Source organism: Heptranchias perlo, chromosome 35, assembly GCF_035084215.1.
Source record: "Heptranchias perlo isolate sHepPer1 chromosome 35, sHepPer1.hap1, whole genome shotgun sequence".
NCBI lineage: Eukaryota > Metazoa > Chordata > Chondrichthyes > Hexanchiformes > Hexanchidae > Heptranchias > Heptranchias perlo.
In genome coordinates, this window is record NC_090359.1 from 15,413,877 (window position 1) to 15,474,793 (window position 60,917).

The 60,917-nt window shown below is 46.4% G+C and overlaps 2 protein-coding genes, 1 long non-coding RNA gene, 4 other non-coding genes and 1 pseudogene across 7 annotated transcripts; 6 read left to right on the forward strand and 2 right to left on the reverse strand.

Moving 5' to 3' along the window:
• The first annotated feature begins 412 nt into the window (after window positions 1–412).
• On the forward strand, window positions 413–484 carry trnah-gug (transfer RNA histidin (anticodon GUG)). Its single transcript has one exon. It is a non-coding gene; the product is annotated as a tRNA-His (tRNA).
• A 4,639-nt stretch (window positions 485–5,123) lies between these two features.
• trnae-uuc (transfer RNA glutamic acid (anticodon UUC)) lies at window positions 5,124–5,195 on the forward strand. The gene has a single exon. It is a non-coding gene; the product is annotated as a tRNA-Glu (tRNA).
• An 8,211-nt stretch (window positions 5,196–13,406) lies between these two features.
• On the forward strand, window positions 13,407–13,478 carry trnak-uuu (transfer RNA lysine (anticodon UUU)). Its single transcript has one exon. It is a non-coding gene; the product is annotated as a tRNA-Lys (tRNA).
• A 4,044-nt stretch (window positions 13,479–17,522) lies between these two features.
• LOC137302269 (zona pellucida sperm-binding protein 3-like) lies at window positions 17,523–19,602 on the forward strand (the record flags this gene model as incomplete). Its single annotated transcript, XM_067971916.1, has 5 exons — window positions 17,523–17,924; window positions 18,819–18,934; window positions 19,022–19,125; window positions 19,217–19,394; window positions 19,482–19,602. Coding segments are annotated over exons 1-5 (921 nt in total), but the record flags the coding sequence as incomplete, so codon positions are not given.
• Window positions 19,603–19,856: 254 nt separating this feature from the next.
• On the forward strand, window positions 19,857–20,429 carry LOC137302117 (uncharacterized). The gene is made up of 3 exons (XR_010958428.1): window positions 19,857–19,972; window positions 20,045–20,179; window positions 20,268–20,429. It is a non-coding gene; the product is annotated as an uncharacterized lncRNA (long non-coding RNA).
• Window positions 20,430–32,632: 12,203 nt separating this feature from the next.
• On the reverse strand, window positions 32,633–32,804 carry LOC137302592 (U2 spliceosomal RNA; annotated as a pseudogene).
• Window positions 32,805–38,972: 6,168 nt separating this feature from the next.
• On the reverse strand, window positions 38,973–44,605 carry LOC137302270 (probable G-protein coupled receptor 139). Its single transcript, XM_067971917.1, has 2 exons — window positions 44,511–44,605; window positions 38,973–39,940 (listed from the first exon to the last, which is right to left on the reverse strand). Exons 1-2 carry the CDS (start codon window positions 44,603–44,605, stop codon window positions 38,995–38,997), a joined length of 1,041 nt encoding a protein of 346 aa, XP_067828018.1. The 3' UTR covers window positions 38,973–38,994.
• Window positions 44,606–52,420: 7,815 nt separating this feature from the next.
• Window positions 52,421–52,493, forward strand: trnaf-gaa (transfer RNA phenylalanine (anticodon GAA)). Its single transcript has one exon. It is a non-coding gene; the product is annotated as a tRNA-Phe (tRNA).
• The last annotated feature ends 8,424 nt before the right edge of the window (window positions 52,494–60,917 follow it).

Consider the following 60,917-nt stretch of genomic DNA (forward strand, 5'->3'; position numbering starts at 1 on the left):
GCACTGCCCGAGGGGGTGGTGGAGGCAGATTCAATCATGGCCTTCAAAAGGGAACTGGATAAGTACTTGAAAGGAAAGGAATTGCAGGACTACCGGAATGGGGCGGGGGAGTGGGACCAGCTGGATTGCTCTTGCATGGAGCCGGCGGGGACTCGATGGGCCGAATGGCCTCCTTCCGTGCTGTTGCCTTTCCATGATTCTAGGATTCTCATGGGCCAAGTAAAGGATCAGGACAGATAATACCGAGAACAATTCAAAAAGAAGCACAAGTTGATGAAACCAGCACTGGTGAAATTGCTGGGTGGATATTTAAAGGATGGGCCGTGGGAGGGGCTGGACCGCTGTTCTGACACAATTTGAGGCGCTGCTTATTGCTGTGGTTCGCGTACTGTAATGACAACTGAGGTGTGGTGCCGTGATCGTATAGTGGTTAGTACTCTGCGTTGTGGTCGCAGCAACCTCGGTTCGAATCCGAGTCACGGCATAACTTTTTATCCTCTGCCACACACACGAATAAAATGCAGCAATATATTAATCTTAAGTATACACAAGAAATATTTTTTGTTGGTGGCGAAAACCTATCCATTCCATCAAATCCCAGCACTCTCACATGCCTGTACTTGATGTTCCACAGTTCAAACCCGCCTCTTCTCCCAGCATTTTCTTCCTTCCACAGTCAGACAGACAAACACGACGAAAGCAGGGCTGGTCTCTGGAAAGACAGCCGCCCGATTGCTCACGAAATTTACTTGGGGAATCTTGTGATCCAGGGGATGGTAACTGAAGAACTGGTTTTTGTTTTGATGCTTGTTGGCTCTTTTCTCTCAGCAGTTGAGTTGCGTGAGCGACGGGCAGCGAATGGCGGTTGAAAGAAAAAAAAAGGAGCGATTGCAGGCCATGAGCGGAAGGTCTTTCAAATTCTCATGGCGCAGGACGCTGTGTGCGGAAACGGCAGATTTTAAAGCGCGTGTGTCGGAAAGTAAAGTGTGATCTTGTGTGTGAGAAGAGCCCAAGAAAGTTGTGCTTGAAGCTGCGCCCATGAGGCAAGTTGCAGGTTGTCCGGAAAACTGCTCCAGTGAAAGCTCAAAAATAAACCCAGAAACTGCTGGCAACACTCAGCAGGCCAGGTAGTATCTGTGGGGAGATACTCAAGTATTTATCCGATTCTCCTTTTAAAGTTACGATTGAATCGAGCTCTACCATCCTTTAAGGCAGTGCGTTCCAGATCATAACAATTCGCTGTGTAAAAAAAAACTCCTTATTTCCCTTCTGGTTCTTTTGCTAATTATCTTAAATCTGCGTCCGTTGGTTGCCGACCCTCCCGCCAGTGGGTGAAGTTTCTCCTTATTTACTCGATCAAAACCCCTCTTAATTTTGAACACGTGGTTTACTTCTACCCTTAACCTTCATTGCTCGAAGCAGAACAATCCCAGGTTCTCGAGTCTCTCCACACAACTAAACCCCATCCCTGGTATAATTCTGGGAAATCTCCTCTCCATCCTCTCCAAGACCTTGACCTCCTTAATAAATTATAGTGCCCAGAATTGGACACAATACTTCAGATGAGGCCTGAACAATGATTTATAAACGTTTAACATAACTTCCTTGCTTTTGTGCTCTATTTCTCTATTATTAAGCCAAGGAACCGGATGCTGTTTTGAAGGTTTCACCAACTTGTGCTGCCACATTCATAGATGTTGATGAAAATTACCAGGAACACATTGAGTCAGCTCACTCGGCACAGGCCCAGGACTGAGCCTCGGCTTTTCTTGCTCCATGGCTCAGTCGCACACCTCGTGAGATCAGCTCACTCAGTGCAGGCTGGAGATTGAACATGTGCCCATCCTGCTCTGTGTGGGACTCAGTACCACACCAGTTGAGATCAGCTCACTCCGCACAGGCCGGGATGGCGGAGAGAGACAGAGACACGTGTTGTGATCTGTAACTATTTATAAACACTTCAGTTTATTTCACTCCGTGTCCAACACCTTGCGATCTCCCCTGGTGTGTCAGCTTTCTGTGTTTATACAGAGTGTAATGTATTGAATTGTCTCTTGGATCACACGGGGTGGTAGACGGGGTTCTGTGTGCGGAGGGTTCGGGGGGTGAGCTCTGATTCCCGTCCTGGATTGAAATGAGAAAAGAATGAATGAGAGAGAGGAGCGATGTGGGAGAAGGGATGATGGAAGAATTTGTCCATGAACCTGATAAAATGGCCCAAAAACAAGATAATATTAAGATATCATCAGGAGAACATTAATACAAGCTGCAAAACAAAAGCAAAATACTGCAGATGCTGGAAATCTGAAGTAAAAACAGAAAATGCTGGAAATACTCAGCAGGTCAGGCAGCATCTGTGGAGAGAGTTCTGATGAAAGGTCATCGACCTGAAAGGATGTTTCTCTCTCCACAGATGCTGCCTGACCTGCTGAGTATTTCCAGCATTTTCTGTTTTTATTATTAATATAACCTGAGCTGTGTCGAGCGTTTGTTGGTCGATTCACTGATAAAGCTGGGAATTGAGGGGAAGCTGGTTCATGGCGAACCCCAACTCTGAATCCCCCCGGCAAAGGGTTCAAGGAATGTTTAATATAAATGAGATTCAACGACAGGATCAGAAAATCTCTCCTTGATGGTCGGTCTCATTCTCCCGAAGTGAGGAATGGGCGGGAGGGGCAATTCCACCCGGGGTTATATTTTATTCCAAGAGGCTGACACAAAGGTGCGTTTAATGTGGGGCCGAAATAGCTGAGTTGGGAGAGCGTTAGACTGAAGATCTAAAGGTCCCGGGTTTCGGCAGTGTTTGGATTATTTTGTTTCTTCTTCTTTTGGCCGATTCTCGAACATTTATTTACACTGACCTTTTTACCCGACACTGAACGGTTGGGGATGGAATAGAGAGACATCAAGGATGTCTGTATTTAGCTTTTATTTCTCTATTTCCTTCTGCCTTTCTCTCTGGTTTTTGTCTCTCTCGGTGCTCGATGAACATTTGATTTGATGCATTTGTCCTAAACTGATGCCTTTTCCACATCTCAGGGCGGTCAGACACGCTCTGTCTGTCTGTTACTGCTTGTGACCATTAACGGGAACAGGCCGCGAGTTAAACATTTATCAGCAAACCGCCAGAGAGATAACACAGCGGGAATAAAACACATTGCCTCATATTGTTAGACACCGAGTGACACAGATTGTAATGTGTGTCAGTAAACAGACCCGGAAAACAGAGTCCGAGAAAGGAAAGAAATAGAGAGATAGAAAAGAGTCATAAAAAGAAAGAAAACCCTTTCTCCACCCCAACAACAACAACAACTTGCATTTATATCGCGCCTTTAACGGAGTAAAACGTCCCAAGGCGCTTCACAGGAGCGATTATCAAACAAAATGTGACACGGAGCCAAATAAGGAGATATTGGGACAGGTGAGGTAGGTTTTAAGTGTCTTAAGGGAGGAGAGAGAGGTCGAGAGGCGGGGAGGGAAATCCAGAGCTTTGGGCCCAGTCGGTTGAAGGCACGGCCGCCAATGGTGGAGCGATGAAAATCGTGGATGCGCAAGAGGCCTGAATTGGAGGAGCTCAGAGATCTCGGAGGGTTGTCGGGGTGGAGGAGGTTACAGAGATAGGGAGGGGCGAGGTCATGGAGGGATTTGAACACGAAGATGAGAATTTGAAATTTGAGATGTTGGTGAACTGGGAGCCAATGTCGGTCAGCGAGCAGAGGGGTTCTCCTCCTGAACGGTGGTTTGAATGTTTGGGGGGGCGGGGCTGTGATAAATATCTAGATTTAATATAATGATCCCACTTTTCAACTACACCGAATTATTACAATGCTGACCTGGAACAATCTAGAACATACCGCAAAACAAGACATTAAGATCAAAGCTCACTTTAGCAAGGAGTTTAAAAGATTCTTCTAAGAAGGAGAAGGCTCAAGAAATGGACTGTGAACATTTCATGATGGCCGATTTATTTGTGTCCAGGGAGAGGGATGAGACACATGAAATGTTTCACACATTTCAAATCTCCGCGGTCAGACTGCCGATTGTTTATTGATCAGGAAGATGGCTGGTAATAATCTGAGACCCAGTGAAGAGGTGAGAACAGAGCAGCAGGGAATGATCCCAGAACAATAGGAGCCAGCAGCTCACCATCTGGTCCCTGTGTCAGGGACAATACACAACACCTCAGCTCCAGACCAGGAACAGAGTGCTGCTGTTAACGTGGCCCAGCCCTCGCTAACTGCTGGAACTGTGGGATGGAAATCAGACTTTGGGTCTTGGAGGCTGCTTTAGGGGCTCAGTGGCTCATCGAAAGAATAATTTCTATTAAAGAGCAGGGCTCTGCTCCATCACAGACTGATACTGTACAGTACATGGCAGAGTAAAGCTCCCTCTACACTGTGCCATCAAACACTCCGGGGGCAGGTGCATCAAGGGTTAGATCAAGATTAAATCTCCCTCTGCACAGTCACCGAGGTTGTCATTTGTGACTTTGACAAGGGCCGTTTCAGTACTGTGAGAGGGGTGGAAACCTGATTGGAGGGATTCAAACATGGTGTTGTGAGAAAGATGGACACGGATTTGGGAGGCGACAACACTTTGGAGAGGGAGGTGGGAGATGGGGTGGTAGCTTGCAAGGACACAGGGGCCAAGGGTGGGTCTTTTATGAAGGAGGGTGATGATGGAAGATTTGATGGGGAGGGGGACCGTACCTGAGGAGAGGAGACCATTAACAATGTCAGCTAACATGGGGCCAGGAAGGGAGGTTGGATGGTTAGCAGTTTGGTGGGAATAGCTTCGAGGGAGCAGGAGGTGGGTCTCATGGTCAAGAGAGCTCAGAGAGGGCATGAGGGGAGATAGGAGAGAAACTTGGTGGGCTCGGGGAAGGGAGGGGAGCGGCAGAGGCAGCTGAATGGATGGTCTCAATCTTAGTCACATCCCCCCATGACTGTCTTTCAATTTATCTTAAATCTTTCTCTTCTGGTTCTTAACCCTTCCATCACTGGAAACAATTTCTCCTTACATACTCTGTCAATACCTTTCATAATTGTGAATACCTCATTTGAATCGTCTGTGAACTTTCCGGTTGTAGTCTCAGTGCCCTTCCTGCTAATCTGTTTTTCAGTTCCCATATGGTCTAGCGGTGAGGATTCCTGGTTTTCACCCAGGTGGCCCGGGTTCGACTCCCGGTGTGGGAATCGGAAACTTTTAGTCCCAGCCTCCCAATTTGCCTGCAGTCCGGACTGTGGCTGCTCCTTCTGAATTCGCACCACAGCCACACTGAGAAATGAGGCAAACCACAGCACTTGGAGGGACAGTGCACCAAAAACCCAGTCCCACAAGCTGAAGGGAAGCAAGCAACAATGTCCCGACAGGTCACTCAGCAGCTCATGGCCAAGTGTCTGACTGCAGTCCTTTTATTATTTACTGTAAAACCCGAGTCTGAGTGAAACACGCACAGAACAATCTGGAAACACTCAGCGGGTCGGGCCCCATCTGCGGAGAGAACGGACCAATTAACTGAGAGTCTCAACGAGACGAGGAAAGAGACACGGCCCACTGTGAGAAACAAGGAACTTGCATTTGTATGGCACCTTGCACATCCTCAGGACATCCCAACGCACTTCACGAATAGTACACTCACTATCGTTTCATAAGAGAACGTAGCAGCCAAGTTGTGCAAAGCAAGATCCCACAAACAGTGATGATATATTGAGCAGACCTCCTGTTTGTTGGGTGCTGATGGTTGTGGAAAGAATGTTGGCCAGGGCACCGGGAGAACTCCCTGCTCTTCACAAATTACCACGGGACATTTGAAACCTCGGAGCAGAAAGAAGGGACCCCCATTAAACACTTCATTCAAAGGACAGCACCTCTCACGATGCAGCTCCCTCTCAGAACGACACAGTCAGTCTGGATCATGTGTCCCAGTCCTGGAACGGGAGCTGGAACCCACACCCTTCTTAACACCAGCCTGACTCCCTGGGGTTACTCTCACCCCCGGCTAGTCATGAAACAGACTGTGCCACTCCCAGAGTAACTGATGACCACAGCCTCAGCCCTGGGTCCCGGTCTGCACCATAACCGCAGCCTGATACCGCTCATAGAAAGTGGCGTGGGATTCCTGAGTTCATTCTGTGATGTGCATTGGGGGAGTGGGACTACATGGATTGATCTTGCATAGAGCCGGTAAGGACTCGATGGGTCAAATGGCCTCCTTCCGTGCTGTAACCTTTCTATGATTCTTTGTTTCGATGTGGATGGAGAGGGATACAAGGAAGTGATCAGAGATGGCCTTATCCATGATTGACACAATCGGGAGTAGAGAGGCCACGTGAGATGGCAAGGTCGAGGGGGTGGCCATGAATATGGGTCGGGGAGTTTCTATGCAGGGAGAGATTAAGGGAGGATAGTGTATCACATAATAGACTTGTTGGCAAAATTGAAGCCCATGTGATTAAATGGACAATGGCAGTGTGGATCCAAATTTGGCTAAGGGGCAGAAAACAGAAAGTAGTGGTGAACGGTTGTTTTTCAGACTGGAGGCAAGTATACAGTGGTGTCCCCCAGGGCTCGGTATTATGACCACTGCTCTTTTTGATATATATTAATGCCTGGGACTTGGGAGTACAGGGTTAATTTCAAAGTTTGCAGATGACACGAAACTCGAAAATGTAATAAACAATGTGAAGGATAGTAACAGACTTCAGGAGGACATAGACAGACTGGTGAAATGGGCAGAAACATGGCAGATGGAATTTAATACAGAGAATTGTGAAGTGATACATTATGGTCGGAAGAATGAGGAGAGACAATATAAACTAAATGGTGCAATTTAAAAGGGAGTGCAGGAATAGAGAGACCTGGGGGTGTAATTACACAAATCTTTGAAGGTGGCAGGAGAAGTTGAGAAGGCTGTTAAAAAAAGCAAATGGGGCCCTTGGCTTTATTAATTGAGGCACAGAATACAAAAGCAAGGAATTGATACTAAACCTTTATAAAACACTGGTTGGGCCTCAGCTGGAGCATTGTGTTCAATTCTGGACATCAAACATTGGGAAGGATGTCATGGCCTGAGAGAGGGTGTAAAGGAGATTTACTAGAATGGTGCCAGGGATGAGGGACTTCAGTTATGTGGAGAGACTGATTAAAGTTCACTCTGAACTGCCCCATCAAACTCTCGCAGGACAGGTACAGCACGGGTTATATGCAGAATGAAGCTCCCTCTACACTGTCAAATCAAACATTCCCAGGGCAGGTACAACATGGGTTAGATACACAGTAATGCTTCCTCTGCTCTGTGCAGTTTAGATCTTGCCTCAGATTTCAGATAAAAGGTTGCTTTGCTGCACAGTCTGCTGGTGTCTCTCTCTTTCTCTGCACTCAGTTACACCGCTCTCTACCTCCCTCTGCTGGTGTCTCTCTGTGTCTCTGTATTCAGTTACACCGCTCTCTACCTCCCTCTGCTGGTGTCTCTCTGTGTCTCTGTATTCAGTTACACCGCTCTCTACCTCCCTCTGCTGGTGTCTCTCTGTGTCTCTGTACTCAGTTACACCACTCTCTACCTCCCTCTGCTGGTGTCTCTCTGTATCTCTGTACTCAGTTACACCGCTCTCTACCTCCCTCTGCTGGTGTCTCTCTGTATCTCTGCACTCAGTTACACCGCTCAGTCTGTCCCCGCAGCTCCTTCGGGAGTTTAATGATTTTGGAATGAAGTCTTTTTCCTGTGTGACTTGTGAAGTTTTGATCAGTGAAATGTTTGTGAAAGAGAAGGATTGAGAGCTTTTAGTGTGGGACAGAAGTGATGTTGTTTCATGGAGAAGCCACACGATGCGTTATATTGAGCAGCGGTTTCCACATTTACCACACACGCAAAAGGTCCCCGGTTCGATCCCGGGCGGGACCATTATTTGGGAATTTACTCCAGGTGAATCTCCAGGATGAGTTTCTTCTCCTGTGAAAAGGGGGCGATAATTCCTTTTCCTGTTAAATTTGGCAACCGCTGCACCACATTCCTTTCAGGGAGAAGGGATGATGGAAGAAAGTGCCCATGAACCTGATTAAATGAGGCCAAACACAAGATAATATTCAGATATCATCAGCTGAACATTAACATAACCTGAGCTCCGGGATCTGATCGGGTCCATTCCCCCAGAGGGAGGAATGAGCGGGAGGGGAAATTCCACCCGGTTTATATCTTTGTCCAAGGTGATGTCACAAAGTCCAATTTCCAGTGGAGTCGAAATAGTTGAGTTTGGAGAGCGTGAGATTGAAGATCTAAAGGTCTCTGGGTTTGATTCTGTGTTCGGCAATTTTTGTTGCTTTGTTCTCGTTCTTTGAGTCGATTCTCGCATTTATTTACACTGAAATTTTAACCGGCACAGAAAGGTTGGGGAAGAAACAGACAGGCATCAAGAATGGGAAATATTGATAGTGTCTTTATTGAGCTTTTATTTCTCTTTTCTCTTCTGCCTTTTTCTCTGGAATTTGTCTCTCTCAGTGCCGGGAGACCATTTGATTTGAGGCATTTGTCCTAAACTGATGTCTTTTCCACATCTCGGGGCGGTCAGACCCGCTCTGTCTGTTACTACTTGTGACCATTGACGGGAACAGGTCACGAGTTAAACGTTTATCAGCAAACCGACAGAGAGAGAACACAACGGGAATCAAACTCATTGGGCATAATTTTACCGGGGGCGGGGGGGGGAAGTCATGGGAGGTCGTCAGGGGTCATGGGTGGGTCAGTCATCGGAGCGAGGGCTCAGTCATTGGGGGTCGGTGGTCATCGCGGGGGTCGGAGATCATGGGGTTCGTAGCTCGTGCAGGGGTGTCGGAGATTTGGAGGGGGTCGGCCGATCGCCTGTGTGGGATCACGGCAGGTTGGCTTGTTGGGCCTGGGGGAAGCACTCCTGCTCCTCCGGGCCCACAAGCTGTGCTATAAAGGCATTTACCTGCTGTTTCGGGCCTTCTCGCCTCCTCTCATGTGGTGTGAAGGAGAAGGCCCAGGAATCCCGGCCCCCAGGAGCTAGAAATAAAAAAGCTGTGAAAATGGAGGCCCGCAGCCTCCTTCAAAGCTTTCACTGACCGACCCGCCTCCGTTAAAACCAGGGTTGGGCGGGTTGGGGTCGGGTTTTAGTTATTTTTACTATTTTTACCTTCCCAACCCACCCATTCGTGGGGTTAAAATTTCGGCCCTTTACTCTGTTTCTTTCTCCACAGATGCTGCCTGATTTGCTGAAGGATATACTTGCCATGGAGGGAGTGTAACGAAGGTTCACCAGACTGATTCCTGGGATGGCGGGATTGTCCTATGAGGAGAGATTGGGTAGACTGGACCTGTATTCTCTAGAGTTTAGAAGAATGAGAGGTGATCTCATTGAAACATACAAAATTCTTACAGGGCTCGACAGGGTAGATGCAGGGAGGATGTTTCCCCTGGCTGGGGAGTCTAGAACCAGGGGTCACAGTCTCAGAATAAGGGGTCGGCCATTGAGACTGAGATGAGGAGAAATTTCTTCACTCAGAGGGTGGTGAATCTTTGGAATTCTCTACCCCAGAGGGCTGTGGAGGCTCAGTCATTGAGTACATTCAAAACTGAGATCAATAGATTTCTAGATATTAACGACATCAAGGGATATGGGGATAGTGCAGGAAAATGGTGTTGAGGTAGAAGATCAGCCATGATCTTGTTGAATGGCGGAGCAGGTTCGGGGGGCCGGATGGCCCACTCCTGCTCCTATTTCTCATGTTCTTGCTGAGTAATTCCAGCATTTTCTGGTTTTATTACAAAATAAAAAGAAAGATGTTTTTCTCCGCCCCAGGGGCAAAGGTATATCAAATATTGTAATAGCTGCTATTGAAAAAAATATTCCCGTGACATTTTGTGCGGATTTGTTTGTTTGTAAAGTCTGGATTTTAAAGGACACTAAAACCCGAAAAATAATAAAGTAAGAAGTTAATGGCCCGTACGGGGATAGAATCCGCGACCTTGGTATTATTAGCACCACACGCCAACCAACTGAGCTAACCAGCCACAAATACATTACATAGCCATGGGTTCGAGCTCTGCGTTGGGCGGTCTGTGTTTTATTTCTCACTCTGGGTGACAGAGTTATTGCACAAACATTGAACAAACCACATCCCGTAAATATTGTTACTTGTTTCTGTATAAAACTGGTGAGGATGTAAATCGAAAGTAACAGATAAAGAGCATTTTAATGTATCAAATGTAATTATTATTTTACAAACCCTCAACAGCCCGTCCCTAAAACACTGTTCGGACATAAAACCAGTCCCAGGACCCTGAGCCGCTGTGACCCCGACCTGATTCGCATTCGCAGCTTTCTGATGAGGAGTCTGATGCTCTCTGTTGCCGGTCTCTCTTTACTGAACGGGACCGATCCAGGTGCAGCTCACACACAGGCCCAGGAATCCCACTCCGGACAGATTCACTTCTTTAAACCTTGTTTAGATTCAGTGAATTGGGATTTAATTCAATCCTCATTTGCCCTCCGCTCTGTCTTTTTTTTTTCTGACACTCTGGGGTGCCTTATTGCCTTACAGATTCATTCCAGATTCCTTGCAGTGACATTACATCAAGCCAAAGCTCTACACTCTGCCCGAGGGGATTTCTCCCTGACTGCATCCCCCCGGCATACAATGGCAGGAAGGCTCCAAATGGTTGCCTTCCCCCACTTGACCACTTGATCTTAGCCAAAAGGCCGCTCTGTCAGTTCAGGACTTTATTTAAACCGATACTTGGAGCTCTGTTTTACAGGGTGTCGGCTGTTTAAATATTTCTCAGTCCCACTACTCCCATTAATAACACTTTTTGCTGCGAACTGCTGCTTGATACAAAGTGCCCAGGAATTAGGGAATTTCTCCCGGGGACCGGGGAACTGACTCGGATTCGGCTCAACCCTCAAATCCACAAAGTTTTTGTCACTGCTGCTGTACAGGATTAAAGGAAGGGACGGAACCAGAAGCGGTTTTAAATTATTACTGACAAATCAGGGTCAAAGGCAAAGGATACAGTCTGCTTATCTACAAGGCTGAGTCCCTGCCCGCTTCACTGTCTGTCTGTCTGTCTCCCGGTTTATCCGTCTGATTGAGTCTCTGCTTCATTCTCTGGCTCTTTGTTTGCTGTCTGCAGGCCTCCCGACCCGACTGACTGACTAACTGCCGGACCGTGTGTCGGAATGAATGACTGGGACTGAGTGTCTGCCTATTTTTGGACCTGAATGGCCACATTTCTCAGTTCCTGCCTTCGCTCTGTGTCACGGGCCTGTCGCTGTCTCTCAGGATGACAACACACCCACACCCTTCACACATAGCCTTTGACAACTGAACGCAGGTTTGCTCAGTCTGTCCCCGCAGCTCCTTCGGGAGTTTAATGATTTTGGAATGAAGACGTTTTCCTGTGTGACTTGTGAAGTTTTGATCAGTGAAATGTTTGTGAATGGGAAGGATTGAGAGCTTTTAGTGTGGGACAGAAGTGATGTTGTTTAATGGAGGAGTCACACAATTGAATTAACATGAGCAGCGGTTTCCATAGTGTTGCGGTTATCGCGTTTTCCTCACACGCGAAAGGTTCCCAGGTGGGAATATTATTTGGGAATTTGCTCTTGTGAAAGTGGGAGATAATTGGCTTTTCCTGTTGAATTGAACAACGGCTGTACCACATTCCTGGTGTCAAAAACACTGAACATTTTAACCAGACTCTTAAAATACAGTCTTTAAAATGAGAACGGATGAAAGTTCATCAAATGGAAAACACAATAACTTCCCCACGTGTCACTCGGTAACCATATTAGTATTTCCGTCAGTCAGTCTGCAGAAAGTTATCGCTTCATTAATGGTGATTACAACAATTATTCAACTTTCATAGAGTTTCATGTGTTCATTTATTAAAGTTCATAATTGTTTTGTGAAAAATATTTTCCTGACCAGGAATCGAACCCACACCGCGGCGGTGAGAGCCCTGAATCCAAACCACCAGATGCCGCGCAGTGGGTCGAGTCACGGATCGGCACAGTTGATACAAAGAACAAATGAAAAAGTAGAAACAGAAAATGTTGCGAACTCTCAGCAGGTCAGACAGCGTCTGTGGAGAGAGAAACAGAGGGAATGTTTCAGGTCGGTGACCTTTCATCAGAACTCGCTCCACAGATGCTGCCTGACCGGCTGAGTGTATCCAGCATTTTCTGTTTATAGTTCAGATTTCCAGCATCCGCAGCACTTTACTTTTGAAATTAAAAAGTAGCCCAAGTTGATGAAAGTTGCACCAGTGAAAATCCTGGGTGGAGATTTAGAGGATGCGACAGTGGGAAGGGCTGGACTGCGATTCGAACAGTCCTCCAAGCAAATTTCGGGGAAGTCATCGAAATTTAAAAGAGGACTTGGAACGGGAATAGAACGACAGGCTCACGTGACAGGGCATTGGTATTCGGAATGTACAAAATGCAGTCCCCACTGCTCTGATTACCTGAATCAGACAAATAGTAATTCACAACACAGGACAAATCCATTTGATTTGAGTTTTGGAAACCCATTCACGACAGCAGCTGTCTCCCATCAGTTTACTTTTCCAAACTAAAGGGTGTGAAGCTTGCACGAGTGATGATCTGTGCTGTATTACTTCTGAGCAGCAGACTCACTTTGCCCCATCAATGCCTATTTGTTGGAAGGCGCAGTCCCCATTGGTCGAGGGGATCGGTTTCTCGAGCTGTGATTCACCATCCTCTATTTCAGGAATATTCCGGTTTGCTGAAAATGAGATGAGATGAAACGAGCAGGTCCAACGAGCCGGTCTGTAACACGACACGGCATCTACAAAGTTGTCTCTTGCACTTACAGTGAAGCGGAGGGCAGTTTTCACCCTTAAACCAGCAAGTTAGGTGGCGCAGTAAATAGTGTAGATGGGAGCAGGAAGTAGTGAAGGGACATTGATGATTAAATGAGAGGGTAAAACTGTGGCAGATGGAGTTCAATGTAGGGAAGTGAGATATAATCCACTTCGAACTGGGGGAGGGTTTTTTCCAGGGATGAACACAGAAGGAAGTGGGTTAGTCCCACTCCCCTGCTCTTTCCCCATATCTCTCCAAATTTTTTCATGTCAACTATTCACTTAATTCCCTTTTGAAAGTTACGATTAAACCCACTTCCACCGCCCTTTCAGGCAGTGCGTTCCCGATCATAAAAACTCGCTGCGTAAAAAAATCTCTCCTCATTCCCCCGCCCGTGGCTTTTTTGCCCATTGATCTGAAATCTGTGTCCTCTGGTTATTAACCCTTCCATCACTGGAAACAGTTTCTCCTTATTTGCTGTATCAAAACCTGTCATAATCGTGAACCTCCATTAAACCTTCTGGGTGTAGTCTCAGTGCCCTTCCTGCTGATCATCCCTTCAGTTCTCATGTGGTCTAGCGGTGAGGATTCCTGGCTTTTACCTAGGTGGCCCGGGTTCGACTCCCGGTGTGGGCACAATAGATTTTTAGTCCCAGCCTCGCAATTTGCCTGCAGTCCGGGCTGTGGCTGCTGCTTCCTCCCTCGCTTCTGTGTCAGACCCACAATCACACTGAGAAATGAGGCAGACCACAGCTCTTAAAGGGACAGTGCACTAAAAGCAACAATGTCCAGACAGGTCACTCAGCAGCTCATGGCCAAGTGTTTGACTACAATCCTTTTATCATTCACTGTAAAACCCGAGGCTCAGTGAAACACTCACAGAATATTCTGGAAAAACTCAGCGAGTCAGGCCGAATCTGTGGAGAGAACAGACCAATTAACCGAGAGTCTCAGTGAGACAAGGAACGAGACACGGCTCTTCACAAATTGTCACGGGATCTTTTACACCTCGGAGCAGAAAGAAGGGACCCCCATTAAACACCTCATTCAAAGGACAGCACCTGTCACGATGCAGCTGCCTCTCAGAACGACACAGTCAGTCTGGATCATGTGTCCCAGTCCTGGAACGGGAGCTGGAACCCACACCCTTCTAAACACCAGCCTGACTCCCTGGTGTTACTCTCACCCCCGGCTAGTCATGAAACAGACTGTGCCATTCCCAGAGTAACTGATGACCACAGCCTCAGCCCTGGGTCCCGGTCTGCACCATAACCGCAGCCTGTTACATCTCATAGAAAGTGGCGTGGGATTCCTGAGTTCATTCTGTGATGTGCATTGGGGATGTCATGGATTGCTCTTGCATAGAGCTGGTATGGACTCGATGGGCCGAATGGCCTCCTTCCGTGCTGTAACCTTTCTGTGATTCTATGATTCCATGTGGGTGGAGAGGGATACAAGGAAGTGATCAGAGATGGCCTTATCCATGATTGACACGATCGGGAGTAGAGAGGCCACGTGAGATGGCAAGGTCGAGGGGGGTGGCCATGAATATGGGTCGGGGAGTTTCTATGCGGGGAGAGATTAAGGGAGGATAAAGTATCACACAATAGACTTGTTGGCAAAATTGAAGCCCATGGGATTAAACGGACAATGGCAGCGTGGATAGAAAATTGGCAAAGGGGCAGAACACAGAGAGTAGTGGTGAACGGTTGTTTTTCATACTGGAGGCAAGTATACAGTGGTGTCCCCCAGGGCTCGGTATTAGGACCACTGCTCTTTTTGATATATATTAATGACTGCGACTTGGGTGCACAGGGTATAATTTCAAAATTTGGAGATGACAGGAAACTCAGAAATGTAATAAACAATGTTGAGGATAGTAACAGACTTCAGGAGGACATGGACAGACTGGTGAAATGGGCAGAAACATGGCAGATGAAATTTAATACAGAGAATTGTGAAGTGATACATTTTGGTAGGAAGAATGAGGAGAGGCAATATAAACTAAATGGAACAATTTTAAATGGAGTGGAGGAATAGAGAGACCTGGGGGTGTAGTTACACAAATCTTTGAAGGTGGCAGGACAAGTTGAGAAGGCTGTTAAGAAAGCAAATGGGGCCCTTCCTTTATTAATGGAGGCATTGAATACAAAAGCAAAGAATTGATACTAAACCTTAATAAAACACTGGTTAGGCCTCAGCTGGAGTATTGTGTTCAATTCTGGGCACCAAACTTTAGAAAGGATGTCAAGGCCTTAGAGAGGGTGCAGAAGAGAATTACTAAAATTGTATCAGAAATGAGGGACTTCAGTTATGTGGAGAAACTGGAGAAACTGGGGCTGTTCTCCTTGGAGCAGAGAACGTAAAGGGGAGATTTGATGGAGGTGTTTAAAATCATGAAGTGTTTTGATGGAGCAAGGGAGAAACTTTCCAGTTGCAGAAGGGCAGTTACAACACGGGTTAGATAGAGAGCAAAACTTCCTCTACATTGACATCAAACACTTCCAGGGAAGGGACAGCACGGGTTATCTGCAGAATGAAGCTCCCTCTACACTGTCAAATGAAACACTCACAGGGCAGGTAAAACAGTAATGCTTCCTGTACTCTGTGCAGTTTATCGTAGCCATGATGTGGAGATGCCGGTGATGGACTGGGGTGGACAAATGTAAGGAATCTTACAACACCAGGTTATAGTCCAACAGTTTTATTTGAAAATCACAAGCTTTCGGAGCTTACCTCCTTCGTCAGGTGAGTGAAGGGTTCTAAAAACACTAAGAAACCTTCACTCACCTGACGAAGGAGGTAAGCTCCGAAAGCTTGTGATTTTCAAATAAAACTGTTGGACTATAACCTGGTGTTGTAAGATTCCTTACATCTGTGCAGTTTAGATCTCGCCTCAGACTTCAGATAAAAGGTTTGTTTCCTGGACACTCTGCTGGTGTCTCTCTGCATCTCTTTACTCAGTTACACCGCTCTCTACCTCCCTCTGCTGGTGTCTCTCTGTATCTCTGTACTCAGTTACACCGCTCTCTCCCTTCCTCTGCTGGTGTCTCTCTGTATCTCTGTGCTCAGTTACACCGCTCTCTATCTCCCTCTGCTGGTGTCTCTCTGTATCTCTGTACTCAGTTACACCGCTCTCTACCTCCCTCTGCTGGTGTCTCTCTGTATCTCTGTACTCAGTTACACCGCCCTCTACCTCCCTCTGCTGGTGCCTCTCTGTATCTCTGTGCTCAGTTACACCGCTCTCTACCTCCCTCTGCTGGTGTCTCTCTGTATCTCTGTACTCAGTTACACCGCTCTCTACCTCCCTCTGCTGGTGTCTCTCTGTATCTCTGTACTCAGTTACACCGTTCTCTACCTCCCTCTGCTGGTCTCTCTCTAACACTCAATCCGCTCTGTTTTTTTTTTCTTTTTTTTCTTGTTTTTTTTCTTTTTTTTTTCCTTTTTTTTACCGCAAGTTAAGTCAACAGTTGAATATCCACGAGAAGGCACGGAAAAGATGAGAAAAAGGTTTTTTTTTTCTCTTTTTTTTTCTTTTTTTGTTGAGAGTCCAGACCGCGGGGTCAATCCTTTTTTTTTTGTTTTCTTCCAAATTAGGCCCCCCTTTTATAAGAAGGGGGGTGTGGGGTGTGCTTACAAACTAAAAACCCAAAGAAACGAAAACCAATTTTTCAAATTAAAATTTTATTTTCCTCGTCCAGGATGCACTCCAGCCCCTGCGGTGCCCACCGGTCGCGGAATGCCTCGAGCGTACCGGCAGACACCGCGTGCTCCATCTCCAGGGCCACCCAGGCACGGAGCATTCCGCGGAAGAGAGGCAGACAGTCCGAGCGACCGCCCCCGTGGACCGCAAGCATCCTGGACCTGTGGATATCCAGGATGCACTCTTTTTTTTCTTCTTTTTTTTCTTTTTTTTTTCTTTTTTTTTTCTCTAATTAGGCCCCCCTTTTATAAGAAGGGGGGTGTGGGGTGTGCTTAACAACTAAAAACCAAACAAACCAAAACCAAGAGTTCAAATCAAAATTTTATTATCCTCGTTCAGGATGCACTCCAGCCCCTGCGGTGCCCACCGGTCGCGGAAAGCCTCAAGCGTACCGGCAGACACCGCGTGCTCCATCTCCAGGGCCACCCGGGCGCGGAGCAACCCGCGAAAGAGAGGCAGACAGTCCGAGCGACCGCCCCTGTGGACCGCAAGCATCCTGGACCTGTGGATATCCAGGATGCACTCTTTTTTTTTTTCTTTTTTTTCTTTTTTTTTTCTTTTTTTTTCTCTAATTAGGCCCCCCTTTTATAAGAAGGGGGTGTGGGGTGTGCTTAACAACTAAAAACCAAACAAACCAAAACCAAGAGTTCAAATCAAAATTTTATTATCCTCGTTCAGGATGCACTCCAGCCCCTGCGGTGCCCACCGGTCGCGGAAAGCCTCAAGCGTACCGGCAGACACCGCGTGCTCCATCTCCAGGGCCACCCGGGCGCGGAGCAACCCGCGAAAGAGAGGCAGACAGGCCGAGCGCCCACCCCCGCGGACCGCGAGCATCCTGGACCTGTGGATATCCAGGATGCACTCCAGTTTCGTCTAGTTTTCTCGTTTATCCTGGGACAATTGGAGTCAGGTGACTGCAGGTTTTGTATAAAAGGTGCTGGTTGGTGGGTAAAGTGATAGTTGAGTTGTTTGGTATCATGGGGGATTTTGTAATGAGAGGTTTGTTCCCGGTGCTGGTGTTAGTTGGAGTGGTTTGTTGCTCTGATATTTGGCAACAGTTTCGAGGCCACAGATTTCAATGGAGAAGAGTAAAACCCACCCCTGTGCCCCAGAGAGTCCCTTCCCCTGTCCCTCCCTTTGGTTCCCATTTCAGTGTGTCTGAGGGGAGAAGTCTCTCTCCACTGCAGACTGTGATGGTGCAGTGTGGAGAGCAGAACCTGCTGGTGAGGGGAGACATGGATTTATTTCGAACCAGGCACCTGATTAAAGCTGCTGACCTGACCCTGGGGACAGCAGGTTGTCGGCCAACTGGGATCGACTCGCAGAACCACACTGTCCTCTTTGACTATGGGCTCCATGAATGTGGCAGCAGATTGCAGGTAATGTGATTCCTCAACTCTTGCTCCAATTTCACTGTGTAGATTACTGCCCACTCTGAACTCATTAACATTGGGGGAAACTCCAGCCACTGACGAGATCCCTGAATGAAATCTGTGTATAAATTCTTGCCCACTGTTAAATATCACCCTGTGTGAAACTACTACTTTATGTTGCCATGTCTATCTTAGCTTTACTTTTAAAGAACTTCAACTGGTCACTGAGGGACTGCATCTTTCTTAAATGGGTCATTACTACTCTCTAACTCAGATTCAATTCTATTGACCTTGAGCCTTCACTGACATTTCTCCAAACCACTCTGTTCTTTTGTGCCTCAATTGATTTATCTTTTCCGTTCCTTCCTGTGGATATTCAGGCCTGCTGCCTCAACTTGTGGTCAATGAATGTTCAGTGTGGAAGTTCCTGTTGAGACTTCTCTTGAAAGATGAAACAAGTGGAATAATAATTGGGATACAATGTATTAAAGGGGAACTCCACTTTTGGTTATTATACCTGCCAATCCCCTTGATTCCATGGACACAGATGAGGTTTAAAAGTGATGTTGTGTTTTGTGCTCCATATCAGGGGTAACTTGAAGCCCCTTAAGGTGAAAGCTCTATTCTATATGGGAAAGAATGCTCATCAAATCTGGCAGTGCCAATCATTTCAGGGTTTCTGACTGCAGGCCTGAAGTCCCCGAAAATAGAAGGTGGACTGAGCAGAGTAACAGCGGCTGCTCTGGGCAACTTCCACCAATGGTGGAGCTGCTTCAATCATGTGTCATTGAGGAGCAGCTGAAACCCCTCAAACTGCTGCTTAACAGGGCAGGAAAATGACCAGAAAAAGATTTTGTCCAATGAAACCAGCTCTTCATTCCTTAACCTGATGTCTTTCAGATGGCTGGAGATTTCCTGGTCTACACCACCCACCTGAACCACACCCCAAATGCTCGTGGATCTGTCATTGTGAGAACTAATGGAGCAGTCATTCCCATTGAGTGCCACTATTTTAGGTAAGAATCTTTACTCTGTGGCAAATAAGGTCTACAGCAGGTGCAGTTCTTTGACGTTGTCCTGAAATTACACTCCTGTCCTTCCAGGAAGGGCAATGTGAGCAGTGATCCTATCAAGCCCACCTGGATCCCATTCAGCTCGACCAAGTCTGGAGAAGGGCTTCTGTCATTCTCACTGCGTCTTATGAACGGTATGTGATGGGTGGATGGGGAGTGCTTTTCTGTTGTCTCCCACTGGGAGTTGCACCCACTGTCTCCAACCCTTGTCCTCTTGTACTTCAGATGACTGGCTTTCAGAGCGCACCTCGACTGTCTACTACCTGGGTGACCTCATTCACATTGAGGCCTCTGTTTCAATGACCAACCACATGCCCTTGAAGCTCTACATTGACAGCTGTGCAGCTACATTGAGCCCAGACAAGGATTCCACCCCAAGATACAACATCATTGACTACCATGGGTAAGGAGCTCTCTGCTTTCTCCAGCTGGTTTTGTCTCAATCGGTTCACTTAATTCACTTTTTTTCCTTTTTTTAATCTTTCTTCAGTTGCCTCCTGGACAGCAAAGCTGAGGACTCCTTTTCGACCTTTGTGTTGCCAAGAGGTGAACGTGAGCTGGACAAACTCCAGTTTGACCTGGATGCGTTCCGCTTCTTTGGAGATGACCGTTCCTTGGTAAGAAGAAGCCAAACATTGGGTTCCCCATGTTGGGAGGAGGTCACTAAATAACAACTTGTATTGAATGTGTCCCTCAGATTTTCATCACCTGTCACCTGAAAGTTGCTGCAGTGGATCGGAGAGATTCCATGAACAAAGCTTGTACTTTCCAGAATATGTAAGTTCCCTCTCTTGCTCAGGGATGTGTTGTATTAAAGGATGATGGACAACCTGGTTGATAAATGGATTCTCTGGTTCAGCTGGACCCCATTGGAAGAATCGACCAATGACGTTTGTGCCTGTTGTCAACTGGGCAACTGCAGTGCCACAAGGGATTTCCTCGTTGATTCCAGAGGAAGGAGGGATCTTGTATCTGGACCTGGTAGGACATTGATCCTCTTGATTGTTGGAGGTCACCCTTTACCCTCTCTAACTGGAATGTTTGATATTGCAGGGAGTGATGCTGAATTGAAGTGGGAGGGTGAGGCCTCACTTGGACCCCTGGTCATTCTGGATCCTGATGTGACAGAGCTGGCAACTGAGCCCCTTAATGAGGTTGAGCAAAGGATGCAGGAGAGGTCTCCGGGTGGTGAGTTGGCCGACTGCTAGTTTCCATTTTCCCTCCGTATTTCCTTCACTCACTGACCATTGGTTTTTTTTTGTTCCTTTTTTTTAAGGTGTGGCGTCTGAGGTTGTCCTGATTTTGGCCCTGACTGTGACCGCTGTCTCTCTGATCTCTGCTTCTTTGATTGCCTTGTTCCTGCACAGGAAACACAAGCAAACCCAGTTCAACTAGTTATCAAATGACTAATAAAGCAGTGACTACTTGTATCTTCTAATGGCTGGTTGCTCATTTTTCATTATCTGGCTTCAATCAGCATGCAATGGGTGCTTAATACTGTTAGTAACACTCCGCACTCCTCCACAGTTCCTCCTGTTAGTGAAATGGGTTTTAATGGGTCCATGTAAGTAGTGGCAAAATGGCTGTTAATAGTGTATCCAGTCCAGGGATGGCTGCAGCAATGGGTGAAGGCTTGCCAGGCCCTCATTGTACAAGTCAATGAACTTTGAAGGGACAGTGGGACTGGCCTGAGGTACTGGTGCCAGCTGGTTGATGGCCCAATCATTCCCTTGGTGCTCTGTGGCTATTGATCAGTTGAATCCCCACACAGGCTCCAAACTCCAGTTAAACTTTCCTGTTTGGAGCTAATTGTCCAAACACCAATAGGATTGAAAGTCAGTGGACTTGGAACTCTCTTCCAAGATTGAAGATCTCTGCCGCTGGTGCAAAGATTCTTCTTTCGTGGGGCTGGGACTCCAGGTAGATTTCAAACGCCCAGTGTAAAAGTTAATGTACACGGGCCAATGATGTGCCCAGTGGGTACAGGCACAGAGAGTGCGAGGGACAGCGAGCCCAGCGGTTGTGATGTAACTCCGTTGGATTTGAATTTCACCTGTCTTTTGAGAAGACTGAAGTTTCTTTATGTTCAGCTTCTCCTCACGACAGGCCCTCGGGATTGTACTGTAAGTCGTTAGTCCTATTTTCAGATTACATTATTGTTTCATTCACTGTATTTGAGGGGTGGTCATAGGAACAGGAGTAGGTCATTGAGCCCCTCGAGCCTGGTCCACCATTCAATGAGACCATGGCTGATCTGTGACATAACTCCATATACCTGCCTTAGTCATATCCCTTACCTTCTTTGCATAACAACAAAATTTTAAGCTGAGGTAATAGATTTAACAATTGAGCTAGCATCAACTGCCATTTGTGGAAGAGTGTTCCTAACTTCTCCCACTCTTTGCGTGGAGAAGTGTCTCTTAACTTCACTCCTGAAAGTCCTGTTTCTAATTTTTAGTTTATGTTCCCTGGTCGCTAAACTGGCTGTGTTTTTATAACTTTACAGTGAATTGGGTCCAATCCATGTCTGGGACACCCTTGCCTTGTGAAATACTGAAATTTGTTCATAAAAATATTCAGATTAATAAGAGACTGTTTAACTTTACTGAGCTGGGTTTTTCTTTTTGGTAAATCAGACATTCAGGGGGTCTATTAAACAGGATGGGAGCTGTTAGCAGTAAACACCCTCGCTTCAGACAACATTCTTTGGCAGGTGGAAACCATTCCTCCATTTAAATCAAATCATGGTAATATTTTACTTGAGCTATCATCACTGAAGTTTAGTGTTTAAACATAGCAGGAGATCCAGGCTCGTTCTGTTAAAGTAGAATAACAATAAGTTAGTGGGAACTTTTAACAATAGCAATTCATTTCTGCTCACTGTACACACTGAAGGTGATTTTTCTTCCAGTGGAAACTGCAGTCAGACGGCCCCTCCTCACTTTCACTGAGCTTCCTCACACCATTGATAAATAGTGTTCGGAAACTTTAAACCCAATAGATGACAATACATTCAAGTGTAGTGTAGGTCCATCCTACCCTCTTCTGACTGTTGTCTGATTTACATATAAACATTTCAGGGAGACTTTACAAAGTGCATACACTGGCCAGGTCACCAGGAGAACTACTTTGGGATATTTTTATAATGTTGCAAAAAAATACCATGTAGAAATGCTTCAAGAATTCATTTTCAATGAAGCTTTGGATCTTACAGGACAGAAACAGGTGACTTTCCTCTCTCCCCTCATCCAATTTAATGTTCCTCTGTTCCAAGGTCCTTATACTACTCTCATTTAAAATAATTCATGGAGTCTGTCTGAACAACACTTTCAGGCAGAACTCTACATTGTTTCTTCCCTCTCTGTAAAGATTTTTTTGGAACCATAAACATGTATCTTTTGCCATGTCACATTTGACACTAGAAGTTATAGAATCATAGAAATTTACAGCACAGAAGGAGGCTATTCGGCCATTGTGTCTGTGCCAGCTGAAAAAGAGCTCTCCAGCCTGATCGCACTCTTGGTCTTGGTCCGCAGCCTTGTCGGTGACGGCACTTCAAGTGCACATCGAAGTACTTTTTAAAAAGCGATGTGGGTTTCTGCCTCTACCACCCTTTTTAGCCAGTGAGGTCCATACTCACACCACCCTCTGGGTGAAACAATTTATCCACAGATCCCCTCCAATCCTTCTACCAATTACTTGAAATATATGCCCCCTGGTTATTGGCCCCTCTCCTAAGGGAAATAGGACCTTAATATCCTTTTTCTAATTTGTTCATGGGATGTGGGCGTCGCTGGCAATGGCAGAATTTATTAGCCATCCCTAATTGTCCTTGAGAAGGTGGTGGTGAGCTGCTGCCTTCTTGAAGTGATGCAGTCTGTGTGGCTCCCAATAATTTTTTTCGGTCAATTAAGGAAGTCATGATGAACCTTTATAAAATACTGGTTCGACCACAACTGGAATATTGTGTCCAGTTCTGGGCACTGCACTTTAGTAAAGATGTGAAGGCCTCAGAGAGGGTGCAGAAGAGATTTACTAGAATGATTCCAGGGATGAAAGACTTTAATTATGTGGAGAGACTGGAGAAGCTGGGGTTGTTCTCTTTGGAACAGAGAAGGTTGAGAGGAGAGTTGATAGAGGTATTCAAAATCATAAAGGGTCCAGAGAGAAACTGTTCCCATTGGCTGAAGGGTCAAGAACCAGAGGGCATAGATTTAAGGTGATTGGCAAAAGAACCGAAGGTGATATGATGTAAAACGTTTTTACACAGCGAGTGGTTATGATCTGGAATGCGCTGCCTGAGGGGGTGGTGGAGGCAGATTCAATCATGGCCTTTAAAAGGGAACTGGATAAGTAGTTGAAAGTAAAAAATTTTCAGGGCTACGGGGATAGGGCGGGGGAATGGGACTAGCTGGATTGCTCTTGCACAGAGCTGACATGGACTGGATGGGCTGAATGGCCTCCTTCCATGCTGTAATCTTTCTATGACTCGAAGAGTAAACCGTATGACTCTGCCTAATCATATTTTGATTTTCTAGGTGCCCTGTTACTACGTCCTTAATGATAGATTCCAGCATTTTCCCTAACTATTGATGTCAAGCTAACTAGCCTATAGTTCCCTCTTTTCTCTCTCACTCCTTTCTTAAATGGCGCGGTTACATTTGCTGCCTTGCAATCCACAGGGACCATTCTAGAATCTGGGGAATTCTGGAAGATCACAACCAATGCATCCACTATCTCTGCAGTCACCTCTTTTAAAACCCGAGGATGTCGGCCATCAGGTCCAGGGGGTTTCTCGGCTTTTAGTCCCATTAATTTCTCCAGTACTTTTTCTTTACTAATATTAATTACTTTAAGTTCCTCACTCTCATTAGGCCCTTGGTTCCCCACTGTTTCCGGTATGTTTTTTGTGTCATCTGCTGTGAAGACAGATACAAAATATTTGTTTCACATCTCTGCCATTTCCTTACTCCCCATTATAATTTCTTCTGTCTCTGCCTCTAAGGGACCCACGATTACTTTCACTCATCTCTTCCTTTTCACATACTTGTGGAAGCTCTTACAATCTGTTTTTATATTTCTTGTTGGTTTACTGTCAGATTCAATTTTCTCCCTCTTTATGAATTTTTGGTCATCCTTTGCTGATTTCTAAAACTCTCCCAATCCTCAGGCTAACTACGCTTTTTGACTACATTGTAAGCCTCTGCTTTTCATCTAATATTATCCTTAAATTCTCTAATTAGCCACAATTGTACCACTTTTCCCGTGGAGTTTTATTCCTCAAGGGAATGTATATTAGTTGAGAATTATGAATCATTTCTTTAAATATTTGCCATTGTTTGTCTGCCGTTATATCTTTTAATCTAATTTCCCAATCTACCTCAGCCAACTCGCCCCTCAAACCTACATAATTGGCTTTGTTTGTTTCAGACCCTAGTTTCGGACTTAACCACATCACTCTCAAACTGAATATGAAATTCTATCGTATTATGTTCACTCTCCCCCAGAGGATCCATTACTATAAGTTTATTAATTAACCCTGTCTCATTACACAATACGAGATCTAAAATAGCCTGTTCCCTGGATGGTTCCTCTACCAATTAAGTACTTTTAAAGTCTAGTTGCTGCTTTACTGTCGGAAACACGGCAGTACATTGAACACAGTAAGGTCCCACAAACAGCAATGTGATAATGACCAGATCATCTGTTTTAGTGATGTTGGTTGAGGGATAAAAATTATAATTGAATTTAAAAGACCGGTCCAGCAGTAAGATACGGGTTTTCACCCACCTGCCATGTTTCTAAACCCGACCTTACCACTGGGGAAGATACCAAGCAAAGGCTGGGCCAGGGAGGCAGGAACTCTCCACAGGTGGTGGGGAGATCAAGGGAGAATTGCCTAGGTTGCTCTGACACCCTCTTCTCGTGGCTGGATTCAGACCAGAAATGGTGGAGGTCGAAGACCCAGAGAAGGGGAGAAATGGCCTCAGATATAGAAATGACCGAGGCTCAGTGTTCATCACTGTGGAATAGTTTACAATTCAGCAAATATATTGTCCACACGGAGAAAATTGTCCACCACAGCCAACTTATCAGGCGGGTAGAAGTGAACTCTTCGAGGAGTCGCGTTTCCCTTAAAAACTCTCCAGCCAAATGGTAAAGTCCCTTTAAATTTACAATCCTGCCACACCAGTCATCGCCAGCTTTAATGTGTTGTGTCAGATCCTCTATCCAAGCAGTTTTCTGCTCCTGTCACTGTGACTCATTTCTGTTACACACCAGAGAGAGAGAGAGAATGTACTGCAAGTCTATTTATAAATCTCAGCCCATCTCCCCATCACTCACTGAAACATTGTTGGTGCAGAGGGGTGATTAAGCAACACATATTTCTCCCTGTACCTTTCTGCCAGCTGAAATGTGTCCATTATAATGAGAACAGGTGATGTGCCACATAAGTCCAGTGCCTGGCATGTGATCCTTGGCACATTTATACACAGAGGCACCCTCAGAAAAGGTGGCAAATACCATGGCACTATTTTGGATGGAGAGGGCCTGAGGCTTAATTGCGACAGGCCTTTCCCCACAATATATGTGTGAGTGACAGGAGACACAGACGGAGACACGGGAGAGACAGACGGGGAGAGAGAGACAGACAGACATGGGAGAGACAGACGCAGATATTAAAACGTACCCTTGTTTTAGATGGAGTATGACTTAAAAGCAAAGTAATGCATTGTTTCATTGACTAGTAATGTGGTGAATAGTTACGAATAGACCCGAACTCATTCATAACACCTGCAAGAATAACTTGCAGTTATAGCTTTCCCTCCAGTGGCACATGTGGACTATCATGCAATGTGAAACAGGGTGATTTTAACTCTCCCTGATCGCAGGAGCAGTTAAAATGGAGCAGCTCCATTTCCTGCTCCATTCCCGTCAATCGGCCGTTTTAACGCCACTCATCTTGGCTTTTAACGAGTCTCCCGCCGGACTCCTCGGTCACATCATAACCCCTGAAATTTAACCCACTTCTGAGCAGGAAGGCCACCCCGCAGGGGGAACCTGTCGAGAAGCCTGCAAGACACACTGAGGTAAGTTTAAAAAATAAACTGACCTTTGAGTAAATAAGGAGAAATTGTTTCCACTGACAGGAGGGTTGATAACCAGAAAAAAACAGATTGAAGATAATTGACATCTAATCCGAATACATTGGGCCCGGGGTTACCAGGGCTGCGGATTCTCGGCGGGGGGGCTATCGGGCACGTGGGTAACGCGCCCGGTGAAATCAGTCAGCTCCCCACGCGATTGGAGCATAATTGGATCCACTTACCTGGTCTTCCGGGTTCCCCACTGCTGATCTGCCCGTCGGGCGGACTGCGCGTGCACAGTCAGATCCGTCAGCTGGAGGAGCTCTATTTAAAGGGGCAGTCCTCCACTGACACATGCTGCAACAAATAGAAAAAATTACAGCATGGAGCAGCCCAGGGGGAAGGCTGCTCCCAGTTTAATGATGCCTCACTCCAGGTATCAATACATGGGGTGAGGTGAAGGGGGAGGACCGAGATCGACCCCCCCCCCCCGCCCCCCCGGCGGGCGGGAGGAAGCGGCATGCCTCTGCCACCAGGAAGGCCTGGCTCGAGGTGGCAGAGGAGGTCACCAGCACCACCAACATATCGCCCACCTGCATACAGTGCAGGAGGCGCTCCAATGACCTCAGTAGGTCAGCCAAAGTGAGTACACTTACTCATTCCCCTACACTCCATCTGCCACATCACTGCCCCCACCCCACATCTCCTTCTGCACTGCCAACACTACTCTGTCACATCACCCCTCATACCCACTCAAACCTCATCCTCATCTTACCTGCACCTACTCACCTCGCCAGTACTCATCCCGCCACTACCACTCAACCCAATCCTCATACAATGTCATGGCTCTATCTCATACTCACCCTCTCATGCATCTCTTTCACAGTCAGCCTCACTCAACCTGCCACTACCTGTGCTGCAGCCACAGGGCATGCATCACATATGTGCAGCAGGAAGCGTAAGGCAAACGTGTCGTGAGCATGAAGGGGATGCACAAGGGTGTTTGAGGGTTTGTCATGGTGTTTACCTGTATTTAATTTCTGAGCAACTCACATCACAGATTATATTGGCACCACTGCTGCCATGTCTTCGCGAATCTTGTCTGGTTTGTGCAATAATGCCCTTTCCTGAGGATCACTATGAAGACCCACAACTGATGCCACCCATTGTGTCACTGCAGAGTGGGTGTAGGTGTATTTGCAGGGCTCTTTTGTGCAGACAGCTGAGAGACGTCAGCGATGTCCCCGGTTGCACCCTGGAAGGATGCGGAGGAGAAGTTGTTGAGGGCAGTGGTGACTTTGACAGCGACAGGTAAGAAGATGGTGCTCGGGCCAGCCAGGAGCAGCTTGGCATGAAGGAGGCTGCAGATGTCCACGACTACATGTCGAGTGACTCTGAGCCTCCGTGTGCACTGCTGCTCAGAGAGGTCCAGGAAGCTGAGCCTCGGTCTGTGGACCCTGTGGCGAGGGTAGTGCCCTCTGCGACTCATCTCTATCTGCGGTAGCCCTCCCTCCTGCTGTACAGGTGGACGTGTCACAGCGCACTGTTGTGGAGCTCCACGTGTCAGAGGTGGACGGTGAGGCTGGTGATGCTGTTCGCCCTCCGAGGAGGTCATGACTGCAGCTAAGGCGGCCCCCATCCGGAAGATGTACATCTGAGGGGGTCCGCAAGGTAGGTACATATCTCTGGACCCCGGGGTAAGTGTGCAAGTTGGTGACTTTGGTTGTCAGGAGGAGGGTGGTGGAGGCCAAACTTTGTCCCAAGTGACTGAGTGGCCTCCTGCAACGGGTGAGGGTCTCCCCCACCCCCAACCTGTCAAATGGACCTTTGCTGCTGCCACAGGCTGACAGCTGCAACAGGTCCATTTGAACTGGGAGTGTTTCCCCCAGTGCGGGAAACAGTCCCAGTTTCCTTTAAAATCCCACCCCTCCTCACATAATCCCTGAATCAGGTCAGTTAATGACCTGAACAAGCAAAATAAATACGTTCAAGTGGCATCCCGCTGGCTATAATTGCCTGTGGGATTCCCACCAGCGGGGGCTGCGCGCGCACGCCGGCGCGTTAGTGGGGAACCCGGAAGTGCGTGGTCCCACTCCGGGATTTCCCGATTTTCGGGGCCCCCCCGCCAGGAACGCACCCGATAGCGGGTGCTAAAATGCTGCCCATTATATACAAGATGGGTAAAAAGAGTTAAGATACAGATTAGCCATGATCTAAATGAATGGCAGAACAGAATTGCGGGAATGAATGATCTACTCCTGAGGGTGAGCGTGCAGTTCAATGGGCCCTTCCTCTCACTTGATTCAGTTCTATGGGCGCCTACAGTCACTGGGGGACAGTTCCATGGACCCTGACAGTCACTGGGGTACAGTTCCATGGACCCTGACAGTCACTGGGGTACAGTTCCATGGACCCTGACAGTCACTGGGGTACAGTCCCATGGGCGATGATTCTCACTGGGGTACAGTTCCATGGGCGATGATTCTCACTGGGTACATTTCCATGGGCACCTACTCTCACTGAGGTACAGTTCTGTACACTCTGACTCTCACTGGGGTACAGTTCTGTGCACTCTGGCTCTCACTGGGGTACAGTTCTATGCACCCTGACTCTCACTGGGGAACAGTTCTATGCACCATGACTCTCACTGGGGAACAGTTCCATGCACCCTGACTCTCACTGGGGAACAGTTCCATGAGGACCTACTCTCTCAGTTCCATGGACATTGTCTGTCACTCGAATACTATTCTGTGGATCCTGACACACTCTGCGAACAGTTCCATGAACACTGACACTGGGATACAGTTTCACGGACACTGACTCTCACTGGGATACAGTTCCATGGACACTGACTCTCACTGGGATACAGTTCCATGGACACTGACTCTCACTGGGATACAGTTCCATGGACACTGACTCTCACTGGGATACAGTTCCACGGACACTGACACTCACTGGGATACTGTTCCACGGACACGGTCTCTCACTGGGATACTGTTCCACGGACGCTGTCACTAATAATGAAATACCATGGATGAATAAAGAGATAAGATCAGAATTGAAACTAAAGAAAAAGGCATACACTCAGCACCTGGACAATAAAGAAGAGGATGACAAAAGGGAATACGAAGAGGTTAGGAAATAAGTTTAAAAAACCTATTCGGAAGGCAAAGAGGAATTACAAAATTAAATTATCAAAAAATACTTTTTAAAAAGTAAAGTATTCTACAGACACATAAATAACAAAAGGAAAATCATGATAGGGGTAGGGCCACTAAGGGATGCACAAGGTAAACTCACAGGTAACGGCAGAAATGTGGAATCATTACTTTGCCTCAATATTGACACTAACAAGATGGATAAGACATTAGAAGCAGAAATCAAAAATGTTGGAAAGACATTTATGATCGAAAAGGGGAGATAATTGATAAATGAGTCAAACATAGAAAAGAATAGAAGGATATGCTGATAGGTTTAGATGAAGTACCTGAACTATCTCCTCCTTGAAGGCCTCCCTTTGCTCTTTAACTGTTTTACCTGTTAATCTTTGTTCCCATTCCATAAGGGCCAGATCCCTTTTCAACTCACTGAATTTAACCCTCTTCCGGTTAAGTATCTTCAACTTTCATTGTCCTTGTACTTTTCCATAATTACTCTAAACCTAATCATATTGTGATCACTGTTTCCAAAACACTCTCCCATTGAAACTTGCTCCACTTCATTCCCCAGAACTAGATCCAGCACTGCTTCCTTCCTCGTTAGGCTGGAAACATACTGATCAAGAACCTCAGACATTTACAAAAGCTGAAACTATCCCAGCAGCTCAATCCAATACAGCACCTCCAACTAACCCAGTAACTTAAGCTAAAACTGCACTTGCAGTAAATAGATTACCTCAAACTTAAGATGCTGCCCTAAGTAATCCAGCACCTCAACATAATCTAATACCTCAAGCAAAAACAGCACCTCAGACCAGCCCAGAACCTCAAAATAACCTAATACTTCAAAATAATACAGCCTCCAAACTAATCCAATACCTCAAGCTAACCTAGCACCTCAAGTTAGTCCAGCACCTTAACCTAACCTTGCTCTTCAAGTAGTACAGTACCTCTAACTGGCCCAGCACCTCAAGCTAATACAGCACCTCAAGCTAACACCATGTATCTCTGAAACTGACCACAGCACCCTGAAACTGACTCTGGTACTGCAAACTGGGTTCAGGGACCATAACTGAGGCAGTGTTCAATGACTGACTATCCCATCTCCCCAAATGAGTCAGCATCCTAAAGCTGTCCACAATATGCCCCAAACCGATCACATCATCCGCAAAAAAACACAATACCCAGAAACTGACCCAGCCCCCACACACTTACCTCACCATCCACACATTGATCAAACACCCAAAGCTAACGATCGCATCACACATTGGGCTTCTGCATCCTGTAAAATGATAACTGCACTGTCACAGCAAACCACAGCATCTGTAAACGGACCTTAAACAGTGCACATTACCCCAATACTGAGCAGAGAAACCCCAAACCACAACACCCACAAACTGACACAGAACAACAAACATAGACAACGATCTCTGATGACTCAACACGCCCAGACAGATGCCAACACTGAGGGATTGTAGAAATCTCTGACGCTCAGCCTTCGGTCTCAGCCTTGTCATGTGGGTTCATTCTGGGTTCGAGATATGTTTCGTGCGTTGAATATTTTTAGGCTGATGAATCAGTGTAAGACTTTAGTTCAATCTTGGATTCTGGGCTTGTTTTCAGTTTCAACACAAATTTGGGTTCTTGGCTTTTCTTTATGTTTATAATTCATTTTACATGAGTTGGTCACTTTAGAATTGGGATTGGTTCAGGGTCCCAGTTCAGTTTTATAATCTGGGTTAGTTTGGTCAATTTGAGATTCTGTGTTGTTTTGAGTTTCTGGCTCAGTATCTGGTTGTAACATGCTGCACACAAACTGACCATAAGAGCTCCAATTAACTCAGGACCCTCAAGACTAACATTCTCCACGCATCCAAAAACACCCAGCACTGCAAAATATTCCACAGGACCCCGGCAAAGACTGATACTCACAGACTGATCTCGATGATCCCTAACATTACATCATATCTCAAAAACAGCAGAAGAGCCTGAAACAAACGACAGAACTAACAAGTGAACCAGTGGAGTCAGCTAGGGTTCTGGGCCAGGTCGGGTTTCCAGGTCTGCTTGGTGTTTCGGGTCTGCTTTGGGTTTGCTGTATTTTAATATTCTGAGTCCGTTCAGGATAATGGATCAGTTTAGGGTTTAGATCAGCCTGTGATTCTGAGTTGGTTGCAGTTTTGCTTTGGTTCCGGGTTCCAGGTCAGTTTAGGATTCTGGAACAGTTTAACGTTCTTCCACTCTGAGAGGGAAATCCAGAGGACCGGAGCTCTTGGATTGACTCGAGTTCCTTTGGAACTGCAACAATTTAGGCGACGGAAAGTGTCAGTATGAGGGTCTGGGTCAGTTTATGTTTCGGTACAGGTTTAGGGTTTTATCTTCGATTTAGGGCTCTGGATCACTGGGTTTTGGGATGTTTAGGGTATCCAGTCATTTCAATTTACATATTAATTTGGGGCTTAATGTGAGTTTAGAATTGTGGGTTACTTTGTAGTTATGTTGAATGTAAGATTCTGGATCATTTTCAGGTTCTGACTCAGTATTTCGTTGATGGTCAGTTTAGGGTACCTGTCACTTTTGGGATTCTGGATCAGTTTCGGGTTCCAGGTCAGTTTAAGTTTCTGGGTCACTCGGGGTTCGTGAGCTGATTTAGGGTTTTGTGCAGCTTAGTGTTTTTGGTCTCTAAAGTACTTTGGATCAGAGGGTCTCAAGAAGGGCAGAGGGCTCTTGTTCACAGGGAGTTCTGTGTATGTTCAGGATTCCAGGGCACTTTTATGTTCCAGATCAAGTTGAGGTTGTTCAGAAGTTTGGGCATTCATGTTCAATTCAGTTTAGTTTGGGTTCAGGTAGGGTTTGTGTCTCTGGGTCATTTTACAGTTCCTGGTTTATTTGAGGTTTGTATGTGAGTTTAGGGTCTTCCAGTGTTGGGCACCGTGTTGTTTAGGTTTGAGGATCAGATTGAGAGTTGTTGCTTGTTTTGTTCAGAGTCATTGTTGGGTTCTGGTTAAGTTTAGGTTTGTGACTCGCTCTGGTTCTGCTTCAGTTTGGGGAAATGGTTCAGTGTCTGATTAAGGGTTAGTTTGGGGATTTAGGTCAAGTTATGTTTCAGTGTCAGTTTTGGATTGTAACATTGTGTGTTTGCCTTGTCGTGCAAGTGTCTACAGAAGATTGGGGTTCTGGGTCACTTTGTAATTCTGGTCAGTTTAGGTTTCAGGTCCAGTTTGGAAATCTTCAATATCATTTCCACCTCAATATTTATCTAGTTAATCTTCACAGCTTTAATTGAGGATTTATTCCACATTTTTTTTAAGTACAAAATATCAACTTTATTCTCAGTAATAATACATACAGAGACACTGGAAAAACCTGTTTTTCATTTTGAATATCTCCCCACAGGGAGGTGCACCGTTCCCAGAGACACTGCAATACTGGGTCGATGCGTGGAGTGGACGGAGCAAGCCCCTATTCCATCTCCCTGTTCCAAAAATCAAATTAATATACGGTCCCCAGATAAGGGACGTATCAGATATTAAACTGATAAGAACAGATTTTTTTTTCAAAAAATATACTTTATTCATAAAATTTGTAACACTACTTGCAATACAGTTGTCATCACATTTCAAACATACACAATACAGATTATACAATTTGCAAGATACATAAAGTACAGTTCAATTATGATTCCAACAATACAGTTACACATTGTTCATAATTACAGTTCATGACACTCTAGGGTGCCTTATTGCATTACAATCAATAAGCTTATTGATTACAGATTCATTGCAGTACATTACGATTCATTACATAAATTTGTATTTTACATTCTGCCCGAGGTGGGTTTTCCCTGATTGCAGCCCCTCGGTTTACAATTGCGGGAGAGCTCTAAACGATAGCCTTTCCCCACAGAGCCTTTGCGGCGGCCGCACCCAGCTTCAGTGCATCCCTGAGCACGTAGTCCTGGACCTTGGAATGTGGCAGTTGAAAAACACTCGGTCGAGGACAGCTCCTTGCACTGGAAGACCAGCAAGTTTCGGGCAGACCAAATGGCATCTTTCACCGAGTTGATGGTCTTCCGGCAGCAGTTGATATCTGTCTCGGAATGCTTCCCTGGGAATAGCCCATAAAGCACAGAATCATGTGTTACAGAACTGCTCCCTTGAGGGAGAAACTAGAACCAGGGGCCACAGTTTAAAAGTAAGGGGTCTCCCATTTAAGATGGAGATGAGGAGAATTTTTTCTCTGAGGGTCGTGAGTCTGTGGAACTCCCTTCCCCGGAGAGCAGTGGAGGCAGGGTCATTGAATATTTTTAAGGCTAAGTTGGATAGATTCCTGATTAACAAGGGAGTCAAAGGTTATCATAGGTAAATGGGAAACTACGGTTGAGATCACAATCAGATCAACCATGACCTTATCAAATGGCAGAGCAGGCTCGAGGGGCTGAATGGCCTACTCCTGCTCTTAATTTGTATGCATGAACCTGGACAGATACCACTGCATCTCTCTCCATATCGTCTTTGCAAAGGGACATTCCAGGAGGAGATGGGTGACGGTCTTGTCTCCACCGCAGCTTCCTCGGGGACAGCGCACGTTGGCACTGAGAGGTCGGGAGTGCATGAAGGATCTGGCGGGAAGGGCCCTTCTCACCACCAGCCAAACTACGTCTTGGTGCTTGTTTGAAAGCTCTGGCGATGAGGTGTTCTGCCAAATGACTTTGGCAGAAAGCCTCATCGCTGCACAATGGGGGAATCCTTCCAATCGAACACGAAGGATTGTTAATGTTGTATCCACATCACGTACTTCTGTGCCCCAATTGTTTGTTGTGACACACAATCCATTTCTCTTGTTGTATTTTATACTATTACTGTGCGAGTTTCTGTTCTTATGGAGGTGTCTGTGGGTTCCCGTGGGCTGGATGTTGGTAATTTCAGCCTCTAATGCCTGTGTTTGAATACAGCCCACACTGACAGGAGGCAAATCTGTTCTACCTGCTACTTGTAAGGATCCCACATTAAACAGTCTGGGCAGCATCAATCCATTATTTACTGGGAATGGGCCCACTGCAAATATTGTGTTTAATTAATGATCTCACTCAGATAAGATCAGAGCAGGTGGAGTCAGGGGACAAAGAGCAGAATTAATAGCAAGCTGGGTACAAAACAGAAAACAGAGAGTAAGTGTTAAAGGTAGTTACTCAGACTGGCAAAAGGTCTGAGTGGTGAATCACAGGGATTGGTGCTGGGACCACTGTCTTCACCATTTATATAAACGATTTGGACTTGGGAATTGGAAGTATAATTTCAAAATTTGCGGACAACTCCAAACTGGGGGGTATAGTTAATACTGAGGAGGAGTGCGACACAATACAGGAAGATATAAATAAATTTGCACAATGGGTGTGTAACTGGCAAATGAATCTCAATATAGATAAGTGTGAGGTTTTAAATTATGATGGGAAGAATAAGTGGGCCACTGCTTCAATAATGGGGTAAAGGAGCAGAGGCGTCTCGGGGTACAGATACACAAATCACTAAAAGTAACGACACAGGTTAATAAGGCCATTAAAAAAGCAAACCAACACTGGGGTTCATTTCCAGAGGGATAGAATTGAAAAGCAGAGAAGTTATGTTAAACTTGTATGGAACCTTGGTTGGACCACACTTGGAGTACTGTGAACAGTTCTGGTCTCCATATTATAAAAAGAATATAGAGGCACTCTATAGAGTAGGTGAAAAAAAGATTTACGAGGATGATACCAAAACCGAGAGGTTATGCTTAACAGGAAAGATTGAACAGGCTGGGGCTCTTTTCTCCAGAAAAGAGAAGACTGAGAGGTGACCTGATGGAGATCTTTAAGGTTATGAGAGGGTTTGATAGAATTAATAATAATAGTAACAAAACTTCACTAATTTAATCTTCTAATATGCAGAGCATATCTTTGCTTAGTTCATGAATAATGAACCTAGGCCCTGTGAGTAAAATTGCAACTGACTGTCCACAAAGTTTAATGGAAACTGAGCAACTTGTGTTGATGTATCACCAGCCTGAAAATATAGGGCTCGATTTTAAAAGTAAAGAACGGGTGGGTTGGGGGCGGGGGTGCATTGAAAATTGCCACCATTTCAGACCTGCCTCCAACCCGCCCATTTCCCGTTTTCACAGGGGCGGGCGACCAACCCGCTCCCAGGGGGCGGGTCGGGCCTCATAACCTTTCAAGGAGGCTTCAGGCATCCATTTTTTACTAATTCCCGATTTCCACCCTGGGTGGCCAGGATTCCTGGGCCTTCTGTTTTACTCCTCGTGAAAGGAGGTGAGAAGGCCCGAGAGTAACAGGCAGGTGCCTGGAAAGGCACAGCTTGTGGGCCCTGAGGAGCAGGAGTGCTTCCCCCAGGCCCAACAAGTCTACCTGCACCGACACCCCTCCCCCGATCCCGGACCCCCGACCCCGATCCTCCCCCTCCGACCCCCGACATTCCCCTCAATGATTGCTGACCCCTGCAATGACCCCCGATCCCATCCCACATGACTAGCGACCCCCGTGCCCACCTATGCCCATCTATGCCCCGTGCTCACCCGTGCCCCCCATCCATGCAAACAAAGACTTACCTGAAGACGTCCTCTCCCTGGCTGGTTTCCCGTCCCACTGAGACCAGCCTGTCAATCAACCGGTCAGTCAGACGGGAAACAAAAAAAATAAAAGATGTCCTTCCGTCAAAATCTTAAGGATGTCACGGAAACCCGTACTAATGGGTTTCCTGACCTCAAATTGACCCCCGCCCCTTTCCCGGCTCCGTTTTAAAATCACCCTCATAATCTCTGAACATCAACCATGGAGTGGAGTGAACAAATAGGTGGCAGCTGCAGTTGAAGGCAGAGAAATGGAATATATAGAGAGAGATGGGTAGTGAGAGGGAGGGATGTGGAGAGACAGAGAAATGGAATATACAGAGAGAGGGAGGGTGGATAAAGAAAGGGAGCAACTTAAACAGAGAGGGGTGGACGGCAGACAGAGAGATCCAGGAACGGGGCAAAATGAAGGGATTGTGTAGAAAACGGTTCTGCAAAATTGCAGAGAACAGAGCCAGGCACAGAGAGAAAGTGGATAGGGACAGAGTGGGAGGGAAGAGAGAGGGTAAAGAGCGATTGATGGGGATGATAGAGAGGGATGAAAAGGAAGTGAGAGAGTGAGGGGTAAGGAAACAGTGAGGTGGACTCAGAGGTGAGAACTCGGTTGGGAGAGAATGGGAGATGGGGAGCAAGGTAGGGAGGGGTGCGGATCGAGTGAAAGGGACAGGGAGGAAGAGAGATACACTCGTGTGCAAGGAGTTGGAGGCAAATAAGCAGGGCAGCAGGAATAGTGAGATAGGCAATGGGAGATAGAGAGGGATGAAGACAGATACAGACCGTGTCAGAGAGAGAGATAGAGACTCGAACGGGAAGGTGGGAGACAGAGAGACAGGCCCACGGACAGCTGTGTTCATGCTGCAGGTCAGCCATTCTTTAAGATGATCTCAGCTATTTAGATTCACAGATTATTCATTTAATGGAGATTTCTTACAGTAACGAGAGAGCAGATCCCCAGTGACACCAGGACCAGAGTTTTATTAACACAGCACATGGAGATTTCTTACACAGTCCAACCCCTTACTGGCAAAGTCACACATTGTACAAAAGGGATCCAACAAACTCCTGAAATTTGTCACTTAGTTACAAAGAGGGTTATTCATATATCAGTGATAACGCCCTTTGTACAACATGCTGTCTACAGGAACTGAGCTAACTTGAGCCATGTTTATTTTTTAAAAAAATCTATGTCCCTGACCCCGTCTCCCCGTGCGTCCCTGACCACGTCTCCCCGTGCGTCCCTGACCCCGTCTCCCCGTGCGTCCCTGACCCCGTCTCCCCGTGCGTCCCTGACCCCGTCTCCCCGTGCGTCCCTGACCCCGTCTCCCCGTGCGTCCCTGACCCCGTCTCCCCGTGCGTCCCTGACCCCGTCTCCCTGTGTGTCCCTGACCCTGTCTCCCTGTGTGTCCCTGACCCTGTATTTGGCGTTTTCCCCTTTCACTGTCTCTTTCTCTTTCTGACTGAAACTTGTCTGATGAGTGGTAACACTGTCATACAAGGTACTTTCTGAATCCTCACTGCCTGTCTGTACAATTCACCTTCTCCCCCTAACCTCTGTGGTGTTGCCGTGGATTTCTTCCAAACACACATTGGCCTCACCCCTTCCTGCTTTGTCAACGTCTCTTCCTTTGAGCATTATCTCTGGACTCCTCCTCTTCGATCACCTCCCTGCTGATCCCCATACCCCGCCCTCCCATTGCTCCACTGATCAGATCTCATTGACTTCCTTTGGTTTCCTGACCCTCAACACATTCCCGAAAAGTCCCTCCAAGGTTTGCCTGTCCTACCTCTGCAAACGCCTCCATCTCCATGTCCCACACTCTTTGATCCTCCAACACTGGCCTTCTGTGCATTCACTCATTCCTCGGTTCCCCTTCTGCGGCAGTGCCTCCAGCTAACCCGGCTTTACTCTCTGTTAATCCCTTCTGAGTGACGGAAACTTCATCTACTCCTGTGAAATTCCTCCATCGACTATTCTAACTGAGTCATTGGCCTGATTTTTAAAAAAAAGGCTTAACGTCTGTTTTGAAACATCAACAGACCTTCTGCGCCTGGATGCTTCCGTGTTTCATGTCTACAAGGAGTGTGAGAGGTTGCAGCCCCTGTTCCACTATTTAAAGGGGCTGCTCCACAACTTCTGGCTGCGTTTCAGTCCCACGCTCCTCATCTTTGGCCACCGGGTGAGGAGGAGGGCGGGTCAGTCGGAGGATCTCCTCGTGGGCCTGTCCAAGGTGGCCATCCACAGGTCCAGGTTAGACGGGGCCCGTGGGGGCGGTCGCTCCAACTGTCGGCCTCTCTTCCCCGGATTTCTCCGCGCCTGGGTGGCCCTGGAGATGGAGCACGCGGTGTCTGCCGGTTCGCTTGGGGCTTTCCGCGACCGGGGGGCACCGCAGGGGCTGGAGTGCATCCTGGACCGATATAATAAAATTTAAATTTGACACTTATTTTGGGTTGTTTGGTTTTTCTGCACAGGAACACACCCTAAACCCCGCTTCTTGTGAAAGGGGGGCCTAAAAACACAAAAAAATCAAAAAAAATCAAGCGTCATTCTGACTGCACTTCCAGTAAACACTTCAGAACCGAGCTGAGTGGAGGTCTGAGCAGAGCAAAACGACAGCCCTTGCCTGCCTCCTGAATCCGGGAGAAGGCAGAAAAAAAAACCATCAGTGATTCCCAGACTATTGAGGACCAACGGCTGTTAAAATATCACAGACAGAGTTACAGGAATGTTTTAAGGGGGCCCAGAAATAGTTAAAAAAGAGAGAATTAACCCCACAGATGCTGTAGGCGGGGCTCGATTATTACTCCGGTCCGGTGGAAACTAATATCCAGTCGCTAATTCACAGCCCTTCCTCCGGACAATTACATTTCGGGTCAGACTCCCTGAGGACGTTTTTAAAAAATGATCTGAATACAGGAACATGTTTTGATAATGTTACTGTCTGTTGCTTTTGCTCATTTTTTGTCGGCTGCTGTAAAATTAAATTTTGATCTAACTTTTGAGAAGAAATGTGTTTGAAGGAGATATCGATGGCCCTGATGCTGAGTCCCTTTGGTAAATTGAGGTGATAATTGTGATCTGGAATTGAGTTGTGATGTTGGGAAGTCAGTTCCAGCTTCACTTCAGCCGTTTTCCTCATTTGACCAATTTACCAATTAGAGTAAACGGATATTTAATCACATTGAGCAGCTCCTCTCTGAACTTACTCTGGGTCACTGTGTAAATGGCCGTGTTCGTGCAGGAACTCAGAAGCTGAAGCAGAATTCCCGCTTGTTCGAAGGTTGCAAAAGGGTTAAACAAAGATCGGTGGTTAAAGACACCTGAAATTCGATAATATAAAAAATATACGACCGTTGTCATCCAGAGCAGGATAAAACTGGCGGATATGGCAAAAAGTAAAACGATGGACCTTCTGCGGTTCTTCATCTCAGGGTCCTTGTCATTCTCACCATTGCTGAGGTCCCGGAGGCTCCTTCGGGCCCGACTGGCCACTGAAATGCGTCTGACGGTGAGAGCATTAAACAATAAAATCAAACAGAATGGAAGCAACGGGGTTAACAGCTGTTCAATCCAAGAAAATGCGATCCATGCGGGTCGAATATAAAACTGTGATGATACACGACAACCCCGTGGTATATTGTTAACAGTACGGTAATGATCATACACGAAGGGCCGGGGAATGTTCTTTAAACCGAACAGCGCGCTCAAAGTCACGATAATCACAAGTGAAGTTTTCTCGGTGCAATATTTTGTTTTCAGCTTCTGACAACTAATGGCTACAAAACGATCAAAGGTAAAAGCGACCGTTAACCAAACAGAACTGTCTGTGGCAGTCGGAGCCAGGAAGAGAATGAATCTGCAAACAGGAGTGTGGAGCAGGAAAGTGTCCCACCAATAAAGATGAGCAATCCGATATAAGATCACATTACAGACAATCACCAGGAGATCCGCCGTCGCCATGGCCACCAGGTAGCGAGTGATACATTTGGAGAGACCGCACTTTCCACGGGACAGGATCACAATCGCCAGCAAGTTCACTGAGAGAAAGAGAGAGACAGAAACAGTGAAATCACTAACCGGGCTGATCAATGAGCTCTCAGTTTAACCGATGTACATGGGCTATGATTGTGTTTATTTATTGGTTTTTCCCCTTGGCTTCTGCCTCCTGTTCCGAAGGAGCAGCTCATTCTGGGAGGTTCCTTTCGGGTGACGGTGGCCCCGGGATCCCTCACCCGACAGCTGAGTCTTCACTTGTGATCCTTGAGATTAAGTTTATTCAGTCGATTCCGACACTGGGAGGTCCGCGGGGCAGGACGTCACCAACGATGAAAGTGAAAGGCGACAAGACGAGTTAAATCAGGAAATACAGACAAGGTGACTCTGGATTTGGCTTAAATCGTAATGCGGGGGAAAACCTAATGATTTGACCCACACAATACCAGAGACTTTGATTTTAGAAAATACATTGAAAACACGAGCCTGGTATTGAGTTGCTGCCCGTCATCTTTCAGTAATTAATTAGATGAGGTTTCCAGTGGAGTATTGTGAATGCATCATGACACAATATGTCAAGGAATTTAATTCTGTAACGTGCTCCAGTTATAACCAGGTCCAGTCTTTATATCTCAGCACAAGGCGTGAGAAAAACAAAGGACAGTCGGATCCTCGGAATAAGAGATCGATCCCAGGAGCCGCGCGGAATAAGAACAAATCACCGCCAACTCTCACTCATGGTCTCCAGTTCATCCCCCTCCCGAACCAGTGTCAAGACTGGTTTCCCCACTCTCCACAATAACACACATGGACTGAAGTATACAGTCATCGTCATTCAACTAGTCCAAACAATACTTTAAACATCAAATACATCAAAAGTCCTGTGAAGCCATTTTGCTGAAATATAATTATGATCTGAGAGGAACATTTGACGGGAACACAAGATTGTACCTTCGAGTGAGGAGGACAGTTTCTGTCATATGTTTTATTTATCTGATGCGTATTCCGTTTGTTCCCTGTCTTTCTATCCTGAAGACACTGACTCATGCCGGGATACACAGCCACAATCTGCTCTCCGGAACCCCAGGCGATCGGTCCTCGGGAAACACGACAATCTCACCCGGTCCTTCCTCACCCGATCTCCACAACAGGCGCGCTTTCCACCAGGAGGCAGTGGATTACACTCAGGACTGTGCGCCCTGCCTGTTTTACCCCTGCCTGGCCAGGGAGCACCAAGGACACATTTAGACCCCAGACTCGACAGTTCAGCACAGAGCGAGGGTGAGTTACTCGGTGCATTGACCAATGGGACAAGGATGGAAGTTTTAACTGTATCACAAAACGGTGAAGAATAACATTCTACATTTACCAGGCTCAGAGCACAAACAGCAATATCGTTAAACATTCTGTTACTTACACCGTACGTGCTGATAATGACTTACCAGGTACTCCAATTGCTGCCAGAACAGGGTAATAAACGAATTCTATCTGCGTAAATGGAGACAAATGCATTTCTGTGTGGAGACGATGTCTTTCGGTGCTGTGAAGAGGTATGCGAACTGCGATAGTCACCTGAGGAAGGAGGAAGCCTCCGAAAGCTTGTGAATTTAAAATAAAATTGCTGGACTATAACTTGGTGTTGTAAAATTGTTTACAATTGTCAACCCCAGTCCATCACCGGCATCTCCACATCATAGTCAGGTAACGAAGTTAAAACAGCGGGATACTTATATGTAAATAAACCCCTAATGGGATAATTAGATCGCATCCCGACTGACATCACATATTATTTACAGACTCCTGAACAAATAAGTTTTGGTCCCATCTGACCTTTGACTATCACACTCATTAAGGTGACGGAACATTACACATCGACCAGCTAAGTAACCTTTTGGAACAATGAATTGTATAATGAAAGAGTCACAATTTTTAAGTTTAATAAATTACATGAAGATTGAAACCACAAGCACACAGTGTAAGAAATATCGAAACCCAGTTCACCAATGTAACATTTTTACTTGAATCTTCTGTACTCCCATTCCCAGGCCGGTCCTGCTGTTCCCTCTCTCGCCCTACTATGTAATTTAGCACAGTCCGTGTCACCTTGTTTCACTCATTCCCCCTCTTTCTGTCTCTCTCAATTCCCAGGCCTCTCTCCCTCACACAAACTCCTTTTACTTGACTCCCAAATTTCTCTCTCTGTTAATCTACCTCTTTTATTCCCTCTTTCTCTGGAACTCCATTTTCTTCCTGATTTCCTCTCTTTCTGGCTAACGTTAGTTAACTCAAAATGATTTTTGAGACTGAGATTGATAGATTTTTATTTGATGAAGATATCAAGGGATATGGATCAAAGGCGGGTAATTTGAGTTGAGGTACAGATCAGCCATGATCTGACTGAATGGCGGCACAGGATCGAGGGGCTGAATGACCCACTTCTGTTCTTATAAGATAATTTTTCACTTCTTTATTATTGGCCGCAGCTCACACTATGGTCTCAAACGAGTTGTTACTCACTCTTTTCTGCCAGCTGGTGGAATTTACGTTAAAGTCCGGCTGATCTCTGCATCTCAGTGAAAGACAGAGCCAAGCATAGTTCTGGGAGCCTTTGATACTTGTCTGACCGCTGCAGGCAGACCACAGCTCTTAAAGGGACAGTGCACCAAAAATCCAGAACCACAAGCTGAAGGGAAGCAAGCAACAATGTCCCGACAGGTCACTCAGCAGCTGGGCAGCAGCTCATGGCCTAGTGTTTGACGACAGTCCTTTTATCATTTACTCTAAAACCCGAGTCACACACAACATTCTAGAAACACTCAGCGAGTCGGGCCCCATCTGTGGAGAGAACAGACCAATTAACTGAGATCTCAATGAGACGAGGAACAAGACACGGCCCCCTGTGAGAAACAAAGAACTTTCATTTATATAGCACCTTTCACATCCGCCTTTAAGACACTCCGTAAAACCTGCGTATTTGACCGAGCTTTTGGTCACCTGTCCTAATGTCTCCTTATGTGGCTCGGTGTCAAATTTTGTTTTAAAATCGCTCCTTTGAAGCGCCTTGGGACGTTTCACCACCTTAAAGGTGCAATATAAATGCAAGTTATTGTTGATGTTATTCACAGCAAGATTGTTCGTTTCATTTCTTCCTCATTATTGTGGTTCTGACATCGAGGTGAAGAGTGACAGAGAGCAGATTTTAAAACCGTTGGAATATCAGTGAAATTAAATTGTGGCAAGTGAGAAACTCCGAGTCAGTATTGCTCTGTATTTCCTGCATCCAATATTGCAGATAAATGAAAGTGAAGCTTTTGAAGGCAGAAAGTTTAATCGCCCCATCGGAGGAATTGAACTCCTGTCTTTCCACGTGACAGGCGAAGACACTCATCACTATACTGCTGGATAAGGCCATCCCTGATCACTTCCTTGTATCCCTCTGTACCCACATCACCCTTCCCCCTCCAAAACCCACTTCATTCTGTGTTCGCCCATCAAAAAAACCCTCCCCCCAAGTCACTTACAATCACAATTTCAAAGTCCCAACTGTCCAGCCTTTGGCCCTCCATTCACCATGACATTTCTGCAGCGACCGATCTGCTCAATCACACTCTCACCTCCACTTTTTATGCGGTTGTCCTCGTTAAAACCATTACTCTCTCTCACACTGTTCGGCCACCCTGGTACAGTTCTCGTCTCCTCTCCCTTAAGCCCAAGGGAAAGGGTACGGTCGCATAGTGATTATGTTACTGGACGAGTAATCCAGTAGGCCCGGACTAATAATCGGGAGTCATGAGTTCAAATCTCCACCACAGGAGCTGGGGAATTTAAAATCAGTTATTTAAATAAAATCTGGACTGAAAAGCTACTGTCAGAAATGGTAACCATGAACATACCGGATTGTCATAAAAACCCCTCTGGTTCACTAATGCCCCCCTCAGGGAAGGAAACATGCCGTCCTCAGACCAATAGCAATGAGGTTGATTCTTAACGGTTCTCTGAAATGGCCTAACAAGCGACTCAGTTGCACAATCCCGCTACGTAATAAGAATAAAACAATACGGGCCACACGCACCGAACAAGGCTCAGGCAATCCAAGCACAGTTGACCCTACGAAGTTCACCTCACGAACATTAGGGGACTTGTGCCAAAATTGGGACAGCTGTCCCAGAGATTGGTCAAGCAACAGCCTGAAATAGCGACACTCACAGAATCATGCCTTTCAGCTAAAGCCCGAGACTCCTCGATCATTATCCCTGGGTATGTCTTGACCCACCAGAGGTGGCAGCACAGTGGTATACAGTCAGGAGGGAGTGGCCGTGACAGTCCGCAACAGTTGACTCTGGACACCATGAAATGTCATGGTTTCAGGTCAAACAAGGGGAAGGAAACCTCCTGCTGATTCCCACTTACCGACCTCCCTCAGCTGATGAATCGTTACTCCTCCCTGTTGAGCACCACTTGGAGGAAGCAGTGAGGGTAGCAAGTGCACCGGATGTACTCTGAGTGGGGAAACCTCACTGTCCATCACCAAGAGTGGTTTGGTAGCACCACTGCTGGCCGAGTCCTGAAGGACATAACTGCCATACTGGGATTGTGGCAGGTGGTGAGAGAACAAACATGAGGGAAAAACCTTTTGGACTTCGTCCACATCAATCTACCTGTCGCAGATGCATCTGCCCATGACAGCATTGGTTGGACCGACCACTGCATAGTCCTTATGGAGACGAAATTCCGACTTCACACTGTCCAGCATATTGTGTGGTGGCCGTGCTCAATGGGATAGATTCAGAACGGATCTATGCAACTCCAAACTGGTGCTGTGGGCCAACAGCAGCAGCTGAATTGTATTCCACCACAATCTGTAACCTCATGGCCCGGCATATACCTCACTCTACCATTACCAACAAGCCAATGGATCAACCCTGGTTCAATGAGGGGTGTAGAAGAGCGTGTCAGGAGCAGCACCAGGAGTACCTAAAATGAGGTGTCAACCTGGTGAAGCTACAATTGTCCTACAACACAGGACTACATGCAAGCCAAACAACAGAAGTAGCATGCTGGAGAGCACAGCTAAGCAATCCCACAACCAACGGAGCAGATCAAAGCTCTGCAGTCCTGCCACATCCAGTCCTGAATGGTGATGGACAATCATCCTCAATGATGGCAGAGCCCAGCACGTGAGTGCAAAAGACAAGGCTGAAGTGTTTGCAACCATCTTCAGCCGGAAGTGCCAAATGGATGATCCTTCTCGGTCTCCTCCTGAGATCCCCACCATCACAGAAGCCAGTCTTCAGCTAATTCGATTCACCCCACGTGATATCAAGGAACGGCTGAGCGCATTGGATTCAGCAAAGGCAAAGGGCCCTGACAAAATCCCAGCTGCAGTGCTGGAGACTTGTGTTCCAGAACTAAATGCGCCTCTAGCCAAGCTGTTCCAGTACAGCTACAACACTGGCATCTACCCAACAAAGTGGTTAATTGCCCAGGTATGTCCTGTCCACAAAAAACAGGAGAAATCCAATTCATCCAATAACCGCCCCATCAGTCTACTCTCAAAGATCAGCAGAGTGATGGAAGGTGTCGTCGACAGTGTTATCAAGCAGCATTTACTCACGAATCACCTTCTCACCGATGCTCAGTTTTGGTTCCACCAGGATCACTCGGCTCCAGACTTCATTACGGCCTTGGTCCAAACATGGACAAAAGAGCTGAATGCCAAAGCTGAGGTGAGAGTGATTGCCCTTGACACCAAGGCAGCTTTTGACCGAGTGTGGCATCAAGGAGCCCTAATAAAATTGAAGTAAATGTGAATCAGAGACAAAACTCTCCAGTGGCTGGCGTCATAGCTAGCACAGAGGAAGATGATAGTGATTGTTGGAGGCCAATCATCTCAGCCCCAGGACATCGCTGCAGGAGTTCCTCAGGGCAGTGTCCTAGGCCCAACCATCTTCAGCTGCTTCATCAATGACATTCACTCCATCATAAGGTCAGAAGTGGGGTGTTCGCTACTGATTGCACTGTGTTCAGTTTCATTCACAACCCCTCAGATAATGAAACAGTCCGTTCTCACATGCAGCAAAACCTGGACAACATCCAGGCTTGGGCGGATAAGTGGCAATTAACATTCACGCCAGACAAGTGACAGGCAATGATCATCTCCAAGAGAGAGTCCAACCACTTCCCCTTGACATTTAATTTCATTACTGTTGCCGAATCGCCCACCATCAACATCCTGGGTGTCACCATTCACCGGAAACTTAACTGGTGAAGCCACATAAATACTGTGGCTGCAGGAGCAGATCAGAGGCTGGGTATTCTGCGGCGACTGACTCACCTCCTGACTCCCCAAACCCTTTCCACCATCAACAAGGCACTAATCAGGAGTGTGAAGAAATACTCGCCACTTGCGTGGATGAGAGCAGCTCCAACAACACTCAAGAAACTCGACACCATCCAGGACAAAACAGCCCGCTTGATTGGCACCTCATCCACCTTAAACATTCACTCCCTCCACCACCGGCGCACCGTGGCTGCAGTGTGTACCATCCACAGGAAGCAATGCAGCAACTCGCCAAAGCTTCTTCGTAAGGACCTCCCAAAACCTCGACTCTACCACCTAGAAGGAAAAGGGCAGCAGGTCCACGGGAACAACACCACCTGCACAGTCCCTTTCAATTCACACACCATCCTGACTTGGAAGTACATCGCTGTTCCTTCATCATCGCTGGGTCAAAATCCTGGAACTCCCCATCTACCAGCACTGTGGGAGTACCTTCACCATACAGACTGCAGCGGTTCAAGAACGGAAGCTCACCACCACCTTCTCAAGGGCAATGAGGGATGAGCAATACCTGCTGGCCTTGCCAGCAATGCCCACATCCCATGAAAGAATAAAAAAAATCATCCAAATAACCTCTGGTCTGTCTCTCCCTATGTTTGAGTCACTCTATGTTTATATGTATGCGTGTGTGTCTGTTTCTTTGTGTAGGTGTGTCTTTCTGTGTATTTTTGTGTCTGTCGATGCATGCGTGTGTCTCACATTTTCTATGTTTTCCTGAATGCGTCTGTTTCTCCTTCTTTCTCTCTCTCACTCTCTCCCGCGCTCCCCACATAATTTTACTCTGGACATAATTGAACAAAGAGATGAAAAAGTGGTCGGGAAGTCTTTTTTCAACAGTGGCCTGTGGAAAATTAAACAAACTGTCATCAAACAATCGTTCAAAAAGAATCAGTAAAACATGAAGCATCTGTGGTGAATGTACGGTAACACCCAGCATCGATTCCTCGTTAGTACAGTGGTGAGTATCCCCGCCTGTCACGTGGGAGACAGGGGTTCAATTTCCCGACGAGGAGGTTATTGCTGCTTTAGAAGTTTCACTTTCATTTATCTGCAATATTGGATGTTGAAAATACAATGAAAAACTGACTCGGCCTTTCCCACTTCCACAATTTGATTTCACAGCGATTTTAAAATCTGCTCTCTGCCTCACTCTTCAGCTCGATGTGAGAACCACAATGATGGGCAAGAAATAAAATGCAGAATTGTGCTGTGGACAGACCGGGTCTGAGTCACCAGCCCGAAACAGGGAGAGACCGATCGAGAGAGAGAGACAGACAGAAAGAAAAAAGATGGAGATACAGAGAGAGACAGGTCTCGGAACAGGCGCAGATGAGAAAGCAGACTCGGAAGATCTCACATACAGCAATGAAAAGGATGCATGTTTCAGTGAATCTATTTTAACTCCTTCTTTGATGACAGTTTGTTTAACTTTCCACATGCCACTGTTGAAAGAAGACTTACTTTCTATCTCTTTGTTAGTCAAGGTCCAGAGAAAAATTATGTGGGGAACAGGGAAAAAGTGACAGAAAGAAAGAAAGAGAGAGACACTCAGAAACGGGTAGAAAAAGTGAGACACACGCAGACATATTCACACATACACAAACACACACATTCATAGCTACATACACACTCACACAAAGACACACCGGCATGTACACACAAACATACACCCTCCAATAACCTGAAAGTAACACAGGACTACTTGCCAAACAGCAGAAGCAGCATGCTATAGACAGAGCAAAGCAATCCCACAACCAACGGATCTTCTGCAGTCCTGCCACACCCAGTTGTGAATGGTGGTGGTCAATTAAACAACTAACGGGAGGAGGCTCTGTGAACATCCCCATCCTCAATGATGGTAAAGCCCAGCACGTGAGTGCAAAAGACAAGGCTGAGCTGTGAGCAACCATCTTCACAGAAGCAAGTCTTACATCGAGGTGAAGAATGACGCACAGAGCAGATTTTAAAACCGCTGGAATATCAGTTCATTTAAATTGAGGAAAGTGGGAATCTCCGAGTTAGTTTTGCACTGCACTTTCCACATCCAATATTGGAGATAAAAGCTTTTGAAGGCAGCGAAAGTTTAACCTCCTCGTTGGGGAATTGAACCCCGGTCTCCCACGTGACAGGTGGGGATACTCACCACTATACTAACGAGGAACTACTATACTGATTCTACACTCACCCCAGATGGCGTTAAAAATGCTTCATGTGTCAGTGAATTTCTTTTAACTATTTATTTGATCACAGTTTGTTTAATTTTCCACGGGCCACCGTTGAAAGAACCTTTAACATTTCCATCTCTTTGTTAGACAACGAACAACTGACTCTGTCTTTCTTTCGTTCTTTCTTTCTCTTTTATCGTGGTGAGTTGCCCCGCCTTAGTCCGTGGTTTAATTCCCCGACGGGGAGGAAGCATTTATTAGACGCCAACTTTAATTTTATGTCTTCGCCAAGCTTCTTCCTAAAAAAAACTACAGAGAAAAATAAACAGCTGATTGTTGCTTTCAGAATATTATTGAACGGGGACTGGATGCAGAGCAATTGTGATTTTAACTAACTAGTGATTAAGGTGATAGTTTGGAAATCCATTCGTTTACCCCGCGGAGGTTCGAATCTGGTAGATTTCAGATCCTGTCTTTTTTCATCCCCTTTCTTCTCTGCGTTTCAAAATTCAACAAGTTTCTTGTAGAATTAATAATTCTGAAGTGAATTAAAATTCCACAGCATTGAACACCTCGAGTTTTATGCTCATTTTAATTGACCTGCAAGATTTCACGAAATCTACGACAGAAAAAGAACAAAAATCAGCCAAATTATCGATCGTCTGTCTCTGTATTTCTGAGTCACTCTATGTGTCTATGTATGTGTGTCTGTTTCTGTGTGTGTCTGTTTCTTTGTGTCTGTGTCTGTCTGTCTGTGTATGTGCCTCACATTTTCTATCTTTTCCCGAATGGGTCTCTGTCTCTTTCTCTCTCTCACTCTCTCCCGCGCTACCCACGTAATTTTACTGTGGACATGATCAACAGGAGATGGAAAAGTGGTCGGTAATTCTTCTTTCAACAGTGATCCGTGGAAAGTTAAACAAAATGTCATCAAATGAATAATTCAAACAGATTCACTGAAACGTGAAGCATCTGCTTCTAATATCTCCTTCTGTGGCTCGGTGTCAAATTTTGTTTAAAAAAGCTCCTGTGAAGCCCCTTGGGACGTTTTGCTACGTTAAATGTGCGATATAAATGGACGTTGTATTAGTAGTTGTTGTTGTTGAAACTGATTAAAGTTTCTCTGTCACCCAGTGTCCATGTCAGTGTTTCTGTCAGTCTGCAGCAGAAAGTTATCGGTTGATCAATGGCGATTACAACAATTATTCATCTTTCACAGAGTTTCATTAATTTCCTGTAATTAATGTAATCAGGTTCTTGTCGCTACAACCTCAAACTTTAGCTCGGTGAATTAATGGTTTAGTTTGTAACAAGTCGTGTTACCTGCGCAAAGCAGCCGCACAGGAGTTCCAAATCCACCCTCTCGCCACCATAAGATCATAAGACCATAAGAGATAGGAGCAGGAGTCGGCCATTTGGCCCTTCGAGCCTGCTCCGCCATTTAATGAGATCATGGCTGATCTGATTTTTACCTCAACTCCACTTTTCCGCCTTTTCCCCATATCCTTTGACTCCCTCGCCACTCGGCAATCACATTAACTGAACTTTACTCTGGCCCAGTGTCACCGCGCTGAAATCGCGTCTTTCTCCGGCAGATGATTTTAACATCAGGGTTGCTGGTTTATGAGTGAAAAGTGATCCCGCTTCACTCTAGGGGCATTGGACAAATTTGTAGATGCCGTGTGCTGGGACCACTGCTTTTCTTGATATATATTAATGACTTGGACTGGGGTGTTCAGGGCACAATTTCAAAATTTGCAGATGACACAAAACCTGGAAGGGTAGTAACCAGTGAGGAGGATAGTGATAGACTTCAAGCGGATTTCGACAGGCTGGTGGCATGGGCGGACACGTGGCAGATGAAATTTAACGCAGAAAAATGTGAAGTGATACATTTCGGTAGGAAGAACGAGGAGAGGCAAAATAAATTAGAGGGCACAACTCTAAAAGAGGTACAGGAACAGAGAGATCTGGGGGTATATGTGCACAAATCGTTAAAGGCGACAAGGCAGGTTAAGAAAGCCGATTAAAAAGCATACGGGATCCTGGAATTTATAAATAGAGGCATCGAGTAAAAAATTATGGAAGTCATGATGAAACTTTGTAAAACACTGGTTTGGCCACAACTGGAGCATTGTGTCCAGTTCTGGGCACCGCACTTTAGGAAAGATCTGATGGCCTTCGAGAGGGTGCAGAGGAGATTTACAAGAATGATTGCAGGGATGAGGGACTTTCGTTACGTGGACGGACTGGAGAAGCTGGGGTTGTTCTCCTTGGAACAGAGACGGTTGTGAGGAGATTTGATCGAGATATTCAAAATCATGAAGGGTACAGACAGAGTCGATAGAGAGAAACTGTTCCCATTGGTGGAAATGTCAAGCACCAGAGGACACAGATTTGACGTGATTGGCAAAAGAACCAAAGGTGAAATGAGGAAAAACTTTTTTGCACAGCGAGTGATTGGGATCTGGAATGCACTGCCCGAGGGGGTGGTGGAGGCAGATTCAATCATGGCCTTCAGAAGGAAATGGATAAGTACTTGACAGGAAAAGAATTGCAGGGCTGCCGGGAATCGGGCGGGTGAGTGGGACCAGCTGGATTGCTCTTGCATGGAGCCGGCGGGGACTCGATGGGCCGAATGGCCTCCTTCCGTGCTGTTGCCTTTCTATGATTCTAGGATTCGAGTGGGCCAAGTAAAGGATCAGGACAGATAATACCGAGAACAATTCAAAAAGAAGCACAAGTTGATGAAACCAGCACTGGTGAAATTGCTGGGTGGATATGAAAAGGATGGGCCGTGGGAGGGGCTGTGCTGCTATTCTGCAACAATTTGAGGCGCTGCTTATTGCTGTGGTTCGGGAATTGGACACAATACTTCAGATGAGGCCTGAACAATTATTTATAAACGTTTAACATAACTTCCTTGCTTTTGTGTTCTATTTCTCTATTATTAAGCCAAGGAACCGGATGCTGTTTTAACGGCTTCACCAACTTGTGCTGCCACAGTCAAAGATGTTGATCAAAATTACCAGGAACACATTGAGTCAGCTCACTCGGCACAGGCCCGGGACTGAGCCTCGGCTTCTCTTGCTCCGTGGCTCAGTCGCACACCTCGTGAGATCAGCTCACTCAGTACAGGCTGGAGATTGAACATGTGCCCATCCTGCTCTGTGTGGGATTCAGTGCCACATCAGTTGAGATCAGCTCACTCAGCACTGGCCGGGATGGCGGAGAGAGACAGAGACACGTGTTGTGATCTGTAACTTTTTATAAACACTTCAGTTTATTTCACTCCGTGTCCAAAACTGTGCGGTCTCCCCTGGTGTGTCAGCTTTCTGTGTTTATACAGACTGTAATGTATTGAATTGTCTCTTGGATCACACGGAGTGGTAGACGGGGCTCTGTGTGCGGAGGGTTCGGGGGGTGAGCTCTGATTCCCGCCCTCTTCTGGATTGAAAGGAGAAAAGAATGAATGAGCGAGAGAAGCGATGTGGGAGAAGGGATGATGGAAGAATTTGTCCATGAACCTGATTAAAATGGCCCAAAAACAAGATAATATTAAGATATCATCAGCAGAACATTAATATAAGATGTAAAACAAAAGCTAAATACTGCAGATGCTGGAAATCTGAAGTAAAAACAGAAAATACTGGAAATACTCAGCAGGTCAGGCAGCGTCTGTGGAGAGAGTTCTGATGAAAGGTCATCGACCTGAAAGGATGTTTCTCTCTCCACAGATGCTGCCTGACCTGCTGAGTGTTTCCCGCATTTTCTGTTTTTATTATTAATATAACCTGAGCTCTGTCGAGCGTTTGTTGGTCGATTCACTGATAAAGCTGGGAATTGAGGGGAAGCTGATTCATGGCGAACCCCAGCTCTGAATCCCCCCGGCAGAGAGTTCAAGGAATGTTTAATATAAATGAGATTCAACGACAGGATCAGAAAATCTCTCCTTGATGGTCGGTCTCATTCTCCCGAAGTGAGGAATGAGCGGGAGGGGCAATTCCACCCGGGGTTATATTTTATTCCAAGGGGATGACGCAAAAGTACTACTTACAGTGGGGCCGAAATAGCTCAGTTGGGAGAGCGTTAGACTGAAGATCTAAAGGTCCCTGGTTCGATCCCGGGTTTCGGCAGTTTTGGGTTATTTTGTTTCTTCTTCTTTGGGCCGATTCTCAAACATTTATTTGCACTGACATTTTTACCCGACACTGAACGGTTGGGGATGGAATAGAGAGACATCAAGGATGTCTGTATTTAGCTTTTATTTCTCTATTTCCTTCTGCCTTTCTCTCTGGTTTTTGTCTTTCTCGGTGCTCGATGAACATTTGATTTGATGCATTTGTCCTAAACTGATGCCTTTTCCACATCTCAGGGCGGTCAGACACGCTCTGTCTGTCTGTTACTGCTTGTGACCATTAACGGGAACAGGCCGCGAGTTAAACATTTATCAGCAAACCGCCAGAGAGATAACACAGCGGGAATAAAACACATTGCCTCACATTGTTAGACACCGAGTGACACAGATTGTAATGTGTGTCAGTAAACAGACCCGGAAAACAGAGTCCGAGAAAGGAAAGAAATAGAGAGATAGAAAAGAGTGATAAAAAGAAAGAAAACCCTTTCTCCACCCCAACAACAACAACTTGCATTTATATCGCGCCTTTAACGGAGTAAAACGTCCCAAGGCGCTTCACAGGAGCGATTATCAAACAAAATGTGACACGGAGACACAAAAAGAGATATTGGGACAGATGAGGTAGGTTTTAAGTGTCTTAAGGGAGGAGAGAGAGGGAGAGAGGCGGGAGGTTTAGGGAGGGAAATCCAGAGCTTTGGGCCCAGTCGGTTGAAGGCACGGCCGCCAATGGTGGAGCGATGAAAATCGTGGATGCGCAAGAGGCCTGAATTGGAGGAGCTCAGAGATCTCGGAGGGTTGTAGGGGTGGAGGAGGTTACAGAGATAGGGAGGGGCGAGGTCATGGAGGGATTTGAACACGAGGAGGAGAATTTAAAATTTGAGATGTTGGTGAACTGGGAGCCAGTGTAGGTCAGTGAGCAGAGGGGTTCTTCTCCTGAACGGTGGTTTGAATGTTTGGGGGCGGGGCTGTGATAAATATCTTGATTTAATATAATGATCCCACTTTTCAACTACCACCGAATTATTACAATGCTGACCTGCAACAATCTCGAACATACCGCAAAACAAGACATTCAGATCAATGGTCACTTTAGCAAGGAGTTTAAAAGATTCTTCTAAGAAGGAGAAGGCTCAAGAAATGGACTGTGAACATTTCATGACGGCCTATTTATTTGTGTCCAGGGAGAGGGATGAGACACATGAAATGTTTCACACATTTCAAATCTCCGCGTTCAGACTGCCGATTGTATATTGATCAGGAAGATGGCTGGTAATAATCTGAGACCCAGTGAAGAGGTGAGAACAGAGCAGCAGGGAATGATCCCAGAACAATAGGAGCCAGCAGCTCACCGTCTGGTCCCTGTGTCAGGGACAATACACAACACCTCAGCTCCAGACCAGGAACAGAGAGCTGCTGTTAACGTGGCCCAGCCCTCGCAAACTGCTGGAACTGTGGGATGGAAATCAGACTTTGGGTCTCGGAGGCTGCTTTAGGGGCTCAGTGGCTCATCGAAAGAATAATTTCCATTAAAGAGCAGGGCTCTGCTCCATCACAGACTGATACTGTACAGTACATGGCAGAGTAAAGCTCCCTCTACACTGTGCCATCAAACATTCCGGGGGCAGGTGCATCAAGGGTTAGATGAAGATTAAATCTCCCTCCACACAGTCACAGAGGATGTCGTTTGTGACTTTGACAAGGGCCGTTTCAGTACAGTGGCAGGAGTGGAAACCTGATTGGAGGGATTCAAACATGGTGTTGTGGGAAAGATGGACATGGATTTGGGAGGTGACAAGACTTTGGAGAGGAAAGGGAGGTGGGAGATGGGGTGGTAGTTTACAAGGACACAGGGGTCAAGGGTGGGTCTTTTGAGAAGGAGGGTGATGACGGCAGATTTGATGGGGAGGGGGACAGTACCTGAGGAGAGGAGACCATTAACAATGTCAGCTGACATGGGGCCAGGAAGGTAGGTTGTGTGGTCAGCAGATTGTTGGGAATAGGGTCGAGGGAGCAGGAGGTGGGTCTCATGGTCATGATGAGCTCAGAGAGGGCATGAGGGGAGATAGGAGAGAAACTTGGTGAGCTCGGGGAAGGGAGGGGAGCGGCAGAGGCAGCTGAATGGATGGTCTCAATCTCAGTGACAAAGAAGTCCATGAGCTCCTCGCACTTTTTGTTGGAGGTGAGGGTGGAGGAGTGAGGGGAGTGGGGTTTAAGAAGACGGTTTGTAGTGGAGAAGAGAAGCCGGGGGTTATCTTTACATTCCAGGATGATCCTGGAATAGTGAGCAGTTTTGTCAGAGGAGACAGGACCCGATAGTGCTTTATGTGGTCCAGCCAGATCTGGCGATGAATGGCCAAAGCAGTTGTCCACCATAAACTTTCAAAGCTGTGTCCCTTGGACTTAAGGAAGCAGAAATGAGGGCAGACCCAGGGGGATTGACCAGGGTGAGGGAGACTGATGGCTTTAATGGGTACAAGGGCGTCAAAGGTGGAGGTGAGGGTGTGATTGAGCAAATCAGTAGCTGCAGAAATGTCGTGGTGAATGGAGGGCCAAAGTCCAGAGAGTTGGGAATTTGAAAGTGCTGTTGTAAGTGAACTGGGGGAGGGTTTTTTCCAGGGATGAACACAGAAGGAAGTGGGTTAGTCCCACTCCCCGGCTCTTTCCCCACAGCCCTGCAATTTATTACACGTCAACTATTTATCCAATTCCCTTTTGAAAGTTACTATTGAACCTGCTTCCACCTCCCTTTCAGGCAGTGCATTCCAGATCATAACAACTCGCTGTGTAAACAAATCTCTCCAAATCCCCCAATGATTTCCTTCAATTTATCTGAAATCTGTGTCCTCTGGTTATTAACCATTCCATCACTGGAAACAATTTCTCTTTACACACTCTGTCAAAACCTTTCATAATTGTGAATACCTCCTTTGAATCGTCCGTTAACTTTCCGGTTGTAGTCTCAGTGCCCTTCCTGCTGGTGCTTTATTTCAGTTCCCATGTGGTCTCGCGGTTAGGATTCTTGGTTTTCACCCAGGTGGCACGGCTTCGATTCCCGGTGTGGGAATAGTGAACTTTTAGTTTCAGCCTCCCAATTTGCCTGCAGTCCAGGCTGTGGCTGCTGCTTTCTCTCTCACTTCTGTGTCAGTCCCACAATCACACTGAGAAATGAGGCAAACCACAGCTCTTCAGGCGACAGTGCACCAAAAACTGAAGGGAAGCAAGCAACAATGTCACGACAGGTTGGGCAGCAGCTCATGGCCAAGTGTTTGACTACAGTCCTTTTATTATTTACTGTAAAGCCCGAGTCTGAGTGAAACACACACAGAACATTCGGGAAACACTCAGTGAGTCGGGCCCCATCTGCGCAGAGAACGGACCAATTAACTGAGAGTCTCAATGAGACGAGGAACGAGACACGGCCCCCTGTGAGAAACAAGGAACTTGCATTTGTATAGCACCTTTCACATCCTCAGGACATCCCAACGCACTTCTCTCGAAGATCAGTCACTATCGTTTTTAAGAGAAGGTAGCAGACAAGTTGTGTACAGCAAGATCCCACAAACAGTGATGAGATATTGAGCCGATCTCCTGTTTGTTGGGTGCTGATGGTCGAGGGAAGAATGTTGGCCAGGACACCGGGAGAACTCCCTGCTCTTCACAAATTGCCACGGGATCTTTTACACCTCGGAGCAGAAAGAAGGGACCCCCATTGAACACCTCATTCAAAGGACAGCACCTCTCACGATGCAGCTCCCTCTCAGCACGACACAGTCAGTCTGGATCATGTGTCCCAGTCCTGGAACTGGAGCTGGAACCCACACCCTTCTAAACACCAGCCTGACTCTCTGGTGTTACTCTCACCCCCGGCTAGTCATGAAACAGACTGTGCCACTCCCAGAGTAACTGATGACCACAGCCTCAGCCCTGGGTCCCGGTCTGCACCATAACCGCAGCCTGATACCGCTCATAGAAAGTGGCGTGGGATTCCTGAGTTCATTCTATGATGTGCATTGGGGGAGGGGGACCAGCTGGATTGATCTTGCATGGAGCCGGTAAGGACTCGATGTGCCAAATGGCCTCCTTCCATGCTGTGACCTTTCTATGATTCTCTGATTCCATGTGGGTGGAGAGGGATACAAGGAAGTGATCAGAGATGGCCTTATCCATGATTGACACGATCAGGAGAAGAGAGACCACGTGAGATGGCAAGGTCGAGGGGGTGGCCATGAATATGGGTCGGGGAGTTTCTATGCAGGGAGAGATTAAGGGAGGATAAAGTATCACACAATAGACTTGTTAGCAAAATTGAAGCCCATGGGATTAAACGGACAATGGCAGCATGGATACAAAATTGGCTAAGGAGCAGAAAACAGAGAGTAGTGGTGAACGGTTGTTTTTCAGACTGGAGGCAAGTATACAGTGGTGTCCCCCAGGGCTCGGTATTAGGACCACTGCTCTTTTTGATATATATTAATGACCGGGACTTGGGAGTACAGGGTATAATTTCAAAGTTTGCAGATGACACGAAACTCAGAAATGTAATAAACAATGTTGAGGATGGTAACAGACTTCAGGAGGACATAGACAGACTGGTGAAATGGGCAGATGGAATTTAATGCAGAGAATTGTGAATTGATACATTTTGGTAGGAAGAATGAGGAGAGGCAATTTAAACGAAATGGCACAATTTTAAAGGAAGTGCAGGAATCGAGAGACCTGGGGGTGTAGTTACACAAATCTTGGAAGGTGGCAGGACAAGTTGAGAAGGCAGTTAAAAAAGCAAATGGGGCCCTTTGCTTTATTAATTGAGGCATTGAATACAAAAGCAAGGAATTGATACAAAACCTTTATAAAACACTGGTGAGGCCTCAGCTGGAGTATTGTGTTTAATTCTGGGCACGAAACATGAAGAAGGATGTCAAGGCCTTAGAGAGGGTGCAGAGGAGATTTATTAGAATGGTACCAGGGATGAGGGACTTCAGTTATGTGGAGAGACTGATTAAAGTTCCATCTGAACTGCCCCATCAAACATTCCCAGGGCAGGTACAACACGGGTTAGATACACAGTAATGCTTCCTCTACTCTGTGCAGTTGATATCTCGCCTCAGATTTCAGATAAAAGGTTGGTTTCCTGGACACTCTGCTGGTGTCTCTCTGTCTCTCTGCACTCAGTTACACCGCTCTCTACCTCCCTCTGCTGGTGTCTCTCTGTATCTCTGTACCCAGTTGCACCGCTCTCTACCTCCCTCTGCTGGTGTCTCTCTGTATCTCTGTACTCAGTTACACCGCTCTCTACCTCCCTCTGCTGGTGTCTCTCTGTATCTCTGTGCTCAGTTACACCGCTCTCTACCTCCCTCTGCTGGTGTCTCTCTGTATCTCTGTAATCAGTTACACCGCTCTCGACCTCCCTCTGCTGGTGTCTCTCTGTATCTCTGTACTCAGTTACACCGCTCTCTACCTCCCTCTGCTGGTGTGTCTCTGTATCTCTGTACTCAGTTACACCGCTCCCTACCTCCCTCTGCTGGTGTCTCTCTGTATCTCTGTACTCAGTTACAGCGCTCAGTCTGTCCCCGCAGCTCCTTCGGGAGTTTGATGATTTTGAAATTAAGTCTTTTTCCTCTGTGACTTGTGAAGTTTTGATCAGTGAAATGTTTGAGAAAGAGATGGAATGAGAGCTTTAAGTGTGGGACAGAAGTTGTTTAACGGAGAAGGCACACGATGCCTTAAATTGAGCAGTGGTTTCCCTCGTGCAGCGGTTATCATGTTGACATCACTCATGAAAGGTCTCTGATTCAATCCCGGGCGGGACCATTATTTGGGAAATTGCTCCGCGTGAATCTCCAGGATGAGTTTCTTCTCCTGTGAAAAGCGGGCGATAATTGATTTTTCCTGTTAAATTTGGCAACCGCTGCACCACATTCCTTTCAGGGAGAAGGGATGATGGAAGAAAGTGCCCATGAACCTGATTAAATGAGGCCAAACACAAGATAATATTAAGATATCATCAGCTGAACATTAACATAACCTGAGCTCCGAGATCTGATCGGGTCCCATTCCCCCAGAGTGAGGAATGAGCGGGAGGGGAAATTCCACCCGGTTTATATTTTTGTCCAAGGTGATGTCACAAAGTCCAATTTACAGTGGAGTCGAAATAGTTGAGTTTGGAGAGCGTGAGATTGAAGATCTAAAGGTCTTTGGGTTTGATTCTGTGTTCGGTGATTTTTGTTGCTCTGTTCTCGTTCTTTGAGTCGATTCTCGCATTTATTTCACTGAAATTTTAACCGGCACAGAAAGGTTGGGGAAGAAATAGACAGGCATCAAGAATGGGAAATATTGATAGTGTCTTTATTGAGTTTTTATTTCTCTTTTCTCTTCTGCCTTTTTCTCTGGAATTTCTCTCTCTCGGTGCCGGGAGACCATTTGATTTGAGGCATTTGTCCTGAACTGATGTCCTTTCCACATCTCGGGGCGGTCAGACCCGCTCTGTCTGTTACTACTTGTGACCATTGACGGGAACAGGCCGCGAGTTAAACGTTTATCAGCAAACCGACAGAGAGATAACACAACGGGAATCAAACCCATTGGGCTTGATTTTATCGGGGAGGGGGGTCACGGGGGTCATGAGGTCATGGGTGGGTCAGTCATCGGGGGCATCGGCGAGTCAGTCTTCGGGGGTTGGGGGTCATCGCGGGGGTCGGAGATCATGGGGTTCGTAGCTCGTGCAGGGGTGTCGGAGATTTGGAGGGGGTCGGCCGATCGCCTGTGTGGGATCACGGCCGGTTGGCTTGTTGGGCCAGGGGGAAGCACTCCTGCACCTCGGGGCCCACAAGCTGTGCGATAAAGGCATTTACCTGCTGTTTCGGGCCTTCTCGCCTCCTCTCATGTGGTGTGAAGGAGAAGGCCCAGGAATCCCGGCCCCCAAGAGTTTAAAATAAAAAAGCTGTAAAAATGGAGGCCCACATGCTAGCGACATAAACACTCACACACAGACATATACACACAAACATACACACACCAATAACATGAAAGTAACACAGGACTACTTGTCAAACAGTATGCTGCAGATAGAGCGAAGCGATCCCACAAACAACGGATCAGATCAAAGCTCTGCAGTCCTGCCACAGCCATTTGTGAATGATGGTGGATAATTAAACAACGAACGGGAAGAGGCTCTATGAACATCACCATCCTCAATGATGGTAAAGCCCAGCACGTGAGTGCAAAGTTTTAGAAACCGTCTTCAGCCAGAAGTGCCGAGTGGATGATCCATCTCGGCCTCCTCCCAAAATCCCCACCGTCACAGAAGCCAGTCGAACATCGAGGTGAAGAGTGAAGCTGAGAGCAGATTTTAAAACCGCTGGAATATCAGTGAAATTAAATTGGCGAAAGTGGGAAACTCCGAGTCAGTTTTACACTGTATATTCCGCATCCAATATTGGAGATAAAAGCTTTTGAAGGCGGCGAAAGTTTAAACCCCCCGTAGGGGAACTAAATCCCGGTCTCCCGCGTGACAGGCGGGGATACTCACCACGATACCAACGAGGAACTGTTACATTGACCGTGCACTCATCCCAGATGGTGTTAGACATGTTTCACTTATCATTGCATTACTTTTAACTATTTATTTGATGACAGTTTGTTTCATTTTCCACTTGCCACTGTTGAAAGAACCTTTTACATTTCCATCTCTTTGTGAGACAACGACAACTGACTCTGTCTTTCTTTCGTTCTTTCTTTCTCTCTGATCGTGGTGAGTTGCCCCGCCTTCGTCCGGGGTTTAATACCCCGACTGGGAGGTAGCATTTTACAGCCGCTAACTTTTAATTTTATGTCTTCGCCGAGCTTCTTCCTGAACAAAAACTACAGAGAAAAAAAACAGGTGATTGTCACTTTCAGAATATTATTGTACGGAGACTATTTGAGGACTGGATGCAGAGCAATTGTGATTTTTACTAACAGGTGGTGAAGGTGACAGATCAGAAATTCATTCATTTCCCCCGCGCAGGTTCAAATCTGACAGTCTTCAGATCCCGTCATTCATCAACCTGTTTCATCTCTGCGTTTCAAAATTCAACAAGTTTCTTGTAGAATTAATAATTCTGAAGTGAATTAAAATTCCACAGCATTGAGTACCTCGAGTTTTATGCTCATTTTAATTGATCTGCAAGATTTCACGAAATCTACGACAGAAATGGAACAAAAATCAGCCAAATTATCCATATTCTGACTCTCAGTATTTCTGAGTCAATCCATGTGTATGTGTGTCTGTGTCTGTGTGTCTGTCTGTGCATGTGCCTCATATTTTCTATATTTTCCTGAGAAGATCTGTCTCACTCTCTCCCGCGTTACCCACATCATGATCCAACATGTGATGGAAAAGTGGTCGGTAATTCTTCTTTCAACAGTGGTCCGTGGAAAGTTA

What these genes read in the sequence shown, in the direction of transcription:
- LOC137302270 (XM_067971917.1), bottom strand. Translation starts at nt 44,605, where the DNA reads ATGCTGGACAGTGTGAAGTCGGAATTTCGTCTCCATAAGGACTATGCA. An exon ending in GGCAGATGCATCTGCGACAG is followed by an intron (nt 39,941 to 44,510) that starts GTAGATTGATGT and finishes CTCATTGATCAG; the next exon opens with CCCGGTTAGTGATTTCACTG.